A 72,089-nucleotide genomic window follows, 5' to 3' on the forward strand; every position below is an offset into this window, starting at 1 on the left:
TCGCCTATTTCATAGAGGGAATCTTGTACTTGATTTTAACTCACTTCCCATGGTCGGATCGACTTGTAACTTTTCAAAATTGCTTTCTTCTGATGACAATGCAATATGCCATATTCAGACATTTGTAATTTTGTTCCATTGTGATCTAATTAAATAGCTGAAAAATAAGTTTCCATATGGAAAAAATGCTTTAAATTTTGTTTGTCGATGTAGTCAGTTCATCCATGAACTTTTCACTCTGAAAGTTCTAGGAAACGAGTTCAAGTCCAGTTCATTCCAAATTTTGATTTTCAAGTTTTAACATTTTTATAGGGAAAAGGGTGCTTTTTCATCTTTTTTCGATTTGATTTAATCGTTTCTTTTTCTTTCGTTGTTCTGATGTTTCGTAGTACGCCCGCCCCTTAGAATCCAGAGAGCCTACTTATGTGATGCCTACTGTTCTTTAAATTTTCCTATACACGCGATAGTTTATCTACTTACTTTAGCTTTCACTTTTAGAATATCCTTATATATCCGAATTCAGTCTTTAAAACAATAGATATGACTCGATGAATATATTCTTCTCAATGAATACTCTTTTTTCAGAAGACTGATGAATTGTTTTCATTCAACAGTCCTTTGCAAGCCCTGGTTCATAGCAATAGTCATGAAAAAATGTTTCTTGAATTTCGGCTAGTAACTTGGCTTTTCCGAGTTTAAATTCCTAATCCAGTTAGTAGCATAGGCTTCTTGTACATTTTTTAACACCAATCAAACTCCAAATTTTTTAAAATAAAAAGTTTTCACTTCCAACGGCAGTCCCACGACTGCCATGTTATTTTGCATCATTCTCCTATTTCCTTTCAAATTAAAAAGAAGATTCTGGAGGCTTTCGGTGGCTGATCAGATATATGGATTCGGATATCTGTCTGTCGTTCACTCTTTTAAATTCAAGTAAATTTAAGTGATCAGTCTCAAGTTGCTGTAGACTTGAAAGCTCTTGCGTGCAAATTAGATAGATTGAAATAAAAACGATTTACTTCGGCTTGAATAGAATATCTTCGAGGAAGTGCGCCAATTAAGTGATGACTTTGGATAGAAATCACTGCCGAAATAAAAAAATTCTAGTAATATTCATTTTTTAAAATGCAAGTCAATAGGGATGTAATGAGTTTTTCGAAGAAAATAACTTGAGTGGCCCTAGAGCCGAAGCATGAGACCCTTCCCATTTCCCTATACTATCTTCCCTCTCCATTCTTACAACTTCGCTGTTCTCCAGTTGGAGTAGCTCAAGCCTTGTGCCAAATATTTTTAAGTTAGACCTACGATGAGTTTCTAGTGATGCTTGGGCGTGTACTTTTACTTTCAACGAACTATTTACAAATGATTTCAGGCTTCACCTGGTGAAACCTTTTCACTATGGAAACTGAAAGAATAAACTTAGTTAGGTTCTTTTATTGGTAAATTTGAAAAGCACGACCCGGGTATCATAACTTAATAGAACTGACGATGTATATATATTATGAATCCCTGGTAGTGCTTTTTCATTTATATTTGTGAACTTAGTGATGTTTTTTCTTTCTTTTTTCCTGGACTATTTACATTCCGTAATATTTATATCATGTACCTACCATTCTTTGTTCAATAGGTAGGTAATAGCGAAATAAAAAATTCTACCGATATTCAATTTTTCAGAATGCAATTCAATAGGAATGGAATGAGTTCGTCAAAGAAAATAACTCGAGAGACCCTTGTACCGAAGTATAAGATGTTGAAAGTTCCTTCCAATGCGTCAACCGTGAGCCAAATAGAGAGTGGAACTTTATGTGACGGCATCTTTTGCTCGAAAAAAGACTGTCGCAAGGAAAATGTCACCCATGGTTGATGCCGGCAGATGTGGAAATAACTTCAGGCATCGGGAACTCCACCTTAGTTCCCGGAGAGGAAAAGACAAAACGTCATGGAGCATTAATAATATCCTGTTTCAAGGGGAGTAGCGCCGACGATTTTCCATCGATAGAGATTTTATCTCGAGTTTTAGCTATATTTTTGATTCGTCGCATCTTTTCGTTTCCTCTTTGCTCGTTTAGTATACTCCTAGGTATCACCTCAAATGTTCCTATGAATTCCATTGGATGCTTTGAGAGTGTAGAAGGATCTTTTGTCGTGATAAAACTTTTAAATATGAGGGGATAATTTGTTGAAACTGTCCTGTGACAATAAATAATTAATTTATATCGACCAGAGCTTTTTGAAGTTCAGCTACAAGAATCTTTTCTAAAACACTGACTCTGAGGTAAACTTTATTTGTTTTACACTTAGATGATGGAATTATTAAAATCTACTAGGAAAAAAATTATTTGATTTTGTTTAACGATAAACTTAAGTAACTAATAGTAAGACCTTCTAATTCGTTAATCAATTAGCAAGAGAGGGTCGATCGCTGTCGAGTTATTTTTATTTAAATTCGTATTTTCATAGCATAAAATAGCTGATATCGAACGCTAAAATTTTTAGTTCTCAAAATCATACCAATATGATCAATCATAGTTTATTTGTGATGAAATCATTGGTACGTCGCAATATTTTGGATTTTATCGGGCATTCAGAAGAGCAGTGGTGGCTTCTTTGTTTTTTGTTTTTTGCTACGGGGTGACAAACAGAACATGAGTGTTGAAGAATAGGATACATCTTTGACAGAAGTTCCTGAGAAGAGAGATGAATAGAGAACAGGTTTTATAATTGCCCCTACATGCCGTCATTACCGGGATGCTATGTTCCATAAAGCGTTTCAGCATAAAAGTTTTGAGTTCCCTTCACGTAGGCGTTTTTGGTTGGGCGCGTAAACAGATGTCCTATTACGAAGAGTCCCATTAGTTTTTATTTAGCTCCCTTAGTCACCATCCCGCCCTACTCAACTCTTTTACGAAGCTAGGAAAGGGAACCGTAGACTCATATTTTTCACATGAGATGACTCCCATAAATCCACACTCCAGCGAAGAGGATACCCTTCTTGAGAAATGGAAGTGTGGTGGAGGTTTAGTAAGAAGTTCGGATGGGGGGTAACGCTAGGGAACTCCCGTGATAGTCCTTTCTGTCCCTAGGCCATCACTGCTATTTTTACAAGTATCTCGCCTACATAAATGAACACTGCCTTTTTACTGTATTGCTGCGGGTATTTGAAGATCAATTTTGAGTACTCGGTCACGTGGAGTTTGAGGATATATGGCTTCTTCTTTCAAGTACATTTTCTTATACCTACCTATTTTTCTGGTAATCAGTGTACTAAGGGAACTTTTAAATGTAAAATAAACAAAATTACAATTCGGTTCTATTTCAATGTGGAATACTGGATGTGCATAGTCATTAACAAAGTTTATTTGTGGTTGATCATGCATATTATGATATTCCGATGCTCGAATTTGACTTGAATGTGTTCTTACTTTTTTCACGCATTTATCTCTTCATTAGCCTTTCTTACACCCTTAAGTGTCATCGACATGAGGTGATCGACATTCATATAAAATATCTAAAATCCTCTAAAATCTACTTCAAGATTGATATAAAGTCTGATTTGTAATCGGATGAGTATCTATGCTACCGGCCTGGGGCGTATTAAGTTGTGCTACCGCAGGTTATGGTATTGTGAACTAGGTTCTACACCGCTCATCGTCTCCATCTCATGTGTCATTACTTCAAAGCCTCCCCATCTTTCTCCCTCTGTGACTGACTATACCCTCCACACATGTCTTCTCCTCCTGTCCGTCTCCCTCGTTCTCCGCGAGTGAAACTTTTAAAACTCTCCATCATACCATGTTCGCTCGTCCTCACCTCCCCTTCAACACACGTTCACTTTCTCCATATTACTTCCCCGAAGAGCTTGTCGACCTCTTCGGCACTAGTGGTCGACAACGCGGCTCTTGAAGCCCAACTCGGAAGTTTCAACTACCACCTTCCTGTTTTCCCCTACCATCTTCCCTCTCCATTCTTACGACTCCGTTGTTCTCTAGTTGGACTGTCAAAGGCCCTGAGCCAATTTTTTTTTTTTTTTTTAAGTTTGACCAAAAGAGGGTTTCTAATGATGCTTCAGCATGTACTTTTACTTTCAACGAATCATTAATGTGCCACAGTAATTATGGGAATCTGTTATCACCTTTGGCCCAATAATAACACACGTTCATACGAGCTTTACTATTCGTAGCCCATCATATTTAAAGCAAGTATCATTCGTTGGTAAAGGTAACAATGAAAACTCGGTTTTTGTTTAAGATAATTTTAGCAGTTTTTATTGCCGGCGTAAGCAATATTAATTATTGTTTACAAGCCGAATAGTTAAAAAATATATCAATTTCAGGATTTAGTGGGAATTACTTAGTGTGCGAAACCTTATTTGTATTCAAGTAAGATAATTGAGGGGGAAGGATATATAGGATGTATCTGAACCCTTTCTCTCTCATTGCTTACGATGATAGCAAGGTTCTAAATTAGGTTATAATCAGAAATCATAGTCTGACGTGACAATCTTCAGTCCTTAAATTCCCGTAAAGAAATTGATTATAAAGATAGAATGGACTGTTGAAAGTACGATGTTAATACTTCAGCTTCAATATTTCGAACAAAAGATCAGGACTTGAAAATTAAATTATCATCAGGAAATAGAAAGGTTCTTCTCTAGTGTATAGGATCATGTCTTTGCGAAATAGATTGAAAAATGTGAAGTAAAATATGAACTGATGATTTTATACTAATTTCACCGTCATATTTTGCTTATAGAAGTTTGAAACAAATCAAAGTACCTACTTGCTATTTATTTAAACTCAAATATTTCTTTTAAAGGTTGCTCTTTCCTTATGGCCTTTTGGTTTGTGTCGGGACTCTTATCCTTTCCCCACGAGTCTTGTATCACCTTCCTCAACTCAGTCACCTAACTCCTTTAACCCGTTGATGGATGAGGAGACGCTCTCCCTCAACGCCGAGTGCATTCCCGCTTTCCTCAGCAAAGGAAGCCTCAATGCCTAAGGGAACCCGACGCTTTTTTTTACTTCTCTCACCGCTGATAATGACTTCTTTTTGTTGCACTCTGTATGAACCTCGTGCCTTTGCCTCAGTCTCTAAAAAGGTAGTTCTTGTGAAGAGTTGTAAGACTCCGGCAGCACGAGGACGTGACTAATACTCTTTTGATCTCTGCAGACTGAACCAATGTTAGTAAAAGGTGCCGCGCATCTAATTAGAACTTCGTCATCACTAGGTGTACTACTCACCTAAATTAATTTTTTTCGTGGGAATTTTTTTCACATAATTGTGAAATCAACCCTCGAAACTCAACTTCTCAGTGTCAATTTAGCTATCCCGGAAGTGGAAATCATGATTACAAATTTTTTAAGCGTATATCTCGTTAATTCCATTATAAACTCTTTGATCAGGTAGGAAATTTATAGTCTATTTTGGAGGAACAGCATTTTTAATAGTTGAATGATTAATTATAGTAAATTAAAGTTTCTCTGAAGTTTTTCTTTTAATATTAGTAATGCTAATTCAGTCCGAGATCGTTTTTGTCTTCGGAAACTGTCTAATAAGCTGGTTATTGAAGGTTTTGGAAATAACGGAAGATAACCGTTGCTTGCATTCAGAACTGTTATTTTTATGGGCCTTTTTTATGTTAGTGAACTTTAGTCCATCCTAAAAGCTCGAAAGGATACTTTGAAGAATTATCTTATCGCATTTTTGCTATGCAGTCCCTTATTTAAAGGATATATGAGTTGGTATTTGGAGTAACCCGGAAGTGTGTCTCGTTCATTTCAAAAGAGGAACTGAGGCTTCATTCCATAATCTGACCTACCTTTTTGGCCCTTATTCTATTTTCATGCGTTTTACTTCAAAGTGTTCAAAGGTAAACTTTTGAATTTGATACAAGGCGTCCGGGAGATGTTTGAAAATTTAAAATTTTTTCTCAAAAATGAACGAAGCAGAATTCTTTAATTTTTCTTGTCATCAAGGGACCTCTAATTGGGCTTGTCATCTTAGAACACTACCTGGAATGACCTAAATATCAGGATCGAAATAATCGAAATTTTTCCATAATTTTGCCTGTAAGTATATGCTTTAAATGAAGATGTATTTTCCTATCCTTTGAGAGAAACCTAGATGGGACTCGACTCCAGCTTCGCATTAACACCTGGTTGATTGAAAACCCTGCCGTCATTCATTTACTCGGTTATTTTAAACACGAAAAATTTCCATGTGCTTTGCGTGAAATTTTTAATGCATGCATAAAATATTATATTACATTATTATACTTTATGCTGAAATTCTGATGCAGATATAGTCGGTCTCAAATTTAGAACCTCTTACTTTCACAGTCGCAGGTTTGCGCTAGTCCTTAGTTACCTTCTTGCCGCTATATCCGAAAGATTTCTAAACATTCACCAGCATGTGTATCGCTGAAAAGGACCTTCAGAGAAAAAGTGTTTGAAAAGTAATGTTTTCCTCGGTATTTATTAAAGCAGTGGGGGCGAAGTAGAGGGATTTTTATTCATACCCCGGTCAAGGCGATAGATTTGTATTCCGTGGAAAATTTTCATACTTAGAGCGTGCTTGTAAGCAGCTACAAGCCGTTTTTTTATAATGAAGTTTCGTATCATATTATCCTAAGCTAAAATTTCCATAGGCAGAAAAATCTGAATGCTAATTGAATGTGGAAAAATAAATTATCACGGAACCGGATTTTCGATTCATTTTGCACTCGTATACTGGAAGATTAAGTAAGAAAAATAGTATCTTGTGTAATGTGCAGCCCGGTGTGGTGAATGATCTTAATATTAATTAAATGAGACTGTAATATTTCCACTGTATTAATTCAAACATGACGCGTGTCGTTGTCACAACAACATTATCTAAATAGTGTTAACCCGTCGAAGGCTAGGCTAGATGTTGTTGACGGCATTTTGATGACCCAGGTGTTTTTGAAATATAATTTCGCCGTTCTCCGGCGACGCAATCATTTTTGGGAGTTAAACAATGGTTTCTAAAAGTTTATTCCGAATGTAAGAGTTGTAAGGACTGAAAGCTGCGGGGATTCCTCGTGAAATCTGATCGCGGTTCTTAATAGCTGTCTGTGGGCGTGCCTCGGATTTCAATGCATGTTTCTTGGGCACCCGTAGTGCCCTCCTCCCACCCCAGATGTTTGCGAACCATGCGCTGCCTTCCCGCAGGCACTCACCGAGGCAAACTTTTCGGGCGATGCGCCTATCCCAGACGCCAAGTCCCTCGACACGTACCGCCTCGCGCCAAAAGCCCACTTCACCTCCCTCACTCCAGGCCCCCCTTAATGCTTCACTCATCCACTCCTCTCTTCTTCCGCATTTTCAACCAACGTTGCTTCCATTAACAGGACGCATCACTATCGTTCGGCTGTTTTGTTCTCGGCGGATTACTTGTTGAAAACTTTGACAATCACCTTGACATTTTCGGGATAAATTAAATTGTCCTTGTATTCATTTCTGTAGATGACATTAATAAAATACGAGTATTATGAGTACGCCGGCTTCGGTGGCGTGAAGCCCTCTCCTGCCAAACAAGAGGTCGTGGGTTCGAATCCCGCCTGGGTTGTATGCCACTATCCGGGATATAGTTGTTAGTGTACGTGTAATTGTTTAATATGTTAAACACCCCGGTGGAAAATGGCCAGTATGTGCTGTTTTCGTTGGTATGGATATATATTAATAAAATAAATGAAGGTATAACTACAAAAGAGCACTGAGGCATAATTATCATGTTTTAGGGACTGGTAAATGTTAACGCGGTTCAACTCAGTGCATCACTTAATGTTTTTCGGGCTTCCATCCGGGTTGAAAACTCCATCGTCGTCCACGTTTTGGAGCTAAGTAATCATGGAACCCAATCATCAGACGCATCCTATTATCACATCCGGCTTTTCCCCTGGGAAATTGTATATAAGCCCGATTGTTCAATACCTGCACCAGACTACCCTGAAGACGATGAGCAACACGCTCTTCGAAACGTTGGTGGCTATGAAGTTTTTCAGCCGGGTGAAAGCCGGAGAAACATTCACTGCTCACATACGTCGGGAAAGAGTCTCTTCATAGCTCAACGTATCCTTAATGCTGAATATAAATTCCCTTAACGTTTCATGGTGACAGCGTTTGACTGCTCAACCAGCCTTATTTTATTTCGCAATACGGGGTTTAATCATCATTATATTTTCAGACTGTAATGTGTGCACCCATGTCAACTATTGCCTTATCTCATACGTTAAAAGTATACCTCTGGGAAAATGCTTAAGTAATTTTCATAATTTAGATATTGGAAAATGTTGGCTATCTGTTTCTCTACACCTTGATAATTAAAACATGGTGAAGTTAGTTCCAAACTAGTAGTACGCTAGCAATTATAATAATTTAGAAAATGACTGCTCAAGCTGAATTGTTGCGTCCTCTTAATGCTCACACTCACTCAGTGATTAAACTCGGAGGCTGTTTTGGATAGACTATGGTAAGGCTCACCCCAGACTAAGTTACAGGCGTGCGAATGTCACACATTCGCGGTAGGGGGGGACAGTTCTTTTCCCTGGGCCACCTGATATCACGAGGATTTTATAATGAGATGTCAGAAGGATTCACCCTGAAGTTGAACCCGGTACTCTTCGATATGCAGTCAAGTTTCTTGCAAATTGTAGTAGTTTGGTCATTTTTTTATTTACTTTTTTTATCTCCATTACCCCCGAAAACAGCGCAATGAGGCCTTAACATCGGGAGTTTAAGCAATCAACAACAGACGATCACACACATCCATGTCCTAGAAGAGGAAACCAATCCAGGAGGGACTCGAACCCGCGACGTTCGGTATGGTAGGCGAGGACTTATCCGCACCGCCACCGAGACCAACAATTTAATCGCTCTTATTGCTTCTCTCGTCCAATCTTTTCTCTTCGTCTTCATCCAATGTCGCCTTGGTTAACGTGAGTGCCTCTCCTCGTGGACAAGATGCCGCATATCCCACACTGCTCTCCCTCTTGTCATGCGGGTCTAGTTCCCTCCTCCGCCACCACCCGACAGCATCAAACCATCTCTCCTTTTCCATCACACTGCCTGTGTCTTCCACGCTTTCTCCTGTCTCTCTATTCCATGTCACAGACTTCGTTCCCATCCTCCACCAAAGACAAAACCAGCCATATCCATCCAACGACATGCTTTCCCTTCTTATCAGGTGAGTTGTGTCCCTTTTCGCGACCCCTCGTACCCGTTCGTATGGCCATTGCAGGCCTTTGATTACTACGCCGTTCTTTATATTATTTATTTTAAGTATTGTGAATTTAATTTCCTCTGATAAGTTATTAGTGGAAACGTTGATCATATTAAAGGTGAATAGACTACACGATTAGATTTTTTGGGGCTCCAATTATCTTATATTGTAATCAAATTGTTGGACGTGCATTTCGCTTCCTCTGCAAAAGAAAAAAAACAACCTTAGTCATTCCTCTACATGCTACCCTGATGGCTTTTATATGGTGGTATATTCACTTCATGTTTTGCTAACTTGAGTTTTTAGGGTTTTTAACCGAGCGAAATGTTACCATTTTCAGATTTTTAAGGGTAACATTGGTCATTTTATTGCCCCTTGGCTACAGAATTGAATTTACCGGGGTATCCATTAACTTCTCTCATAATTAACTTGTTGGACATAAAATTCATTTCCTCCATATCACATAAAAACCTCCATTAACATTCCATTACCTGCCAACCCTTTTCATTTGGTGATACTTCCTGTTTATGAAAATTACAACTACTCAGTTCCTGACTTAATCTCTTGTAAATTAAATTATCTTTTGGGTTTTCTCCAAGATTGATTTAATTGGCTAGGTTTAAATTTGCCATTTTCCCATGAAACGGCTCCGTGAACATCTCGGACAATTTCTGGGACGGAGTTAAGTCCAGGAAATATGAAGGTAAACCACACGTGAACTGAGTGTGAACGAGCTTATGGGAAGGAATTGAAGGAACTTCGTGTGGTTTAGAGGCGCTTGACTGTGGGTTGGCGTCGGTTCTTGCGATGATCGCATGGACCGAGAGAAGACATGATACCCCACTCCAGTCTTTCTCTCTCCTCTTCTAAACGCTCTAAAAATTCGCCGTTTCCGCTCGCAAACACCATGATCTCATCCCACGCGTCTCATACACGTCAGTGAGCAGAGAGGATGAGGGAAAGGAACGAAAAGAAAAAAATCAGTTTCGTCTCTTCTTCTTCTTCTTCCTTGGGTAGTCGCTTTTTTTCCACGTCGTCGTCGTCTCAGACCGCGTCACCCGTTTCCTTTTAGCGCGAACACGTCCTTCGTAATGTAATGGTCTCCCTTTTCCCGGATGCGTTTCTTGGTCCTACTCATTTTACTGCCCCACCCCCCCCCCCCCGAAAATCCGCACTCGGAAGACAACATCCCTAAGGTTTCCCATCTTATTCGCGAGACGGATAAAGTGAAAGTGAGATATTTGTAGCGGGTTGAATTGCTTTTATTTTTATCTCATCCTTAATTCTTTCTCCATGTTCTTTTTAGTTTGTCGTAGTGATAGATTATACTGTGAATATACCATGCGCTCCCTATTCTCCTTGCATATCATGCAGTTAGTATCTTATTATTTCATGGAGGCAGGTGTAATACCCAGCATATGCACATTAGCAGACAAACATTTTACATCAACCTTATCTTTATAAAAATTTCGAAAATGAAGAAAATATAAACGAAGTAAATGTTATAGTATTTTTTAGTAGTAATAAGTCCCTCATGGAGAGTCTTAAATTAGAATGTCTAAAACTTTAGCTGCCATATCTCATGATCCCAAGAGAGGCAAACATTTCAATAAAACCTATGAGTGGTATTACTTTGGAAGATCTGACATTTTGAAGTTGCTTAATTTGTTAAATCATATTCATGATCATTGGGATACAGCTTGTTCTTGAAGTATTTGTACCTGAATAATAAACAGTTTCACCCGCCAAATGAATCATTTTTATGAGGAAACTCCTATACGCGAGAATTTTTGTAACGTTCGATGTTCCTTCTGCCTGAGGTTTAAAAATTCTTTACTGTAAATATAGGAATTTTGCACCATATTAGGTCATAATTAGGTACATTACTTTTAGAGGACCAATTCAAACTGTGATGTTATCATAGTTATTCCTAGTGAATGCAAAGCGAAACTTCAAAATGTTGGGTAGAATTTGATGTACCGCCCATTATCTTGGTGCTCTGAGAAGTATTTTCTATACCAGAGCAGGCATATCCCCCATTTATTTCTCTTTACCGTTCCTAAATTCCTTGCTAACTGACGAACGTCTCTCGAATGATGAAAATGACCTCAGCCATCCGTATCCTCCCCTAATAACCAACCAGAATGAGAGTTTCCCATATCTAATTGCACGTGATTCAGAGCTCCCGAAAGTTAAGGGCGTTCATGTAGGCATCTTTTCGCTACCATTCCACCCCTTCTTGTCTTGAAGATGGCCCCGGGGTAAAACTAGAAGGGAAAAAGAAGGGGGGTGTCCAAGGGGTGAGTTTGGGGTCTAGCGCCCATGCCGATTGTGTCTGTCTGAATCGTGTCCTCCTCCCCACTTCAACGAAATTCCTTCCGCACCCCTCCAGCACATCTCAAAACACGGTTTCCGTTTCAATCTCCCACCCCAACCACTCTATCCACCCCTATCGCTTAACTTCTCCTCCTGTGACCAGTAGTGGTTCCCCATCGGAGCTTCATGTGTATTCTTTGGTATTTACGAATTGTCTACATATGGATTCCATGCTGAGATGAAGAGTGGCAGCATTTTCGTGATTTTTTAAATTGTTATTATATTATTTTTCTCTACCCATAACGGCAATTTATGAGATTTTTTTGCTATCTTTTCGTAAGGATTTGGTATTTTTCGGAGATTCTAGCAATCCACTGCCCTAATTTTCAAGTTGAAACACTTTTCTAAAAATACATTGTAACATTTGTCAGCGTCGTTGAATAAAGCGTATATGTGCATTTGTTCTTTAAAAGAATCTCTACAAGATAAGGATCATGAAGTAAATGCAATGGTATCTATGCCAAGAAATTAATTGATAATTGAAGATGCAGTATTTTTTAATGGATCGTATGGAGAACTTAAGACTGCCATCATAAAAGGAATAATCTGTAGAAAAGTGCCCCGGAAATGAAAAAAAATATGTTAAATAAGCTTTTAAATATGCACATATTCTAATGACGGATGTAAATGTTTTCCATGATGGCATTCCTCCTCAGACTCTGTATTAACCTAATCACCGTGACCTGTGTTTCTTAAATGAAATTTTACGCATAATTTTATGGCTTGAAAAATTATTCCTAATGCCACTATATCGCTATAAATTTCCGTAAAATATGTTCTGTATCAAATTGCAAATTCAAAATTTTAGGTAGAATTTTGCAATAATCACATTCCACCAATTATCGGCATAAATAATATTCATCTAATTGACGTGACCTGTATTTCTTGAATGAAAATGAACGCATATTTTTTGGCTGGAAAAATTATTCGCCTTTATTTACTTTATTTTTTATTAATTATTCATTATTTATTTTTTATTAATTAATTATTGTCTTTAATGCGATTATTCGCCTTAAAATACGTCCTGTATCACATCGCGATTATTCAAAATTTAGGGTATAATTTTGCACCAATGGCATTCCGCTAAGTATCCGCATAAACATTATACACCTAATTGACTTGGTCTGTGTTTCTTGAATGAAATTTTACACATAGTTGGAAAATTACTAGACATTCAATTTTATCACGATTATCCTCCTTGCTCTGTGTCACATTACGATTGCTAAATTCCCTTTATGTGCTGTTTTTCCTATCCTCTATGCGTTTTTGTCATCACATTTCACCTCGCCCTTCGCAGCTGTTGGAGTTATCTCCGTGGCCCATCCCCTTTAAATCTTTTCCTCTCCTGCCCTTATCCTTGCTCCACTCCTCCCACGAGAGCATCGGAGGAGGGGGTTGGCGAGTGTGGACCCCACGCGACCCCGCTGGCGGCATTAGCCCGAGCCGCGTGAGTATTTGAATGCTGAGGCCTCGGGGAGGAGGAGAGGGATGACGCACACAAGATGGTAGAAAACGCACCTATTAGTCCACGTGCTCCGCCTGCTGTTTCAGCCGGAGGTGAGGAGCGACAGAGGCTATGAGGTGCTTTTCGATGATGGATCATATTGAGAACTGAAGACTGGCATGACAAAGAGAATATGAAGAACAGTTCCCGCAGATGAAAACAAACTCATATCAATAAATCCTTTAATCATATACGTATTGTAATGTTAGACATGGGCGTCCCTTGCGAGGGGCAGGAGGGAGCAGCTAAAATTGCCAATGTCTTTAAGGAAAATAATATTTTTTCGAGCAAATAATTTTAAAAAAACTACTAAAGAGCTGTTACAGTTTCCTTAAAATGTAGATTTCATTCACCTTTTCCATGCCTAAATCTTACCTTCAACTTGAACAACCATAGCTTGCCCCCCCTCCCCCAGTTTTGATCCTGGTTACGCCCTTGATGTGAGATGTAAAATTGTGCAGTGACGGCATTCCAGCAAGTATCGGTGTGACCAGTGTATACCTAATTGACGTGGCCTGCGTGTATAGCCTAAATATGATAGCTGGAGGGATATATTCACTCAATTGATGATTATGAACTTAAAATTAGTCTAAAGCATAATATACTGCGAGTCTAAATGGGTGTAACCATTCCTGGCTTACTTGTTGAAGAGTTTAGTAAAGATTCTGATGGATCCTCAATAATAGCACCGCCTACATTTTAAAGTCCTATGAGCCATCACCTAGCACTAGGAATACCGTATGGGTCATGGAAAATGGGTTATTTGAGTCATCTTCCTTCCTTTGAAACATGGCTGATTATTACATACATTTAAATCTTTTGTTTTTTCTCCAGAAGTACAAGTAAGCATTTTACAACGAAATACATGGAGTCAAGTAAATGTTTCTCAATATAATTGATCTGATACGAAGCTGTTCTGAAAATTATGTATTTCAGGGAGTAGTTTAGTCCCACTCCTTGGATCTTATTTTCCGTCATTTTAAATATTTTAATGCTTAATTATTCATTCTTCTTGAATTTGTTCTGAATCTAATCTTTAATAATTGGATGATATTTCTAGTAGGTGTTGCCACGGGTGGATATACATGATTTTTTTCTTTTTATTTAAACGCTTCAAATTTCAAAGTAGTCGCCTCTGGTGTACCAACAAGTTGCAACAAGAAAATCACGTGTTCTTTTTCTTTTTTTACCATTAACCCATTGTATTCTTACGTAAAAGGCAGTAATTGGCTCGGTGAATAGCTCCATTACAGCCATTACGTCTTTATCCTATCGCCTTCTTTATTTCATATTATTTTACTAAATTGCATGTTTTATTTTCACAGCTTCAAGTTCCTATGATGAGTCGTTAATTACGTTTGTCAATGCTGAAAAAGGAGCGAACCCAAAGTCTACAAAAAACCGTTGTCCATAAATTACGGGTGCCGGCTGGAAAGTCCTTAAGCCCCGCGTTTCCCGCGATCATTTTTCTCAGAAGACGCGGGGGCCGAACGACAGTCGTGGAGTCTCCTGGGAAGGTTTGGGCGTGGGGATATCAGCGGAGACTCGCGGACTCGGGACTTGGAAGTATGCTGTTGTAAGTTGGGTGGGGGCACGAGTGAGCGGGGGTTCGCGGTTGATGAAATGGCGGGTGAAGGGGGCGTGGTCGGCCGGTCGGTCGGTTGGGTCCCCGGGGGCGAGTCGCTGACATTCCGCCCCGACCATCGATCAGTCTGCCTCCGCTCTGTCGCCGCCGCCGCTGCCCCTACCTGCCCCCCACGGACCCTCTCTCCGGCCCTTGAAAATCTCGCTCTCCATCCATGTCTCCCCTTTGATTTTACGGATTATATTTTTTTTCAAAACCGTCCACGGCTACCGTTACTTCTTCACTCTGACCAGTCGTGCATTCTGACTTCTACCAGTATTGCACGAAATTAAATTACTTATATGCGTCTCGATTGGCTCTTTGATCCCTTCATTCTTATAATCAGTTTCAGTTGTTATCGTTGATTTTTTATTAATTTTTAAAGTGTTCTGTGCTGATACATCTTGTAGCTCCCTTTTCCTCAGCTTAAAAATTCTTACCAGCGCCAATTAGACCTAATAAGTTTGAAGAAATGAGGAAATATTGCTGCAAATTAAGTTTTGGGGCATACTTGTTGAATAGCTGAAGATGGTGTGTAATTCATTGGAACTTTACTCGTGGTAAAATCATTTTTTAAAGTTTCATATAAGATAAATTACTCTTATTATATGCCTTATACACATAATGCTGTTTTCCCCCTCAATTTCACCTGCGTACCCTCGGAATTCAAATGTACACTTTTGTAGTCTAAACTCTAATAGATGATTTTGATTCAGTTTTCAAATATAATCTATAGTTACCCTTTGGTTTATTCGTAATTGCTGGATGTCGCCTTCTTAAATAAAATAAGTTCCTAACTTTTTGACGAAAATGGATATGGAAAGCTAATCTTCACTCTCTCCTCCTTCTCTGTTGATGCGAGCTCTAATATCGTTTTCTATCAGATCTCTCGCCACAAAAAAAGGTATTTATTGGGCGGCAATATTTAATGAATTTTTGTCTGCAATTGCTAAAATTATACTTTGAATCACGTCTCTAAAAGAGTAAAAGAAAGTTTTTTCCGTGTGATATTTCGGTTTCCAAACATTATCTTATCATAAAATACTGCTGAAATCCATGCTACTATGAAATAATTAAAAAGAGAGTTTTAATTTCGCAAAAATCCCGTATCGTGTATGCAGCCTTTCTGGTACTTTTTGATTATTTTCTTTCTTCTGCAGCATCACCTGTTCTTTTAAAAAAAAACCCTGATTCTGTGCTTTTCTGACTCCAGGAGAGATGTCATGAAGTTATCTGAATGGGGATGACTCGCTGACAGAATCACTATCTGTTTCCGGCTGAGTTATTTTACCCTTCCCACTCAGTGATCCCTTTCGAGATATTCATTCGTTCCAGAAAACACTGCGCGGTCTGAAAAGAGTAAGATAGTACCGGAAATAATTTCATAAAAGACTTCCGTCTGGTTTCTCTCATTTCATGATGCACAGCTGACCTATTTGAAGCTTACCTACTGTATGCCGCGTTTCCTGGTTTTTCGTACGTTTCGCGAAATTTGTATGGCGTCTTGTTTTTCATTCCATTTTACGTGCTAGTCCAAGTGCATGTACTCTTCATCATTCGCGATTGTTGTATTGCCCTCACTCTTTTTTTCACCTCATATATTTCACTTTCACTTTCCTTCTTGGTAAAAACTAATCCGATTTCTTAGCTATTGTCTAGGACTTCCTGAAACGCATATAGCTACATTTCAAACATAAATAAATAATGTATGCCAATGTGTTACCATTTAGCCCATTAAAGAATAATGAAATATGGTTATTATTTATTTCTATTTTCTTTCTTTCCTTGTTTGCATTTTGAGTTTTTAACCTGTTACATAATACTGAAAATGAATTTTTATTCATTGCTTGCTAACCCATTTCTCTGCTTTAAAAATTTTTAAATTATACCAAACCTGTCATTTTAATTGTGTTTATTTTTCTAATTTTTAAAACGGTTGTCGGCAAGTGTTATCTATTTCATTCATAAAATTGCAGATATAGTCATTTAAATAAGTTTAAGTAATGCTTGAATGTTTATGCACTATTTATTGCGTTTTTTTCTTCTCTCGCTGAACTTGGGAAGCCTCCAGGGAATTTCATTTCTAAATCTAATTTTATCTTTCCATTTCCAACCTTTTAGAAAAAGTATACGTGTTTCTTTCGCTTTCAGTGCGAGATATGTTGAACTGAGGTGAAATCTGTTTCATTTCATCATTTCACATTTTCTCCCCTCCAACTCTTTCTCTTCGTTTATTCTGCGTGCGTTTGCATACGTTCCCGCGAAGTCAATTATGTATATTTTTCCAGTCCCGGCTGAGTTTTGGACCCTGTTCTCCACCTCTATTGCTGCTTGTGTTTTTATTTTTGTTACTGTCCCATTTTAAATTCACCTGGAATACAGGTTGGATTTCTGAGTAGGATATTTGTGTCCATCTTTGAAATTTAATATTATAAATGCTAAAACAAATGTGCCCAGTAAAAATTTTCCACATCAACACGTTTTTAAAATGAGTGAATCTATTGCGTATTAGAATTAAACAATTTTTGCGAGCGATTGAGAGTTTAATGTTATGGCTTATCGACGGATTCAGATATTGCGTTGCCTGCCCTTATGTTTCAACTTTTTATTAAAACAATTTTTCTACTAAGGGACTCAAATCTATTGTGATTATATTTGTTGCCAATAAGCATATTCTTATTATTACCATCTTGAGGCGAAGGAAAGGATTTTTAAAGGTTTTTCCCATTCTTCAAGTATGCAATCGTTGAATCTCTTATATATACAGCGCTTCGGGTAACTGACTGACTGATGGATACAAATTCCCGACCACTTCCAGACGTGCTGGAGAGCTGAAATTTGGCACGCGTGCGGGGAACCCGAAATGATTCGGAGGAAAAATCCGAAAACCGGAAGTTTCCGCCACGTGTCGTCGCTAGGACGACAAAATGGCCGAAATCGGGCTTTTTTCGGGGACAGTCTTTCGGTTTTTATTTTACTGCGCGCGAATAGTGTGTGCCACACGGATCGCTAATGCATTTCCTGAAAGCTGATGAACGTGGGCACGTAATAACGTAATGTTATTAATTTCTTTTTAAGAACATTGCAGCCAAAATGGCGTCCAAATATTCGTTTTTCTATTAAAATTTCATAACTTCCGCTCCATTCCACTTAATTTAAGGTGTAGAGTAACGAAAATGATTAATATATATGCTTATAACATTGTCTACGAAATGTAGACAACAATTTTCTTTCGTCGTCCTTGGTTACTCAGAAAAAAATAAAATATTTCGAAAATCACCGAAAATTACGATTTCCAAAAGATTAACACAAGATTTTGTCAACTTTAACCTGACCGATTTCTTTCAAACTTTGTAGTTACATACACCTTTGCATTGTCTTTCGGAGAACATGAACTTTTATTAAAGGATTCAACGCATTTAACCGCGAAAAAATAAAAATGGCGGGCGCTACTCACTTTTTTCGGGGAATGGTTTGCTTTTTATTGTATAACTCTCAAAATATGGATGTCATAGGGCTCACTTCTGTTAGATATGAATGTAAATGAATGTTACCATATAGTATCGTCATCTTTATACCCCCCGAAACCCCCTAAAAAATCAAATAGATATGAATGTAAATGAATGTTACCATATAGTATCGTCATCTTTATACCCCCCGAAACCCCCTAAAAAATTAAAATTAGCACATAAGTAGCCTTTTCGGGTACTTTACGTCACGATTCCGCCGCTTTTCCAAGCCTTACCATTCATCGCTACGGAATTAATGCGGACGATTGATGACCCCTGGCAGTACAAAGCTATAAATCCCCGGTAAACCCACATACACCCCCAAAAAAATAAAATATTTCATAAAAGTCTCCTATTTGGGAACTTCTCGCAAACAATACGCCGCACTACCCGTACCCTCTGAGCTCTAGATCCGGAATATTTGATGAGGGCGGGCCACCGCAAACCATACGGGAAAATATACCAGAAAACCTCCGGAGGAAAAATTTAAAAACCAGAAGTTTCCGCCACGTGTCGTGGCTAGGACGACAAAATGGCCGAAATCGCGCCTTTTCCGGGGACAGTCTTTCGGTTTTTATTTTACTGCGCGCGAATAGTGTGTGCCACGCGGATAGTTTATGTACGTTTTGAAAGCTGATGAATGTAGTCACGTAATTATGTAATGGATTCAGATAATTTTAAAGTAAATTGCTGCACAAATGGCGTCCGAAAATGCTTTTTCGAAACAAATTTCATAACTCCCTCTCCCCTCGTCGTTAACCCTAAAAAATTAAACTTTGAATATAGGTAGCCTTTTTGGGTACTTTTCATCACAATTCCTCCGCTTTTCTAGCCTTACCACTCATCGCTACGGAATTGATGTGGACAATTGATGACGCCTGGTAGTAAAAACCTATAAATCCCCGGTAAACCCACATACACCCCCCAAAAAATAAAGTTTTGTATATAAGTCTACTTTTTCGGTACTTTTCGTGACTTTCCACCGCTGGTTCTTACCCCAACGACTCATCCCTACGGAATTCAAGTGAACGGATGTTTACCGCCAGGAGTACACACATATAAACCCCCGGTATCTCCCTGAAATCCCCCCAAATGTAAAATGTGCCATTAAGTCTCCTATTTGGGAACTTCTCGCAAACATTACGCCGCACTACCCGTCCCCTCTGAGCTCTAGATCCGGAATATTTGATGAGGGCGGGCCACCGTAAATAAAACGGGAAAATATACCAGAAAACCCCCAATCACCTCCTGGAAACTCGCCGAAAAAAAAATGTTTAATGCGCTTTTCCGAGTAGTTTTCGTCACAATTTACTCTACTACTGTCTGGTGCCTCTACTACTTATTAAAACCCCCGATAACCCCGTGAAACCTCCAAGAAAATTTTGCTAATAAATCGCCTATCCGGGTAAAACAATCGTCAGAATTCTGCCACTGTTCCAGACCCCTAGGACTTATCCGCACGGAATTTATGAGAACGATTTGTGACCACTGCTTTTCACACGTATAAAACCCCCGGTATTCCGTTGGAACCCCCCGCAAAAAATGAAAACTTGCCATTAAGTCTTCTTTTATGGGTAAATGTCGCCACTATTACGCCGCATTACACTACCCTTTAAAATCATCGCCACATGATCACTGTGGACGATTGATGACCGCATGTATAACACATTAAAGGATGAAAGGACCATTTATAAGGACTAGGCGGAGCAGCCGCGGGGGGGCTCCTCAACCCCAAGGCGGCGAAGCCGCCCCACAACGAGGAACTGGCGTAGGCGAGGGGGAGCTTCAGCAACCCCCGGGCGGCGTAGCCGCCCCGATGTTCAAGCGGCGCAACCGCTGTGGACTCCCCCCACCTCTGGGCGGCGAAGCCGCCCCTTAAACGAATAACGGTGAAAAAGTTCCGAAATGCCCTCGCCCTCTGGCACACTAAACCCCCAGGCGGCGAAGCCGCCCTTCAGCGAGGAAGGGCGAAGCCGTTCCGAGGAATGAGTGGGGCACCTCCCTACCCCCTGGCCGGCGAAGCCGGCCCCTAGCCGTGTTGAGATTATTCGAACTTCAAAAGTCTTCGAACGACCACAAATGTAGACGGCGAAGCCGGAACCGGGGTTTTAAGGGGCGGAGCCCCTTAACGAGCGCGCGGAGCGTGCGAGTCCCGTCTATATACAGCGGGATGTGTGACTGACTCATCTACTCATGGATACAAAATCACAGCCAAAACTGTGATTAGTGTGGACATTTGACTTATTGTACGTAAAAGTAAAAAAAAATTCATCGGGAGGAAAAATCTGAAAACTCGAAAAAGTCGATTAGTTTTCGAGATATATCGACTTGAATTAACATGGGAGCCTTATGGGACTAAAACTTTTTCGGTTTTATTTCGTATTTTGAAACGTCGTAGGAACATGATTTTCAATGGACGTAAACTAGATTTTTTGATTGATTTTTTGGTATGGTTGTCATAACGGTGTATTTATATTTACTATTTTTTATCATTTTTTTAAAAATTTCCAATGCTTTTCTTACGGGACTAACTTTGGAATTTTTTTTGACCAACTTGCAATAATCGTAGGACAAATTCCTTGAAACGCAAGATACTAGATTTTTTGCTTGATTTTTTGGCTATCTTGGAATATTCACAAGTCGAAAGAATTCCGAGGAATAAACGATTTTCGATTTTCCATTGTCGAGGAGACGAATATTAAATTTCGGATTTCGGCTTTGAGACTTCGGCATATGAAAATTTGGAATCTCCGTGAAAACCCTTAGAGGGTACTCCGTACCCTCACGCCCTACCCTGTTTTTCCGATAACCCTCTTGGTTAATTCATAATAAAATTCCGAAAAATATCCTGCACGTGAGAAAATCATTGTCGCCATTTTTTTGTGAAGCACACGATCTTGAATAACTTGGCAACCGTTCAAGTTAGAGGAATGAAATTTTCAGGGTTATACTATTATCAAAAAGGGCAACTTTTGACATGATAACCAATCCTCTCGATCGATTCATGTGTGAGTTATATCGATACCAATCTCCTTAGTTACGCTTTCTTCGCTAATAACTATTTTGTTATTCAAGGTATGAATACGAAATTCAAATGTAATACTAAAATTGACGTGCTTAATATGCCAAAAGTTAATTCAGGCGGATCGAATTATTAGAAGCGAAGTTATAATCGATCATAGGGTGCATTCGATATATGTCTTTTTCAGACTTGTTTACATAGTTACGGGGATAAAAATTATAATTTTATTCTAAGACAGCCACGTACTATACGTACATGTAAAATATTTTGTTGAGTAATGATTCCTTTGGAAGATATATCGAAATGAAATAATTTCGATAGGTCTAATTTTCTCCTTTGTTATTGACCGTAGATGTCCGACATTTTTAGGATAGTACGTGATTGGTGATATAAGATTTCTGTTATATTTTGGTCTCCATGGCAACCATAGTTTCAACTTTATGCCGAAATATATTTTCAATGTAAAGTAAATGGGGATATATCTAAATCGTTTTATACAAGTTTCCTCACAAGCACACGATCTTGAATAACTTGGCAACCGTTCAAGTTAGATGAATGAAATTTTCAGGGTAATACTATTATCAAAAAGGACAACTTTTGCAATGATAAACAATTCTCTCGATAAATTAATGTGTGAGTTATATTGATACCAATCTCCTTGGATACGCTTTCTTCGCTAATAACTATTTTGTTATTCAAGATATGAAACCGTAATTCAAATGCAATACCAAAGTTGACGTGCTCAATCTGGCAAATGTTAAATCAGGCGGATCGAATAATTAGAAGCGAAGTTATAATCGATCCAAGGGTGCATTCGATATATGTCTTTTTCAGACTTGTTTACATAGTTACGGGGATAAAATTTTTAATTATTTTCTTAGACGGCAACGTACTATACGTACATGTAACATATTTTGATGAGTAATGATTCATAATGATGATATATCGAAATGAAATAATATCGATATGCCTCATTTTCTCCTTTGTTATTGAATGTAGATTTCTGAAATTTTTAGGATAGTACGTGATTGGTGATATAAGATTTCTGTTATCTTTTGGTCTCCGTGGAAAACCATAGTTTTAACTTTATGGCGAAATATATTTTCAATGTTAAGTAAATGGGGCTATATCGATATCGTTTTATACAAGTTTCCTCTTTTGCGAGATTAATAAAAATATAAGGACATGATCCTTACCATAGAGGTCACATTTAGCAATGATGAACATTCCGCTCTACCCGTTTTCCAACAAGAAAAATCGAATCTAAAATGCTGGAATTCGATTTGTCGCTTACATATTTTTTTATTTAATTATGAAAGGGACTTAAACTCTTACCGGTAGATAAAGAAAGGTACAAAACAAGATAAAAGTTTCAATAAACTAATGCAGTCGTTATAGTTGACGTTATGTTCGATAAAATTGTGTACTGTAGAGATTCCTTTTGCAGACCTTTTACTATAGTTGCTGGGATAAGACTTTTAGCGGTATGCTAGAAGGTAACTTACGATTCATACATATAAAATATTTTGCAGAAGTACATCCCCTTTTCAAGATATGTCGATATGAAATTATATCGATAAGTGTCATTTTCTCCTAGCATATTAACCGTACCTACCCCATATTTTTGTCTTTTAGTACGGTATTTATATTAAGGCCATCTTCAGCCAACAGAAACAAAACTGGATGGTTTACTCACGCGATAAAAGATGTCACGTAAAATTGTTTCGTTGTAAAAAACACGGTTTTCCCATATTTAAGCCACGAACAGAGATACTTTGGTCTTATTTATTGTCATTGCGATTGCCAATCTAATGAGAAATTGAACCCGTATGTATTCATTTGGCACATCTGTCGGAATAATAGGGATTCGTGGCAGTAATACATCTCCTTGGAACATGCTATTTATATCTTAGTGTGATGGGAAAATATTTCAAACGGCATAAACAATATTGACGGTCGTCAAGGGAAAGGTAAGCGAAACACGCTAAACTTGAACCTTTTTTGGATGTTTATTTCTAAATTCAGTGTAAATCAGGTATAAAACGAAATGAATCTGCAGCATTAAGAAGGTGCAATTCTTTTCCTTTCCAATGATATATGGCTTAACTTAATGTGACCATTTCCACTAATTTTAATGTGCAAACACAAAAACGTCTGCAGGCATTAAAAATTTGATTTACATGTAATTCTTATGGAAATGACTCATGGCACATTCCAGGGACTCATGAGCCCAAGAAGCTCAATAAGAAACCAATCAACTCTTCTTAATCATAACTCCCGATCCCCGTTACGTAATATCAGGTGAAGGATAACGAAAATGATATTTCCTCATAACATGTTCTACGAAATGAAGTTAACAGTTTCTTACAGCGTCGTTGATTACTCAGAAAAAATTAAAATATTCCGATACTCAGAAAATTACGATTTACAAAGGATTAACACAACATTTCGTAAAACTATTCCTGACCAAGCGTTCGATTTTTACCATCGAGCGGGAGTGAAAGTGACTTTGTATCAACGATATAACTCTTCGCGGGGAGTTTAATTAACTTAATTCAAATAAAGTAGTTAAATAACACACTCATTTAAATGAAATGTGCACTCTATTGTCGTTCCGACCAGAATAACAGCCTATTTATGTCACCAAGTTATAGCCAACGTTTCGAATTATTTTAAATAATAATCAGGGCTATGAATAAGATTAATAGATACACAGCAGGTATTTCTCCCTTTTATCTGTTTTATTTATTTAGGTTAGGGACTGAAACTCTAGTTGGTAGATAAAAGTAAGGTACAAAACGAGATAAAAGTTAAAGAAAAGTAATGCAGCAGTTACAGTTGAAGTTATAATCGAAAAAATTGTGCGTTTTATGCATCGCTTTTGCAGACCTGTTACTGTATTTGCTGCGATAAGGCTTTTAATGGTATGATTGAAGGCAAGGTAGTATTCATACAAATTAAGTATTTAGCAGAACTACATCCTGTTATCAAGATGTATCGATATGAAGTTATATCAGTCGGTGACATTTTCTCCTACCATATAAACCGTACCTGACCGAAATATTTGTCTATTACCGCGATGAAATGTACGATATTTATAGTAATTCAATCTCTAGGCAACACAATTTAACTGGATGTTATACCGCACGCGATAAAACATGCCACGTAAAATTGTGTCTATGCGAAAAACAAAGTTTTCCAATATCTAAGCCACAAACAGACATACTTTGGTCTTATTTATTGTCATTGCGATTGCCAATCTAATTAGAAATTGAACCCGTATGTATTCAATTGGCACATCTGTCGGAATAATAGGGATTCGTGGTAGTAATATATTTCCTTGGGACATGCCATTTATAATTTTGTGTGATAGAAAGATATTTCAAACGGCATAAACAATATTGACGGTCGTCAAGGGGACAGTAAGCGAAACACGCCTAACTTGAACCTTTTTTGGATGTTTACTTCTAAATTCAGTGTAAATCAGGTATAAAATGAAGTGGATCTGCAGCATTAAGAAAGTGCAATTCTTTTCCTTTCGAATGATATGTGGCTTAACCTAATGTGACCATTTCCACTAATTTTAATGTGCAAACACAAAAACGTCTGCAGGCATTAAAAATTTAATTTACATGTATTTCTTATGGAAATGACTCATGGCACATTCCAGGGACTCATGAGCCCAAGAAGCTCAATAAGAAACCAATCAACTCTTCTTAATCATAACTCCCGATCCCCGTTACGTAATATCAGGTGAAGGATAACGAAAATAATATTTCCTCATAACATGTTCTACGAAATGAAGTTAACAGTTTCTTTCAACGTCGTTGATTACTCAGAAAAAAATAAAATATTCCGAAAATCACAGAAAATTACGATTTACAAAGGATTAACACAAGATTTTCTGAACTTATTCCTGGCTATATAGTTAAAACTCTTCAATAATATACAACTATGCATATGATTTTAGGAAAGGCAATCGTTTCAGAAAAATTTCAATCGATATATCCGCGAAAAAATAAAAATGGTGGACACTACTCATTTGTTTCCCGGGAATGTCTTACTTTTTACTGTATTACTCTCAAAATATGAATGCCATATGGGCATCCTCTCTTACATATGATAGTAAATAAATGTGACCGTATATCTTCGAACCCCGGAAACACCAACAAAAATTAAATCATGCATATATGTCTCCTTTTCGGGTACTTTTCGTTACAATTACCCCAATTTTCCAACCCCTACCATGTCACGGAAATTATGTGGACGATTGGTGACCCCGTTTCCCCAATACACCCCGAAAAAAGTTGAATTTTTCATTTTGAAGTCTACTTTTTGGGTACTTTTCGTCACAATTTCACCGCTGATCCCTACCCCCACGAATCATCCCTACGGAGGTCACGTGAAATACTGGTGACCGCAAGCAGTACACCCATATAAACCCCAGGTATCCCCCTGAAACTCTCAAAAATGTAAAATGTGACATTAACTCTCCTTTTTGGGACTTTCTGGCCGACATTACGCCGCACTGTCCGTCCCGTCACAGCTCTAGATATGGAATATTTGCCAATAAAGGGCCACCGTAAACCATACGGGAAAAAAACCTGAAAACCCTCGATGACCTCCTGGAACCCCCCAGGAAATTTTAATTTTTTAAGGTCGCCTTTACGGGTAGTTTTCCTCACCATTCATCAGTGTTCCCTAAACCAACGAGTTATTAAAACCCCCGACAACCCCGTTAAACTTCCCAAAAAATAATTTTAGTAAAGGTCGCCTATTTGGGTATTTATCTCCAGAATTCCGCCACTGTTCCGGATCCCTACGACTATCGGCACGGAATTTATGAGATCGATTTATTACCACTGGTTGACCACAAATATGAAACCCCCGGTATTTTGTTGAAACCTCCCCTTAAAAATTAAAATTTCCAAATAGGTTTTTCTTTGATGGGTACTTGTCGCCGCCACTACGCCACATTGCCCTACCCTTTCCAATCATCGCAACAGAATTAATGTGGATTTTTGTTATCCGCACGTATAACACACATTAAAACCCCTACATTCCTCTGGAGCCCCTGTCGGAGGAGGAGACCCGTCTAACCACCGAGGAGGCGAAGCCGCCCCTCAACCATTACTAATAGATTTGACTTGACGAGGTCGGTCGTAGGGGAGAGTCGCTACCCGCGGTTGCGCCGCGGCTTCGCCGAATCTCGTTTCGAAATATACAAAAGTAAAAACGTCTGCAGGTATTAAAAAGTAGCTTTATCTGCATTTCTTATGGAAACGACTCCGGACCCTTTCCAGGGCCTCATAGGCCCAAGAAGGTCAATGAGAAACCAGTGAACTCTTCTTTACTGGGTTCCATTTTGGCGAATCTAGGCAAAAGAAAGATAAGATCAAAAGCTATACTGTACAGGGAAAGATATGAATGCAAATATGTACTGCTATGAATGCCAGTGGCGCAGCGAGGGGGAGAGGTTATGTGGGATAGGTTCAAGGCTCTAAATAAGTTAAATATATTTTACTTACTTGGGTTAATATAACTTTCGGAATAGTGCTAGAATTAATAAAAATATCCCTCACAAAGCCGTAAAAATCACCATTTTGAGCCTTTTACCTTAATTTTTTTCCGGCGGAAGGCCTCCGCACCTCCCGCTTACCCTGGTGGTAATGCAATATACCTCCAAACCCCCCAGTATTAGTTGTGCCTGAAACCCCTCCTAGCCTTATTTCGTAGCTGCGCCCCTGCCAGCAATCATGCGGTTAATGTATATGGCGAATCTCGGCAGATGAAAGATCAGATCGACAGCTATAGTAAACAAGGAAAGATACGAATGCAAGCATGTACTGTTTTCAATACATTCTCAAAATATATACTTAAGGGATCTTAGGGGAGTTTTAATAACTCAATTAAAATAAAAGAGTTGAATAACACACTGAATTCAATGCAATTTGCACTCTATTGTTGTTCCGTCCCGAATAACTGTTTATTTATTTTTATTTATTTATTTATTTATGCAACGCCTTACTTCATAGCAACAATGCAAAATGACCAATCTGGAAAGCGTAAGCGGTGGTGAAAGGTACCCTCCGTGCACTCATGCGTAGGAGTTAGGGAAGAGTGTTTGGGGTACAGGAATCCCGGAGACTGAACCGATTATCAATGGAGCCACAGGAAACGTATGGTGTTCTTTGTTGACGGTACCTCTACGCTCAGGCAAGCGATCGATTTCAACCATGGAGTGGAAGTGAAAGCGACTTTGATGTAGCGATGTAACTTTTCGAGGTGAGTTTAAATAACTTAATTCAACTAAAGTAGGTAAATAACACACTGATTTCAATGCAATATGCACTCTTTTGTTTCAACCAGAATAACTGCCTATTTATTTCACGCATTATTACATAACAGAAAGCCTAAGCGACCAATTTCGACCACAATATTTCGCGCTGCGGCGATGAAAATGGTTTGAATTAAAATTATAATTGTTAATATTGTAGAAAAATAACCCTCCTGGTTGTCGCACCCATGTACTTTGCTTTACCTTCCTGGCACAATCTCACGCGTAGCAGTGATGAATGTTTTTTTGAATGTAAATTTATGCGGAAAATGTTTGTGAAAAATCTTTAGTTAGTGGTTATGGGTGTCATCTAACGCTGATTTTCCTTAATGTTGCCCTCTCTCGCGTAACAGTAATGAACATGTTTTGGAATTTAAATTTTTATGGATAATAATAGTGAAAATACCTTGCGCAACTGGTTGTTACTAAAGTCTAACGCTGATTTGCGTTCGTGAAGCCATGCATCCCGTAAGAAATAAAAACATATTTTAGAATACCTATTTTTATTTATAATGTTAATGAAAATAACTTACATGCCTGGTGATAGTTTTTTGTCTCGATAAGTCGCGTTCCTATTGCCATGTCTCGCATAACGTAGAAGAAAAAGTTTTAGAATTGCTAATTTTAAAGATGTTAGAAAACATTTGACTTACAGGTCTGGTGATATTTCTGTTTCACTTTATTCCGCGTTCCTATAGCCAAATAGTAGGCTGCATAATCAAATACATCTGTGGAAGTTTATCTGTCATGGAAATGGAATTGAAGTTATTACGGCCTATAAAATTATGCCTTATGCAGATGCACGCAGCAGCGTTATTTATATTTCGACAGAAAATTAATTTATATAGCATCATTCAAACGCAGAATTTGTACTTTTTACAATACTTTGTGCTCCTTTCCTCGTATTTGTGACAGTAAGACGAAGTAAAGTAATACCTTATGCATTCCTAAAATGTTCTCCACTTAACATGAATAACAATTTCTTTCCGTCAACCTTTGTTCCAGTGAAAAGAATTAAACCATCTTTGAATTTTACTATTTTCCGAAAATACGCATGCTATTAATTTCATACTCCCGACCTTGGGATACTATACGGGAGGTTACAGTTTACTAGGAAAGTTAATGAATGTTTTCAGGCTCTCTTCAATTTACTTTACTCGTTTTTTAAGTAAGTCATTTCGAAAAGCTTTCGAATCGTACACATAACGGGAGAAAATGCAGTATTTCTCTATATTGTCATGTTTAGTCGCATTTTTTAGGTAAAAGAACACCAACATTTTCGGAATCACTGTACAGCTTTCATTAAATGAATAACTCTTATCACCTTCTATTTACGTATATTTGTATTTGGAATCTTGCGTTAAACCCGCATTTTAAATACAAACACTTAAGCCATACTTTACGTTCCAAGAACGGCAATTCCGTGTATGTACACTATGATCATTGTTTGGATAACTTACAATTTAACGTAACGCAGTATAATACTATCCAGACATTATTATAATTCACGAAATATTTCATTTCACGCATTTTGTACCGCGTACTACTATACGTCATTTCGGAGTGTGCTGGCGAAGCTGGCTGCGGCGGGCGCTTTACTTTCCCCTGGCCGGTAAAATTGGTCCCTGGGACTTAGAGGATAGACGTACGAGGAACGGCGTTCCGAGGAGTTCACCGTCGATGGCGGTCGTGGCACAACCAAGGGTCCGCTTCCCTCCCCTCTGCACAAGCACTTTTCGGTCACATTACTCGTATGAAAATTCTTCAAACACCCACAAAATTAGACGGCGACGGCCGTTACGAGGACTAACTGAGGTGGGCGCGGGGTGCGTCAGTAACCCCCGGGCGGCGAAGCCACCCTTTACTAGAAACTGCGAAGGCATCCGGAAGAAGAAGTGGCGCACCGGTGGGGGCCTACCCCCCCTGGGAGGCGAAGCCGCTTCTTAACGAATAACGGCGAAACAGTTACGATGACTAATCGGGGTACACCCGGGGGGGCACGCTCAACCCCCGGGTGTGGCGAAGCCCCCACTAAGCGAGGAACTGCGAACCCGTCCAGGGGAATGAGCGCGGCAGCCCCGGTTAGACTGCTTTAATCTCCGGGCGGCGTGGTGCCCACAATGAGGAATGCCGAAGCCGTCTAGAGGTCTAGGCAGCGCAGCTTTGGGGGATTCCTTACGAAGCGCAGCCGCGGTTAACGACTCTTCCCTCCGACTGACCGTGGCAGGGAACGGTGAAGCCGTTCGGGGAGGCGGCCGACCAAGCTGGCCGCGAAGTGGGTTCTTCAGGTTCGAGCCCTATATCCCCCGAGGACTTTGTGGACAGCGGTAGGAGAATGAGCGATAACGTTCCGAAGACTTTGCCGACGATGCCTGTGGTGAAGCAGCCAAGGGTCCGCTTCCCTACCCCCTGGCCGGCGAAGATGGTGCCTCTCAATTTTTGGTCATATTATTCGAATAGAAATTCTTCGGACAACCACCAACTAAGACGGCGAAGCCGAACAAGGGGATTCTGTATTAAAAATTGACGCCTATCGTACGACCGATCTCTTACAAAGCTTGCAGTTACATGAAAGTATGCATTACAGTTCGGAATAAGTCAACTTAGCCGCGCCCCCCAAAACCTTCCGCTCTGATCAGCGGGGATTTGGGAGCGGAGGATCAGGAAACGGCGAAGCCGTTACTAGGAGTTCGCTGGCGACGACGGACGTGGCGGGTGCTAACCCTACCCAATGGCCGGCGGATCCGGTACCTAGAACTATATGGACAAGATACAAGGAACGGCGATCCGTTCCAAGGAGTGTGCTGGAGAAGGTGGGTCGGTGTGCGCTATCCTTCCTCACTGGACGGCGTATACGGCCCCGAGGACTTTGTGCACAGAGATTCGAGCAATGACAAAGCCGTTCCGAAGAAATTGCCGGTGAAGCAGACCGTAGCGTTGTAGAGGGTGCGTTTTCCTTACCCACGCCCTTCTCTAACCCGGTAATTTTGGGAACTAAGCTTCCAAGTGGTGTTTCTGCGAAGCCGGCAGATAATCCGTTTGTGAATACCTTTTACGGAAAAAAAGAATACGTTCCATTGCCCTCGACTTATTTTCGTGGGTTGAATAATGAAAATGATTACCATACATGCTGGCAATATCTTCAACCGGATGTTGGCAACAGATTGTTTTAATCTCCCTTTGCTACAGAGATGTAAGTAGAACAATTCCAAAAATCACATAAATTTCGATAAATAAAAGATTCGGAAAACATATATCGTACTTTCGGCCGACCGAGTCCTTACGAAGGCGGCTCAAGCGGGAGCTAACGTTCCCCCTGGACGGAAAAGGGGTTTTTGAACTAAATGGAAAGAACTTAGACGAATCAAGAGGCCGTTGCGAAGATTGCGACGCCGAAACCGACAGTGGCGTAGCCGAGGGTTGGCTCTCGTTCTTCATTCGCGGTGAGATTATTCGTAAAAAAAATTCACCAAACACACACAAAATTAGACGGCGAAGCCGGATCCGAGGGTTCTAAGGGGGCGGAGCCCCCTAGCGAGCTACAGCGAGTCCCGTCTATATACAGCGGGATGTGTGACTGACTCATCTACTCATGGATACAAAATCACAGCCAAAACTGTGATTAGTGTGGACATTTGACTTATTGGACGTAAAAGTAAAAAAAAATTCATCGGGAGGAAAAATCTGAAAACTCGAAAAAGTCGATTAGTTTTCGAGATATATCGACTTGAATTAACATGGGAGCCTTATGGGACTAAAACTTTTTTGCTTTTATTTCGTACTTTGAAACGTGGTAGGAACATGATATTCAATGGACATAAACAAGATTTTTTGATTGATTTTTTGGTATGGTTGTCATAACGGTGTATTTATATTTACTATTTTTTATCATTTTTTTAAAAATTTCCAATGCTTTTCTTACGGGACTAAATTTGGAATTTTTTTTGACCAACTTGCAATAATCGTAGGACAAATTCCTTGAAACGCAAGATACTAGATTTTTTGCTTGATTTTTTGGCTATCTTGGAATATTCACAAGTCGAAAGAATTCCGAGGAATAAACGATTTTCGATTTTCCATTGTCGAGGAGACGAATATTAAATTTCGGATTTCGGCTTTGAGACTTCGGCATATGAAAATTTGGAATCTCCGTGAAAACCCTTAGAGGGTACTCCGTACCCTCACGCCCTACCCTGTTTTTCCGATAACCCTCTTGGTTAATTCATAATAAAATTCCGAAAAATATCCTGCACGTGAGAAAATCATTGTCGCCATTATTTTGTGAAGCACACGATCTTGAATAACTTGGCAACCGTTCAAGTTAGAGGAATGAAATTTTCAGGGTAATACTATTATCAAAAAAGACAATTTTTGAAATGATAACCATTCCACTCGATCGATTCATGTGAGAGTTATATCGATACCAATCTCCTTGGATACGCTTTCTTCGCTAATAACTTTCTCGTTATTCGAAGTATGAATGCGAAATTCAAATGTAATACTAAAGTTGACGTGCTTAATCTGCCAAAAGTTAAATCAAGCGGATCGAATAATTATAAGCGAAGTTATAATCGATCCAATGGTGCATTCGATATATGTCTTTTTCAGACTTGTTTACATAGTTACGGGGATAAAATTTTTAATTACTTGCTTGGACAGCAACGTACTATACGTACATGTAAAATATTTTGTTGAGTAATGATTCCTTTGGAAGATATATCGAAATGAAATAATTTCGATAGGTCTAATTTTCTTCTTTGGTATTGACCGTAGATATCCGAAATTTTTAGGATAGTACGTGATTGGTGATATAAGATTTCTGTTATATTTTGGTCTCCATGGCAACCATAGTTTCAACTTTATGCCGAAATATATTTTCAATGTAAAGTAAATGGGGATATATCTAAATCGTTTTATACAAGTTTCCTCACAAGCACACGATCTTGAATAACTTGGCAACCGTTCAAGTTAGATGAATGAAATTTTCAGGGTAAAACTATAATCAAAAAGGACAACTTTTTCAATGATAACCATTCCACTCGATCGATTCATGTGAGAGTTATATCGATAACAATCTTCTTGGTTACGCTTTCTTCGCTAATAACTTTTTTGTTATTCAAGATATGAAATCGTAATTCAAATGCAATACCAAAGTTGACGTGCTCAATCTGGCAAAAGTTAAATCAGGCGGATCGAATAATTAGAAGCGAAGTTATAATCGATCCAAGGGTGCATTCGATACATGTCTTTTTCAGACTTGTTTACATAGTTACGGGGATAAATTTTTTAATTATTTGCTTAGACAGCAACGTACTATACGTACATGTAACATATTTTGATGAGTAATGATTCATAATGAAGATATATCGAAATGAAATAATATCGATATGCCTCATTTTCTCCTTTGTTATTGAATGTAGATGTCTGAAATTTTTAGGATAGTACGTGATTGGTGATATAAGATTTCTGTTATCTTTTGGTCTCCGTGGAAAACCATAGTTTTAACTTTATGGCGAAATATATTTTCAATGTTAAGTAAATGGGGATATATCGATATCGTTTTATACGAGTTTCCTCTTTTGCGAGATTAATAAAAATATAAGGACATGATCCTTACCATAGAGGTCACATTTAGCAATGATGAACATCCCGCTCTACCCGTTTTCCAACAAGAAAAATCGAATCTAAAATGCTGGAATTCGATTTGTCGCTTACATATTTTTTTATTTAATTATGAAAGGGACTTAAACTCTTACCGGTAGATAAAGAAAGGTACAAAACAAGATAAAAGTTTCAATAAACTAATGCAGTCGTTATAGTTGACGTTATGTTCGATAAAATTGTGTACTGTAGAGATTCCTTTTGCAGACCTTTTACTATAGTTGCTGGGATAAGACTTTTAACGGTATGCTAGAAGGTAACTTACGATTCATACATATAAAATATTTTGCAGAAGTACATCCCCTTTTCAAGATATGTCGATATGAAATTATATCGATAAGTGTCATTTTCTCCTAGCATATTAACCGTACCTACCCCATATTTTTGTCTTTTAGTACGGTATTTATATTAAGGCCATCTTCAGCCAACAGAAACAAAACTGCATGGTTTACTCACGCGATAAAAGATGTCACGTAAAATTGTTTCGTTGTAAAAAACACGGTTTTCCCATATTTAAGCCACGAACAGAGATACTTTGGTCTTATTTATTGTCATTGCGATTGCCAATCTAATTAGAAATTGAACCCGTATGTATTCATTTGGCACATCTGTCGGAATAATAGGGATTCGTGGCAGTAATACATCTCCTTGGAACATGCTATTTATATCTTAGTGTGATGGGAAAATATTTCAAACGGCATAAACAATATTGACGGTCGTCAAGGGAAAGGTAAGCGAAACACGCTAAACTTGAACCTTTTTTGGATGTTTATTTCTAAATTCAGTGTAAATCAGGTATAAAACGAAATGGATCTGCAGCATTAAGAAGGTGCAATTCTTTTCCTTTCGAATGATATATGGCTTAACTTAATGTGACCATTTCCACTAATTTTAATGTGCAAATACAAATACGTCTGCAGGCATTAAAAATTTGATTTACATGTATTTCTTATGGAAATGACTCATGGCACATTCCAGGGACTCATGAGCCCAAGAAGCTCAATAAGAAACCAATCAACTCTTCTTAATCATAACTCCCGATCCCCGTTACGTAATATCAGGTGAAGGATAACGAAAATGATATTTCCTCATAACATGTTCTACGAAATGAAGTTAACAGTTTCTTACAGCGTCGTTGATTACTCAGAAAAAATTAAAATATTCCGATACTCAGAAAATTACGATTTACAAAGGATTAACACAACATTTCGTGAAACTATTCCTGACCAAGCGTTCGATTTTTACCATCGAGCGGGAGTGAAAGTGACTTTGTATCAACGATATAACTCTTCGCGGGGAGTTTAATTAACTTAATTCAAATAAAGTAGTTAAATAACACACTCATTTAAATGAAATGTGCACTCTATTGTCGTTCCGACCAGAATAACAGCCTATTTATGTCACCAAGTTATAGCCAACGTTTCGAATTATTTTAAATAATAATCAGGGCTATGAATAAGATTAATAGATACACAGCAGGTATTTCTCCCTTATATCTGTTTTATTTATTTAGCTTAGGGACTGAAACTCTAGTTGGTAGATAAAAATAAGGTACAAAACGAGATAAAAGTTAAAGAAAAGTAATGCAGCAGTTACAGTTGAAGTTATAATCGAAAAAATTGTGCGTTTTATGCATCGCTTTTGCAGACCTGTTACTGTATTTGCTGCGATAAGGCTTTTAATGGTATGATTGAAGGCAAGGTAGTATTCATACAAATTAAGTATTTAGCAGAACTACATCCTGTTATCAAGATGTATCGATATGAAGTTATATCAGTCGGTGACATTTTCTCCTACCATATAAACCGTACCTGACCGAAATTTTTGTCTATTACCGCGATGAAATGTACGATATTTATAGTAATTCAATCTCTAGGCAACACAAATTAACTGGATGTTATACCGCACGCGATAAAACATGCCACGTAAAATTGTGTCTATGTGAAAAACAAAGTTTTCCAATATCTAAGCCACAAACAGACATACTTTGGTCTTATTTATTGTCATTGCGATTGCCAATCTAATTAGAAATTGAACCCGTATGTATTCAATTGGCACATCTGTCGGAATAATAGGGATTCGTGGTACTAATATATTTCCTTGGTACATGCCATTTATAATTTTGTGTGATAGAAAGATATTTCAAACGGCATAAACAATATTGACGGTCGTCAAGGGGACAGTAAGCGAAACACGCTAAACTTGAACCTTTTTTGGATGTTTACTTCTAAATTCAGTGTAAATCAGGTATAAAATGAAGTGGATCTGCAGCATTAAGAAAGTGCAATTCTTTTCCTTTCGAATGATATGTGGCTTAACCTAATGTGACCATTTCCACTAATTTTAATGTGCAAACACAAAAACGTCTGCAGGCATTAAAAATTTAATTTACATGTATTTCTTATGGAAATGACTCATGGCACATTCCAGGGACTCATGAGCCCAAGAAGCTCAATAAGAAACCAATCAACTCTTCTTAATCATAACTCCCGATCCCCGTTACGTAATATCAGGTGAAGGATAACGAAAATGATATTTCCTCATAACATGTTCTACGAAATGAAGTTAACAGTTTCTTTCAACGTCGTTGATTACTCAGAAAAAATTAAAATATTCCGATACTCAGAAAATTACGATTTACAAAGGATTAACACAACATTTCGTGAAACTATTCCTGACCAAGCGTTCGATTTTTACCATCGAGCGGGAGTGAAAGTGACTTTGTATCAACGATATAACTCTTCGCGGGGAGTTTAATTACGATTTACAAAGATTTAACACAAGATTTCCTGAACTTATTCCTGGCTATATAGTTAAAGCTCTTCAATAATATACAACTATGCATATGATTTTAGGAAAGGCAATCGTTTCAGAAATATTTCAATCGATATATCCGCGAAAAAATAAAAATGGTGGACACTACTCATTTGTTTCCCGGGAATGTCTTACTTTTTACTGTATTACTCTCAAAATATGAATGCCATATGGGCATCCTCTCTTGCATATGATAGTAAATAAATGTGACCATATATCTTCGAACCCCGGAAACACCAACGAAAATTAAATCATGCATATATGTCTCCTTTTCGGGTACTTTTCGTTACAATTACCCCATTTTCCAACCCCTACTATGTCACGGAAATTATGTGGACGATTGGTGACCCCGTTTCCCCAATACACCCCGAAAAAAGTTGAATTTTTCATTTTGAAGTCTACTTTTTGGGTACTTTTCGTCACAATTTCACCGCTGATCCCTACCCCCACGAATCATCCCTACGGAGGTCACGTGAAATACTGGTGACCGCAAGCAGTACACCCATATAAACCCCAGGTATCCCCCTGAAACTCTCAAAAATGTAAAATGTGACATTAACTCTCCTTTTTGGGACTTTCTGGCCGACATTACGCCGCACTGCCCGTCCCGTCACAGCTCTAGATATGGAATATTTGCCAATAAAGGGCCACCGTAAACCATACGGGAAAAAAACCTGAAAACCCTCGATGACCTCCTGGAACCCCCCAGGAAATTTTAATTTTTTAAGGTCGCCTTTACGGGTAGTTTTCCTCACCATTCATCAGTGTTCCCTAAACCAACGAGTTATTAAAACCCCCGACAACCCCGTTAAACTTCCCAAAAAATAATTTTAGTAAAGGTCGCCTATTTGGGTATTTATCTCCAGAATTCCGCCACTGTTCCGGATCCCTACGACTATCGGCACGGAATTTATGAGATCGATTTATTACCACTGGTTGACCACAAATATGAAACCCCCGGTATTTTGTTGAAACCTCCCCTTAAAAATTAAAATTTCCAAATAGGTTTTTCTTTGATGGGTACTTGTCGCCGCCACTACGCCACATTGCCCTACCCTTTCCAATCATCGCAACAGAATTAATGTGGATTTTTGTTATCCGCACGTATAACACACATTAAAACCCCTACATTCCTCTGGAGCCCCTGTCGGAGGAGTAGACCCGTCTAACCACCGAGGAGGCGAAGCCGCCCCTCAACCATTACTAATAGATTTGACTTGACGAGGTCGGTCGTAGGGGAGAGTCGCTACCCGCGGTTGCGCCGCGGCTTCGCCGAATCTCGTTTCGAAATATACAAAAGTAAAAACGTCTGCAGGTATTAAAAAGTAGCTTTATCTGCATTTCTTATGGAAACGACTCCGGACCCTTTCCAGGGCCTCATAGGCCCAAGAAGGTCAATGAGAAACCAGTGAACTCTTCTTTACTGGGTTCCATTTTGGCGAATCTAGGCAAAAGAAAGATAAGATCAAAAGCTATACTGTACAGGGAAAGATATGAATGCAAATATGTACTGCTATGAATGCCAGTGGCGCAGCGAGGGGGAGAGGTTATGTGGGATAGGTTCAAGGCTCTAAATAAGTTAAATATATTTTACTTACTTGGGTTAATATAACTTTCGGAATAGTGCTAGAATTAATAAAAATATCCCTCACAAAGCCGTAAAAATCACCATTTTGAGCCTTTTACCTTAATTTTTTTCCGGCGGAAGGCCTCCGCACCTCCCGCTTACCCTGGTGGTAATGCAATATACCTCCAAACCCCCCAGTATTAGTTGTGCCTGAAACCCCTCCTAGCCTTATTTCGTAGCTGCGCCCCTGCCAGCAATCATGCGGTTAATGTATATGGCGAATCTCGGCAGATGAAAGATCAGATCGACAGCTATAGTAAACAAGGAAAGATACGAATGCAAGCATGTACTGTTTTCAATACATTCTCAAAATATATACTTAAGGGATCTTAGGGGAGTTTTAATAACTCAATTAAAATAAAAGAGTTGAATAACACACTGAATTCAATGCAATTTGCACTCTATTGTTGTTCCGTCCCGAATAACTGTTTATTTATTTTTATTTATTTATTTATTTATGCAACGCCTTACTTCATAGCAACAATGCAAAATGACCAATCTGGAAAGCGTAAGCGGTGGTGAAAGGTACTCTCCGTGCACTCATGCGTAGGAGTTAGGGAAGAGTGTTTGGGGTACAGGAATCCCGGAGACTGAACCGATTATCAATGGAGCCACAGGAAACGTATGGTGTTCTTTGTTGACGGTACCTCTACGCTCAGGCAAGCGATCGATTTCAACCATGGAGTGGAAGTGAAAGCGACTTTGATGTAGCGATGTAACTTTTCGAGGTGAGTTTAAATAACTTAATTCAACTAAAGTAGGTAAATAACACACTGATTTCAATGCAATATGCACTCTTTTGTTTCAACCAGAATAACTGCCTATTTATTTCACGCATTATTACATAACAGAAAGCCTAAGCGACCAATTTCGACCACAATATTTCGCGCTGCGGCGATGAAAATGGTTTGAATTAAAATTATTATTGTTAATATTGTAGAAAAATAACCCTCCTGGTTGTCGCACCCATGTACTTTGCTTTACCTTCCTGGCACAATCTCTCGCGTAGCAGTGATGAATGTTGTTTTGAATGTAAATTTATGCGGAAAATGTTTGTGAAAAATCTTTAGTTAGTGGTTATGGGTGTCATCTAACGCTGATTTTCCTTAATGTTGCCCTCTCTCGCGTAACAGTAATGAACATGTTTTGGAATTTACATTTTTATGGATAATAATAGTGAAAATACCTTGCGCAACTGGTTGTTACTAAAGTCTAACGCTGATTTGCGTTCGTGAAGCCATGCATCCCGTAAGAAATGAAAACATATTTTAGAATACCTATTTTTATTTATAATGTTAATGAAAATAACTTACATGCCTGGTGATAGTTTTTTTGTCTCGATAAGTCGCGTTCCTATTGCCATGTCTCGCATAACGTAGAAGAAAAAGTTTTAGAATTGCTAATTTTAAAGATGTTAGAAAACATTAGACTTACAGGTCTGGTGATATTTCTGTTTCACTTTATTCCGCGTTCCTATAGCCAAATAGTAGGCTGCATAATCAAATACATCTGTGGAAGTTTATCTGTCATGGAAATGGAATTGAAGTTATTACGGCCTACAAAATTATGCCTTATGCAGATGCACGCAGCAGCGTTATTATTATTTCGACAGAAAATTAATTTACATAGCATCATTCAAACGCAGAATTTGTACTTTATACAATACTTTGTGCTCCTTTCCTCGTATTTGTGACAGTAAGACGAAGTAAAGTAATACCTTATGCATTCCTAAAATGTTCTCCACTTAACATGAATAACAATTTCTTTCCGTCAACCTTTGTTCCAGTGAAAAGAATTAAACCATCTTTGAATTTTACTATTTTCCGAAAATACGCATGCTATTAATTTCATACTCCCGACCTTGGGATACTATACGGGAGGTTACAGTTTACTAGGAAAGTTAATGAATGTTTTCAGGCTCTCTTCAATTTACTTTACTCGTTTTTTAAGTAAGTCATTTCGAAAAGCTTTCGAATCGTACACATAACGGGAGAAAATGCAGTATTTCTCAATATTGTCATGTTTAGTCGCATTTTTGAGGTAAAAGAACACCAACATTTTCGGAATCACTGTACAGCTTTCATTAAATGAATAACTCTTATCACCTTCTATTTACGTATATTTGTATTTGGAATCTTGCGTTAAACCCGCATTTTAAATACAAACACTTAAGCCATACTTTACGTTCCAAGAACGGCAATTCCGTGTATGTACACTATGATCATTGTTTGGATAACTTACAATTTAACGTAACGCAGTATAATAGTATCCAGACATTATTATAATTCACGAAATATTTCATTTCACGCATTTTGTACCGCGTACTACTATACGTCATTTCGGAGTGTGCTGGCGAAGCTGGCTGCGGCGGGCGCTTTACTTTCCCCTGTCCGGTACAATTGGTCCCTGGGACTTAGTGGATAGACGTACGAGGAACGGCGTTCCGAGGAGTTCACCGTCGATGGCGGTCGTGGCACAACCAAGGGTCCGCTTCCCTCCCCTCTGCACAAGCACTTTTCGGTCACATTACTCGTATGAAAATTCTTCAAACACCCACAAAATTAGACGGCGACGGCCGTTACGAGGACTAACTGAGGTGGGCGCGGGGGGCGTCAGTAACCCCCGGGCGGCGAAGCCACCCTTTACTAGAAACTGCGAAGGCATCCGGAAGAAGAAGTGGCGCACCGGTGGGGGCCTACCCCCCCTGGGAGGCGAAGCCGCTTCTTAACGAATAACGGCGAAACAGTTACGATGACTAATCGGGGTACACCCGGGGGGGCACGCTCAACCCCCGGGTGTGGCGAAGCCCCCACTAAGCGAGGAACTGCGAACCCGTCCAGGGGAATGAGCGCGGCAGCCCCGGTTAGACTGCTTTAATCTCCGGGCGGCGTGGTGCCCACAATGAGGAATGCCGAAGCCGTCTAGAGGTCTAGGCAGCGCAGCTTTGGGGGATTCCTTACGAAGCGCAGCCGCGGTTAACGACTCTTCCCTCCGACTGACCGTGGCAGGGAACGGTGAAGCCGTTCGGGGAGGCGGCCGACCAAGCTGGCCGCGAAGTGGGTTCTTCAGGTTCGAGCCCTATATCCCCCGAGGACTTTGTGGACAGCGGTAGGAGAATGAGCGATAACGTTCCGAAGACTTTGCCGACGATGCCTGTGGTGAAGCAGCCAAGGGTCCGCTTCCCTACCCCCTGGCCGGCGAAGACGGTGCCTCTCAATTTTTGGTCATATTATTCGAATAGAAATTCTTCGGACAACCACCAACTAAGACGGCGAAGCCGAACAAGGGGATTCTATATTAAAAATTGACGCCTATCGTACGACCGATCTCTTACAAAGCTTGCAGTTACATGAAAGTATGCATTACAGTTCGGAATAGGTCAACTTAGCCGCGCCCCTCCCCCTTCCGCTCTGATCAGCGGGGATTTGGAAGCGGAGGATCAGGAAACGGCGAAGCCGTTACTAGGAGTTCGCTGGCGACGACGGACGTGGCGGGTGCTAACCCTACCCAATGGCCGGCGGATCCGGTACCTAGAACTATATGGACAAGATACAAGGAACGGCGATCCGTTCCAAGGAGTGTGCTGGAGAAGGTGGGTGCTATGTGCGCTATCCTTCCTCACCAGACGGCGAAGACGGCCCCGAGGACTTTGTGCACAAAGCTTCGAGGAACGACAAAGCCGTTCCGAAGAATATGCCGGCGAAGCAGACCGTAGCGTAGAATAGGGTTCATTTTCCTCCCCTCCCCCCCTTCCCGAACCCGGTAATTTTGGGAACGGAGCTTCCAATGGGTGTTTCTGCGAAGCCAGCAGAAAATCCGTCTGTGAATACATTTTATGGAAAAATATAATACGTTTCATTGCCCTTGACGTAGTTTCGTGGGTTGAATAATGAAAATGATTACTATATATACTGTCAATATCATCAACTGATTTCTGGCAGCAGATTGTTTTCATCCCCTCCTGTTAAAGAGATAAATGTTAAACAATGCCAAAAATCACATAATTTCGATTTATAAAAGATTCACAAAACATATATAGTACTTTCGGCGAACGAGTCCTTTCGAAGGTGGCTACAACGGGTGCTACCATTTTCCCTGGATGTTTAGGACATAGTGCACAGAGCTTCGACGCATAACGAAGCCATTACGAAGATTGCGACGCCGAAGACGATCGTGGCGTAGACGAGGGCTCGTTTTGGCTCACCATTGGCGGTCAGATGATTGATATAAAAAATTCTCTAGAAACACAAAAATAGACGGCGAAGCCAGATCCGGGGGTTCTAAGGGGGCGGAGCCCCCTAGCGAGCTACAGCGAGTCCTATCTATATACAGCCCTTGTGGTGACTGACTCACTCATGGATACAAATTCCCGACCACTTCTAGAAGTGCTGGAGAGCTAAAATTTGGCACGCGTGCGGGGAACCCGAAATGATCCGGAGGAAAAATCCGAAAACCGGAAGTTTCCGCCACGTGTCGTCGCTAGGACGACAAAATGGCCGAAATCGGGCTTTTTTCGGGGACAGTCTTTCGGTTTTTATTTTACTGCGCGCGAATGGTGTGTGCCACACGGATCGCTAATGCATTTCCTGAAAGCTGATAAACGTGGGCACGTAATTACGTAATGTTGTTAATTTCGTTTTAAGAAAATTGCAGCCAAAATGGCGCCCAAAAATTCGTTTTTCTATTAATATTTCATAACTTCCGCTCCCTTCGACTTAATTTAAGGTATAGGATAACGAAAATGATTATTATATATGCTTATAACATCGTCTACGAAATTTAGGTAACAATTTTCTTTCGTCGTCCTTGGTTACTCAGAAAAAAATTAAAATATTCCGAAAATCACCGAAAATTACGATTTCCGAAAGATTAACACAAGATTATGTCAATTTTAACCTGACCGAGATCTTTCAAACTTTGTAGTTACATACACTTATTTATTATCTTTCAGAAAACATGAACGTTTAATAAATGATTTAATGTATTTAACCGCGAAAAAATAAAAATGGCGGGCACTACTCACTTTTTTCGGGGACTGGTTTGCTTTTTATTGTTTTACTCTCGAAATATAGATGTCATAGGGCACACTTCTGTTAGATATGACAGTAAATGAATGTGACCATATAGTATTGCCATCTTTAAACCCCCCGAAACCCCATAAAAAATTAAAATTTGCACAAAAGTAGCCTTTTCGGGTACTTTTCGTCACAATTCCGCCCTTTTTCCAAGCTTTACCAGTCATCGCTACGGAATTGATGTGGACGATAGATGACCGCTGGCAGTAAAAACCTATAAACCCCCGGTAAACCCTCAAACACCCCCACAAAAAATAAAATGTTGCATATAAGTCTACTTTTTGGGTATTTTTCGTGACTATTCCACCGCCCCCAACGACTCATCCCCACGGAATTTATGTAAATGGATGTGACCGCCAAGAGTACGCACATTTAAACCCCCGGTATCCCCCTTAAAACCCTCCCAAATGTAAAATGTGTCATTTAGTCTCCTATTTGGGTACTTCTCCCAAACATTACGCCACACTACCCGTCCCCTCTGAGGTCTAGATCCGGAATATTTGGTGAGGGCGAGCAACCGTAAACCATACGGGAAAAAATACCAGAAACCCCCGATCACCTCCTGGAACATCGCTGAAAAAAAATAAATGAATTTTAAAGTCGCCTTTCCGAGTAGTTTTCGTCACAATTTAACCGGTGCCCCTACCACTTATTAAAACCCCCGAAAACCCCGTGAAACCTCACAAAACATTTCTAATAAATCGCCTCTCCAGGTAAAAGAATCGTCAGACCACTGTTCCGGACCCCTAGGACTTAACCGGTGCCCCTACCACTTATTAAAACCCCCGATAACCCCGTGAAACCTCCCAAAAAATTTCTTATAAATAGCCTCTCCAGGGAAAAGAATCGTAAGACCACTCTTCCGGTCCCCTAGGACTTATCGGCACGGAATTTATGAGAACTATTAGTGACCACTGGTTTAACACAAGTATAAAACCCCCGGTATTCCGTAGGAACCCCCCGAAAAAAAATGAAAAACTTGCCATTAAGTCTTCTTTTATGGGTACACTTCGCCACTATTAATCCGCATTGCACTACCTTTTACAATCATCGCTACATGATCACTGTGGACTTTTGGTGACCGCATGCATAACACATTAAAATCCCCGAATCCCCCTGGGCACCCCTCTCGGTGGGGAAGACCATTTATAAGGACTAGGCGGAGCAGCCGCGGGGGGGCTCCTCAACCCCAAGGCGGCGAAGCCGCCCCACAACGAGGAACTGGCGTAGGCGAGGGGGAGCTTCAGCAACCCCCGGACGGCGTAGCCGCCCCGATGTTCAAGCGGCGCAACCGCTGTGGACTCCCCCCACCTCTGGGCGGCGAAGCCGCCCCTTAAACGAATAACGGTGAAACAGTTCCGAAATGCCCTCGCCCTCTGGCACACTAAACCCCCAGGCGGCGAAGCCGCCCTTCAGCGAGGAACGGCGAAGCCGTTCCGAGGAATGAGTGGGGCACCTCCCTACCCCCTGGCCGGCGAAGCCGGCCCCTAGCCGTGTTGAGATTATTCGAACTTCAAAAGTCTTCGAACGACCACAAATGTAGACGGCGAAGCCGGAACCGGGGTTTTAAGGGGCGGAGCCCCTTAACGAGCGCGCGGAGCGTGCGAGTATAATCTATGCAAACCACGAGACCATCCTCCTTGGTAGGTTTGATTGCTTCCAGTGAAGTTTCCGTTGAATATGCATCGAGTTAGTATACCAGTATATACACTTTTACCTTTGCCGTGCTTAGAGTTTGTTTTTATTTCAGTGTTTAATAATTTTCTTGATGCTCAGGAAACACTGGGAATTCTTTCATTTATTCTTTCAGAAATGGAATTTTAAACTCTTGCGCATACATTTCCAATTCTCTTTTTTCTAGTTTTAGATTCAATGCGAGCGTCGCCGTAACTATCTGTTCACCTACGGATCACTGTTCAGAAATTCGGTGTCCCTACGACGGAGAATTAGCTCGTGACATTATTATTCGAGAAAACACTTAATGCCCATTTATTGTGATTTGTGTTATAATTTAGGTATGGATATCGTAGTGAGAATTTTAAAGGTATTTTTCACTAACTTTTTTTAACTCAATTTTTCATTTCATTGGTGAGAAAATATTTTTTGTCTCTGGTGGGAATACGTGTCATTTACGATTATGCGCTCATATTGCATGAACACGCTGCCATAAATATCCATCATTAGATTAAGTGAATATTTGATAGCGTCTATATGTATACCTAACCTTATTGTTTCGTTTAACCTGTTTCAGTTCGTCGCGCTTTTTCATCCAATCGCGTTATACGCTCATCACCGCTTTAAAACTAATTATCGCTGCGCTGATTGAAATCCCGATTTCTTCTTTGCATTGGTGAGCACGTGGAACGATCGCATCATTTCTCATTAGCTCTCTGAATCAGCGACAGTGCCATTTCATCAAATTCGTTTGGATTCGGCATTACCCACGAAAGGAATCATTACCGTCCGAGTTAACTCCGCGTTCCAGGTGCGCATGTCCTCAAAATATAATATATATCCTCTTTTATTGCCCATACGGATCCGAATATTTCAGAATCGTTTTATTTCAAGTCCATTATTCTGGAGCTCTCTTTTCTCGCTCGTTATCGGACATGCATATCGTGCAAATTTTAACTCATTCAAACAATACTCGTGGTTAGCCTTAAAGCGATTATTCAAATGATATTCATTATTTTGATGATGAGGTTTTCAGTAGAACTATTGTTACGGATGGACACGGGAGCTTTGAATGGTGTCATTAGGTTTGATAATACTGAGAATTTACTCACTGGAAAAAGCTGGCTGAAAGGGATGCTTGGTTCCCAGCGATATTAAACGATTAAATAATATTTCTTATTAGAGCACTGTCTCTTCGTAATTTTTGTCGTCCATTTGAACATGGTTTTATTTAAATAACCTTACATTCAGAAACAGCCTCTTTTTTTAACAAAGGTACTCGAGAGAGGTACTAATTTGGTAAAAATAATTATCAGGGATTGGGTTGGTATTTCCAAGCATTGAATTCTCCGTAAAATTTAGATCAAAGAACTGAGAGATTTTGAATGTAGAAAATTAATCCAACATTATCTTCGAAATGAATTAATTTCTTTATTCGTAAAATCCTAGCATCTTGTGCCAACGTTTCCTTAATTATAAATATGCCGATAACTCAGAAAATCCTTTTTTTCTATACCAACCATTTAGTTTTTCGTAATAGGAAAGAGTGGAAATATGGTGACGTGATATGGAGGATTGAGAAGTGAGATGCGTTTATTTATTTCAAATCTAACTAAACTCCTTTAAAATTGAACTCCTTTCTTTGGCTGGCTAATCAAGGATACTTGATTTGCCGCATCGGAATGATTCAAGAGAAGTTCGAGACTAAATCAAGTGCCCTGATTGCCTGGGTATATCTTCCCCCATTGTGGGATAGAACTAATTGATCGACTTCGATACCAGCATCATGGCGGACGCTTTCGAACTTTAAACCCGGTCATTCGCGACTTCATTTTGTATATCCATTGTCTGTGTTTAATCAGTCAGTAGGCTTTAAACCGGGTTTTCACTCCACCCGCTTGTGAAAAGAAAAAAAATGGAATGCTCGCATTCGCGGTTTTCCGTCGCTGTCATCCCGTTGTCCATTGTTCATATCCGCTGACCGTGGCTCTCCGAAATTAGATTCCAGCCGAATACGGTGGAGTTGTCCGGGTCTTCCTTTATCCCTCGCGTGAACGTGATGTGGCCGTGGTAACTCTCCACGCTGTCCCCCTCTCCGTGGCGGCCGTATCCCCCGTCAGCTGCGGTTCCAGCGAGTGAGAGAGAAAGGGAGTCCTTTTATTATTTTGATGCGGAGTGAAAATGGAGGGATAATTTTCACCGATACGAGAGAAATTAAATTTGTTCCCCTCAGCGGCGTAGATGGTGCGAGCGTTCCGATAAGTTGTATAATGCGCCGATAGAGCAGGTGCACGCGAGCAATTAAGTGGATGGATGACTCGGATTAACTGCAAATGGCATCCATTCGTATATCGGTTCGTTTCAATTTCTTTGCCTCTTTGGGAAAAGGGATTTCGTTTTGCAATGATGATGGTGTATTTTTATTTTGTTCATTTCGTTGTTCATCTCCCGTCAATGAGCACGTAGAGCCTGGGTATCCATTGGTAAATAATCAGCAATCAAGTTGCATCACTCTGGGCATATGATCGAGCCAGTTCATGAGTAACCGATTCGTTGCCAGCCTCCGGTGATGCGTATTTAAATGGCTCTCATCGGATGTGATCACGTTGGAAATCCCGGGTATCCGATGGTGTTGGTCCTCCATATGTATTGGTCAGGCGTCTACTTCATGGCAGAGATACAAATTGTGAAGATCAAGGTGCATTACCTCCGTCATGCCTTCGCCAGAATGTTTGCAGTACTCATTTAATTCAAAGGACTGATTTTTTCACTCCAGCAGCATCTGAATGCTGTTCATTGAATTATGTTATAAGATCCTAAAATTGTTTTACATGTGAGCTTTTCTACCATCGGTCTTTTTTTCTTTTATGCTCTCATAATCATCGTTTAGTTCAAACACTCATTTATCAATGCTATGTTGGTTTCAAATCAGATTATTTTAGATGTTATATCTCATTTTATAATGCAAATAGTATCTTTTATTTATCCTTATGACGTGATGTAGATAGTACGCTGGTGAAAAACGTCAAGTATATTTTAACAGGTTATTTAATCTGCTTAACTTATCTTAGATTTAATCAGTAATCGTATTTTAAGGGTGATCATACGTTTAAAGTGAAGTTGAAGTCGCTTATCACACAATCATACGTGTTTATAATCCGATTCCTTAAAAGCAAAACAGTTAACTTGTGGATGACTAAATTTAAACATGCTTTTGATGGAAAAAGTTGAGGAAATAACTTTAAACCCATCTGTCATAGTATTTCTATATATTTTTATTAATGTGATAGTTTATGGCCAAATGGTTGTGTAATTTTCTCACCTCTAAGTTACATGTTATTGTGATTGTTGCCTCTTCTAATCACTTTCAAAGCTTTACCAATGCTGCTGAGAAATAGGTAGCGTTTAATCGCAAGAGGCTCATGACATCAATGCGTAGAATCTCGTTTACTAATTAGGCACCGAGCACCACTGGAACGGCTTCAGAAGCTGTGTTAGCTCTGTCCTCAAAATTGGATCCAAAATGCATCTTTAAATAGGAGTGGGATGATATGTGTTGCTGCAGTCGGTTAGTCCGATTGTTATCACTAAAGGAGCGAATATCCTCGGTCGCTAATCTGCTATGCTGGACTACCAACTAATCTTCGGGAGTATGCTGTATCCCTTTAATCCTCTATTCAGAATTATCTCTAATATTTCATCGTTTACAACTACAGTTAACACCGTGAACATTTATGGACTGCAGAAACTAGATTTAGATATCTTTATCACAGGTACTAATAGGGATTCTTTGTTCCTCAAAAAATGAAGGACATTAATAAACTTTCAGTGAACTCATGTCACACTCCTATGTAGAGGGTCAGCGAAGTAAAATATTGTAGATGTAGATAGAATCATGACACGCTATCATATCTAGCGGTTCAAAGACGGTTTTTGTGGAATTCCAACTTAAAATACCTCCAACACATCGATTTCGCCACAATTCTCTTTTTTTCCCCAGTAGTAATTGCTTCATTTTTTACTTGGTATATACATTTTCACCCCGCGGTGCACATGCCTGTCGGTGAGATCACTCATAAATATTCAAATATTGAGGATCGCTTAAACGGTCGCTTTGGAATATTAGCGCGCGGGCAGGTATCGTTAAGTCCGCTCGGACAACCGTCTCGAAAGGCGTCCCTTTGTTAATTGAGTGGTTGGTTATTTATTTAAAGCGGGCTATCCGTCCGCGTCCGTCGGCTTTATGGCCGCTGACCCGACGCGACGTCACCCAGCCTCTCCGCGGAATGGAATTAATGGTCCCACAATTAGAACGTCGCCCCATATCTCAATCTCCTCCACGATGTATTAACTTACATTTGACGCTTGGCGGGGCTCTCGGACGGGATTAAGGAAAACGGGAGAGAATGGCGCTTTAACAAAAGGGGACTTGGGTGCTGTAGAAACGGGTAGGTATTCACTCTGTAGCAGAAAGAGGTATTTTCATTCTTTAATTTTTACCGACTCTCGGCAGTTTTCATATTTTCGTCGAGGTATTTAATGGAAAATGGCATGGGGAAAACAGTTTTCATTTTTGCTTGACAATCAAGGCTTTCCGGTATCCTTCAGATGAATCGGTAATATTTCATTTGCCTCAAACAAAGAAACGATAAAATTTTTGTAGCATTTTTTAAGCATTTGTTCTATTTTTCTCAGCAATGTGAGGTACAAAAGCAAACAGAAGTTATAATGAATGTTTGTCAATAATCTTAAAAATGTCAGATTAGAGATCTAATTATTTTATATGATTTATGTCTTCAGAGTGAGAGTGAATTATTAATTTAAAATTGTAGTTTTTGGTATAGTATTCATTGAGCTGTTTTATTTAGTAGAACATCACATTTCCGAACCGAACAAAATTTCGAACTTAATTACATTCACTAATTCGCTACCTTGGTTTGACAAGGTTCTAACTGACCTTCAGCTGGTTTTGAGAAAAACCTTGTCAAAGTTTTAAACTGCTCTATTTCTATTATTAATAGGAATTTATTTTTGATTTTTGGCATATACACTAGTGATCCACTAGATACATTAGTAATTATTACTTTCAGAAAATATGTTATTTATTTTATTTTTTACATGTTTATATGAGTAATAAAATAAGTAAAATGCAGTTAGAACCTTGTCACACCAAATATTAGTTTTTTCTCCTTGCAGTTGGAACTTTGTCACTGTTCTAAATCTGTTATTATTTTAATTAGAGGAATAAAAACCGGTGCAACACATAGAGAAACATAAACTTAGTTATCTTGAGTGAAAACACTAAATTTTGCAAAAATGTCGGTTAGAACCTTGTCAAACCAAGGTAGCGAATTGTAATAACAATATTTTCAGCATGAAAAAGTAATTATGGAGAGCCTGACCGCCTTTATCCTAAAACTTGTAAATTTTTCGTTTTAGAGTTGATATCGATGGATTTAGAATAAAAATTGATCAAGCGTAGAGTAGTTATTCGAACCCATTGAACCTCAGGGTACAAATTTGTATCGATTTTCCTATGACGCAAACATTATATGGTGTATATTGACGAGTGTAATCGACGTACCACAATCTAATAAAACAGTTTTTGAATCATCTTCCTTTATTTAATTTACCATCATATTTTCGTTTATCCGCTGGAGTAGATATTATCCTGTGGAATTAATTTTAACTTGTTAATACAGTCGGGCCTGCCTTATTAGCTGCCATGAATGAGCAGCTATTGAAGATATACATGGTTCGTATTAACGAATCTAATTGACTGGCCGCTACGTAGTTAAATTGAGTTTTTCGGGAACTTCCTTTATAAAAACTATGGCTGTTTTTTACGTGTCCAATGTGGGGTTCCATTCATGAATTGAAAATTTTTCTCAGTATGGGCTTTCTGTATGTATTATTTCAGTATGGGTTAGTCTGGTGTTTTTCCCATCAATTTCATCATTCATCATTGCTCACTATTTTTGTCTACATTCATCCCGCCCTCCATTGTCAAACCTAATCAAGCCACTTTCAAGTAATTATTTTAGTTTTTTTCAACGACTATAGTTACCTAATTATTGTGAGGCTATATGTCCGTATCTCCTTTCAATTACTGATTAAAAATCGAAAATTGAATTTAAATTGTGACTATTAAGCGATAGTTACGTGAGGGAAAATTCTATTTCGAGTCTTTTTTTGGCGCGGCCAATAATTTATTTCTCGGCCCCTCCCGCCGAAATTGAGGCGCCTGGTCCTATGTACAATAGGGCAGCCTCTTCGTCCGTGACCCCCGTCTCCCTTGTTCTTCAAGCCACAAAAACGCACCTCGGTCCTCCCTCTCGAAGATAGTTCGTCCATTCATCAATTCTTCCGGCCAACCTCTCCCTCCTGACTGCCGACCGGGACTCCCTCGGGAGACGGCCCTGCTGAGGAACACGAACGCTGACCGCTGCGAGTTCAGGGGTTGCCGGACACTGCTGCGGCGCAATTAGGGTCAGCTGCGAAAAGGCTTGTATCACCCCGACTTGGCTTTCAGAGGCGGATCTTTTAGGATAGCTTAGGGGCAATAGCTCTTCCCATTTTGGAAAGATAATTGAACCGGTTTTTAAGGAAATAAACTTAAACCAGATTAATCGAAATCAAATTCCAAAACAACTTCTGTAAACCATTGATTAGCAAAAAAACGACCTAGTATGTGTGTGAAATTGTTTTCAAATTCATCAAAGGATCAGACTAAAACGCCGCGCCGTTTTTTAGTCTAAAAATTTTTCAATTTTTTTGCGAGAAGGCTCATCATTGCTCCATTGTTCTCTCAGCTTTTGTTAAAATAATTCAAAAGTTTAATTTTATTAATCTGCAACGGCCACCTTTAAATTCCAATGATGTTGACAAATGGATATTCAAAATTGAAAAAAATAAATCTCTTTGTTGAATACACATATATTTATATCACTTCAAAATTATTGTTGGCTATATAAAAGGTATTTATAATCCCTTCTCCTCACTGCCGTCTTATAAAAGCGCTGAATAAAAGGTTTGATCCTCTTCTCTTTCTCCACACTCCTCCAATCTTTCTCTTTTAATAAGCCCTGGGCTGGTTGGAAGGCTTTCTAGCCTCAGAGACCCTCCATATTTAATTATGACGGGGACCCTAAACCTATTAAAAGAGTATTTATTGTGAATGACCCCTTCGAGGAAAAAAAATTAATATTATTGACCGACGATTATGACCCGGTCGGAGATGGTGACTCCCTAATCTCAATTATGCAGAGGGGTTAAAAAAAAAAAACTTATTTTTAAGGGACCATGTCTCTGTCTACCTCATTGCCCTTCCCATAATTTCATTTCTCTCCATCGCCCTTCCGTTCATTAGCTTGCAACCCTTTTTTCCCCTCCCCCACCCTCGTCTCCCACCCACGCCTCCCCCCACCCCCACATCCAGTTCATTATCTTCCCCTTCATTATCTCGGGCGCCCTCCTAACCACCCTTGTTTTCTACCACCCCATCCCGTGCCCATCCCAGGACGGAAATTCCTCCACCCCTTTGTGTCCATACGCTCGTGAATACGTTGGCGTGGTGGCCAACAATTAAGAACCTCTTTCAGACACATTTCTACGCGTTTTCTAACGTACACCACGTTCCATGAGGGTGGGAGGTTGAGCAAAGCCGGTTTTTTTTCTATTCAGAGACTTCAAAACGCGTTGATGAGAGATTTACGACCTTTACTGTTTTATCCGTGGTATTGAGCTAGCGTCGCCCTTCTTCGGTCTACGTGGTCTCCCCTGAGGCGTTATTGCCTTTGCAAAGGCTATTAGAGTTTATCGGAGAATACCTTGCCGGTCGTTAGTTCGAAATATAATTAACGTGCCAGTTGTTTTTTAATTATCCAACACGTATGTGCATGAAATCGCTGCCGCCCTCCTGCATTGGCTTTGGTATTTATCATAAAAGGGGACGTAAACATTTCTTAAAAGTTTTGAACCATTTTACTTAATCTTACCTACTTCGTTCCATCCTTAGATAGCTCCGTGTAAAAATTCACAAAAGAACACGAATTAGAGGCGTACATTTGTTTACCCCAATCTCAAACAAAGGTTAAATTGAAAATAAAAGCATTGGATTCAAGCGCAGTAAAAGATATCCCATATTAAGTGTCATCGCTGTTCTCACAAAACTTTAATCTATACAAGGATCAGGATCTTTTTTAATGAATCTTGTACTACTTTCTGTAATATCCCAATGATATTGAAACTCGAGATATTCTGCTGCCGAATTTGTATTGCAACTTCCGATAAAACTCATTTCAAAGCTTAACATTTATTTTCACAGGGACAAGTAGTGGGTGAAAATGAAATAAGGAGTGGACAGTGAAATATTAAGCGTTTCAATTGTAGAAGTTTGGACTCGCACGCTCCGCGCGCTCGTTAAGGGGCTCCGCCCCTTAAAACCCCGGTTCCGGCTTCGCCGTCTACATTTGTGGTCGTTCGAAGACTTTTGAAGTTCGAATAATCTCAACACGGCTAGGGGCCGGCTTCGCCGGCCAGGGGGTAGGGAGGTGCCCCACTCATTCCTCGGAACGGCTTCGCCGTTCCTCGCTGAAGGGCGGCTTCGCCGCCTGGGGGTTTAGTGTGCCAGAGGGCGAGGGCATTTCGGAACTGTTTCACCGTTATTCGTTTAAGGGGCGGCTTCGCCGCCCAGAGGTGGGGGGAGTCCACAGCGGTTGCGCCGCTTGAACATCGGGGCGGCTACGCCGTCCGGGGGTTGCTGAAGCTCCCCCTCGCCTACGCCAGTTCCTCGTTGTGGGGCGGCTTCGCCGCCTTGGGGTTGAGGAGCCCCCCCGCGGCTGCTCCGCCTAGTCCTTATAAATGGTCTTCCCCACCGAGAGGGGTGCCCAGGGGGATTCGGGGATTTTAATGTGTTATGCATGCGGTCACCAAAAGTCCACAGTGATCATGTAGCGATGATTGTAAAAGGTAGTGCAATGCGGATTAATAGTGGCGAAGTGTACCCATAAAAGAAGACTTAATGGCAAGTTTTTCATTTTTTTTCGGGGGGTTCCTACGGAATACCGGGGGTTTTATACTTGTGTTAAACCAGTGGTCACTAATAGTTCTCATAAATTCCGTGCCGATAAGTCCTAGGGGACCGGAAGAGTGGTCTTACGATTCTTTTCCCTGGAGAGGCTATTTATAAGAAATTTTTTGGGAGGTTTCACGGGGTTATCGGGGGTTTTAATAAGTGGTAGGGGCACCGGTTAAGTCCTAGGGGTCCGGAACAGTGGTCTGACGATTCTTTTACCTGGAGAGGCGATTTATTAGAAATGTTTTGTGAGGTTTCACGGGGTTTTCGGGGGTTTTAATAAGTGGTAGGGGCACCGGTTAAATTGTGACGAAAACTACTCGGAAAGGCGACTTTAAAATTCATTTATTTTTTTTCAGCGATGTTCCAGGAGGTGATCGGGGGTTTCTGGTATTTTTTCCCGTATGGTTTACGGTTGCTCGCCCTCACCAAATATTCCGGATCTAGACCTCAGAGGGGACGGGTAGTGTGGCGTAATGTTTGGGAGAAGTACCCAAATAGGAGACTAAATGACACATTTTACATTTGGGAGGGTTTTAAGGGGGATACCGGGGGTTTAAATGTGCGTACTCTTGGCGGTCACATCCATTTACATAAATTCCGTGGGGATGAGTCGTTGGGGGCGGTGGAATAGTCACGAAAAATACCCAAAAAGTAGACTTATATGCAACATTTTATTTTTTGTGGGGGTGTTTGAGGGTTTACCGGGGGTTTATAGGTTTTTACTGCCAGCGGTCATCTATCGTCCACATCAATTCCGTAGCGATGACTGGTAAAGCTTGGAAAAAGGGCGGAATTGTGACGAAAAGTACCCGAAAAGGCTACTTTTGTGCAAATTTTAATTTTTTATGGGGTTTCGGGGGGTTTAAAGATGGCAATACTATATGGTCACATTCATTTACTGTCATATCTAACAGAAGTGTGCCCTATGACATCTATATTTCGAGAGTAAAACAATAAAAAGCAAACCAGTCCCCGAAAAAAGTGAGTAGTGCCCGCCATTTTTATTTTTTCGCGGTTAAATACATTAAATCATTTATTAAACGTTCATGTTTTCTGAAAGATAATAAATAAGTGTATGTAACTACAAAGTTTGAAAGATCTCGGTCAGGTTAAAATTGACATAATCTTGTGTTAATCTTTCGGAAATCGTAATTTTCGGTGATTTTCGGAATATTTTAATTTTTTTCTGAGTAACCAAGGACGACGAAAGAAAATTGTTACCTAAATTTCGTAGACGATGTTATAAGCATATATAATAATCATTTTCGTTATCCTATACCTTAAATTAAGTCGAAGGGAGCGGAAGTTATGAAATATTAATAGAAAAACGAATTTTTGGGCGCCATTTTGGCTGCAATTTTCTTAAAACGAAATTAACAACATTACGTAATTACGTGCCCACGTTTATCAGCTTTCAGGAAATGCATTAGCGATCCGTGTGGCACACACCATTCGCGCGCAGTAAAATAAAAACCGAAAGACTGTCCCCGAAAAAAGCCCGATTTCGGCCATTTTGTCGTCCTAGCGACGACACGTGGCGGAAACTTCCGGTTTTCGGATTTTTCCTCCGGATCATTTCGGGTTCCCCGCACGCGTGCCAAATTTTAGCTCTCCAGCACTTCTAGAAGTGGTCGGGAATTTGTATCCATGAGTGAGTCAGTCACCACAAGGGCTGTATATAGATAGGACTCGCACGCTCCGCGCGCTCGTTAAGGGGCTCCGCCCCTTAAAACCCCGGTTCCGGCTTCGCCGTCTACATTTGTGGTCGTTCGAAGACTTTTGAAGTTCGAATAATCTCAACACGGCTAGGGGCCGGCTTCGCCGGCCAGGGGGTAGGGAGGTGCCCCACTCATTCCTCGGAACGGCTTCGCCGTTCCTCGCTGAAGGGCGGCTTCGCCGCCTGGGGGTTTAGTGTGCCAGAGGGCGAGGGCATTTCGGAACTGTTTCACCGTTATTCGTTTAAGGGGCGGCTTCGCCGCCCAGAGGTGGGGGGAGTCCACAGCGGTTGCGCCGCTTGAACATCGGGGCGGCTACGCCGTCCGGGGGTTGCTGAAGCTCCCCCTCGCCTACGCCAGTTCCTCGTTGTGGGGCGGCTTCGCCGCCTTGGGGTTGAGGAGCCCCCCCGCGGCTGCTCCGCCTAGTCCTTATAAATGGTCTTCCCCACCGAGAGGGGTGCCCAGGGGGATTCGGGGATTTTAATGTGTTATGCATGCGGTCACCAAAAGTCCACAGTGATCATGTAGCGATGATTGTAAAAGGTAGTGCAATGCGGATTAATAGTGGCGAAGTGTACCCATAAAAGAAGACTTAATGGCAAGTTTTTCATTTTTTTTCGGGGGGTTCCTACGGAATACCGGGGGTTTTATACTTGTGTTAAACCAGTGGTCACTAATAGTTCTCATAAATTCCGTGCCGATAAGTCCTAGGGGACCGGAAGAGTGGTCTTACGATTCTTTTCCCTGGAGAGGCTATTTATAAGAAATTTTTTGGGAGGTTTCACGGGGTTATCGGGGGTTTTAATAAGTGGTAGGGGCACCGGTTAAGTCCTAGGGGTCCGGAACAGTGGTCTGACGATTCTTTTACCTGGAGAGGCGATTTATTAGAAATGTTTTGTGAGGTTTCACGGGGTTTTCGGGGGTTTTAATAAGTGGTAGGGGCACCGGTTAAATTGTGACGAAAACTACTCGGAAAGGCGACTTTAAAATTCATTTATTTTTTTTCAGCGATGTTCCAGGAGGTGATCGGGGGTTTCTGGTATTTTTTCCCGTATGGTTTACGGTTGCTCGCCCTCACCAAATATTCCGGATCTAGACCTCAGAGGGGACGGGTAGTGTGGCGTAATGTTTGGGAGAAGTACCCAAATAGGAGACTAAATGACACATTTTACATTTGGGAGGGTTTTAAGGGGGATACCGGGGGTTTAAATGTGCGTACTCTTGGCGGTCACATCCATTTACATAAATTCCGTGGGGATGAGTCGTTGGGGGCGGTGGAATAGTCACGAAAAATACCCAAAAAGTAGACTTATATGCAACATTTTATTTTTTGTGGGGGTGTTTGAGGGTTTACCGGGGGTTTATAGGTTTTTACTGCCAGCGGTCATCTATCGTCCACATCAATTCCGTAGCGATGACTGGTAAAGCTTGGAAAAAGGGCGGAATTGTGACGAAAAGTACCCGAAAAGGCTACTTTTGTGCAAATTTTAATTTTTTATGGGGTTTCGGGGGGTTTAAAGATGGCAATACTATATGGTCACATTCATTTACTGTCATATCTAACAGAAGTGTGCCCTATGACATCTATATTTCGAGAGTAAAACAATAAAAAGCAAACCAGTCCCCGAAAAAAGTGAGTAGTGCCCGCCATTTTTATTTTTTCGCGGTTAAATACATTAAATCATTTATTAAACGTTCATGTTTTCTGAAAGATAATAAATAAGTGTATGTAACTACAAAGTTTGAAAGATCTCGGTCAGGTTAAAATTGACATAATCTTGTGTTAATCTTTCGGAAATCGTAATTTTCGGTGATTTTCGGAATATTTTAATTTTTTTCTGAGTAACCAAGGACGACGAAAGAAAATTGTTACCTAAATTTCGTAGACGATGTTATAAGCATATATAATAATCATTTTCGTTATCCTATACCTTAAATTAAGTCGAAGGGAGCGGAAGTTATGAAATATTAATAGAAAAACGAATTTTTGGGCGCCATTTTGGCTGCAATTTTCTTAAAACGAAATTAACAACATTACGTAATTACGTGCCCACGTTTATCAGCTTTCAGGAAATGCATTAGCGATCCGTGTGGCACACACCATTCGCGCGCAGTAAAATAAAAACCGAAAGACTGTCCCCGAAAAAAGCCCGATTTCGGCCATTTTGTCGTCCTAGCGACGACACGTGGCGGAAACTTCCGGTTTTCGGATTTTTCCTCCGGATCATTTCGGGTTCCCCGCACGCGTGCCAAATTTTAGCTCTCCAGCACTTCTAGAAGTGGTCGGGAATTTGTATCCATGAGTGAGTCAGTCACCACAAGGGCTGTATATAGATAGGACTCGCACGCTCCGCGCGCTCGTTAAGGGGCTCCGCCCCTTAAAACCCCGGTTCCGGCTTCGCCGTCTACATTTGTGGTCGTTCGAAGACTTTTGAAGTTCGAATAATCTCAACACGGCTAGGGGCCGGCTTCGCCGGCCAGGGGGTAGGGAAGTGCCCCACTCATTCCTCGGAACGGCTTCGCCGTTCCTCGCTGAAGGGCGGCTTCGCCGCCTGGGGGTTTAGTGTGCCAGAGGGCGAGGGCATTTCGGAACTTTTTCACCGTTATTCGTTTAAGGGGCGGCTTCGCCGCCCAGAGGTGGGGGGAGTCCACAGCGGTTGCGCCGCTTGAACATCGGGGCGGCTACGCCGCCCGGGGGTTGCTGAAGCTCCCCCTCGCCTACGCCAGTTCCTCGTTGTGGGGCGGCTTCGCCGCCTTGGGGTTGAGGAGCCCCCCCGCGGCTGCTCCGCCTAGTCCTTATAAATGGTCTTCCCCACCGAGAGGGGTGCCCAGGGGGATTCGGGGGTTTTAATGTGTTATGCATGCGGTCACCAAAAGTCCACAGTGATCATGTAGCGATGATTGTAAAAGGTAGTGCAATGCGGATTAATAGTGGCGACAAGTACCCATAAAAGAAGACTTAATGGCAAGTTTTTCATTTTTTTTCGGGGGGTTCCTACGGAATACCGGGGGTTTTATACTTGTGTTAAACCAGTGGTCACTAAAAGTTCTCATAAATTCCGTGCCGATAAGTCCTAGGGGACCGGAAGAGTGGTCTTATGATTCTTTTCCCTGGAGAGGCTATTTATTAGAAATTTTTTGGGAGGTTTCACGGGGGTAACGGGGGTTTTAATAAGTGGTAGGGGCACCGGTTAAATTGTGTCGAAATCTATTCGGAAAGGCGAGTTTAAATTTGTTTTATTTTTTTTTCGGGAATTTATGTTCCAGGAGGTAATCGGGGGTGTTCTGGTATTTTTTCCCGTATGGTTTACGGTGGCTCGTCCTCACCAAATATTCCGGATCTAGAGCTCAGAGGGGACGGGTAGTGCGGCGTAATGTTTGCGAGAAGTTCCCAAATAGGAGACTAAATGACACATTGTACATTTGGGGGGGATTTCACGGGGATACCGGGGGTTTAAATGTGTGTACTCCTGGCGGTCACCATCCATTCACATAAATTTCGGGGGGATGAGTCGTTGGGGGCGGTGGAATAGTCACGAAAAGTACCGAAAAAGTAGACTTATTTGAAAATTTTATTTTTGGGGGGGGGGTTTACCGGGGGTTTATAGGTTTTTACTGCCAGCGGTCATCAATCGTCCACATCAATTCCGTAGCGATGAGTGGTAAGGATTGGAAAAGCGGCGGAATTGTGACGAAAGGTACCCGACAAGGCTACTTATATGCTAATTTTAATTTTTTAGGGGGATTCGGGGTGTTAAAAGATGACGGTACTATATGGTCACATTCATTTACTGTCATGTCTAAAAGAATTGTGCCCTATGACATCCATATTTCGAAATTAATACGATAAAAAGCAAACCAGTCCCTGACAAATGTTAGCAGTGCCCGCCATTTTTATTTTTTCGCGGTTAAATCCATTAAAAAATTATTAAACTGTTTATGTTTTCTGAAAGACAATGCATAGCTGTATGTAACTACAAAGTTTGAAAGAAATCGGTTGAGTTAAAATTGACAAAACCTTGTGTTAATCTTTTGAAAATCGTAATTTTCGGTGATTTTCGGAATATTTTAATTTTATTCTCAGTAACCAAGGACGAAGAAAGAAAAACGTTACCTACATTTCGTAGACTATGTTATGAGCATATATAATAATCATTTTCAATATCCTATACCTGTAATTACGACTAGGGGAGCGGGAGTTATGAAATATTTTTCGAAAAACCAATTTTTGGACGCCATTTTGGCAGCAAATTTCTTAAAAAGAAACTTATAACATAGCATAATTACGTTACTAATTTTACCAGCTTTCAAAAAATGCATTAACGATCCGTGTGGCACGCACGGTTCGCGCGCAGTAAAATGAAAACCGGAAGACGGTCTCCGGGAAAAGCGCGATTTCGGCCATTTTGTCGTCCTAGCGACGACACGTGGCGGAAACTTCCGGTTTTCGGATTTTTCCTCCGGATCATTTCGAGTTCCCCGCACGCCTGCCAAATTTCAGCTCTCCAGCACTTCTAGAAGTGGTCGGGAATTTGTATCCATGAGTGAGTCAGTCACCACAAGGGCTGTATATAGATAGGACTCGCACGCTCCGCGCGCTCGTTAAGGGGCTCCGCCCCTTAAAACCCCGGTTCCGGCTTCGCCGTCTACATTTGTGGTCGTTCGAAGACTTTTGAAGTTCGAATAATCTCAACACGGCTAGGGGCCGGCTTCGCCGGCCAGGGGGTAGGGAGGTGCCCCACTCATTCCTCGGAACGGCTTCGCCCTTCCTCGCTGAAGGGCGGCTTCGCCGCCTGGGGGTTTAGTGTGCCAGAGGGCGAGGGCATTTCGGAACTTTTTCACCGTTATTCGTTTAAGGGGCGGCTTCGCCGCCCAGAGGTGGGGGGAGTCCACAGCGGTTGCGCCGCTTGAACATCGGGGCGGCTACGCCGCCCGGGGGTTGCTGAAGCTCCCCCTCGCCTACGCCAGTTCCTCGTTGTGGGGTGGCTTCGCCGCCTTGGGGTTGAGGAGCCCCCCCGCGGCTGCTCCGCCTAGTCCTTATAAATGGTCCTTTCATCCTTTAATGTGTTATACATGCGGTCATCAATCGTCCACAGTGATCATGTGGCGATGATTTTAAAGGGTAGTGTAATGCGGCGTAATAGTGGCGACATTTACCCATAAAAGAAGACTTAATGGCAAGTTTTCATTTTTTGCGGGGGGTTCCAACGGAATACCGGGGGTTTTATACGTGTGAAAAGCAGTGGTCACAAATCGTTCTCATAAATTCCGTGCGGATAAGTCCTAGGGGTCTGGAACAGTGGCAGAATTCTGACGATTGTTTTACCCGGATAGGCGATTTATTAGCAAAATTTTCTTGGAGGTTTCACGGGGTTATCGGGGGTTTTAATAAGTAGTAGAGGCACCAGACAGTAGTAGAGTAAATTGTGACGAAAACTACTCGGAAAAGCGCATTAAACATTTTTTTTTCGGCGAGTTTCCAGGAGGTGATTGGGGGTTTTCTGGTATATTTTCCCGTTTTATTTACGGTGGCCCGCCCTCATCAAATATTCCGGATCTAGAGCTCAGAGGGGACGGGTAGTGCGGCGTAATGTTTGCGAGAAGTTCCCAAATAGGAGACTTAATGGCACATTTTACATTTGGGGGGATTTCAGGGAGATACCGGGGGTTTATATGTGTGTACTCCTGGCGGTAAACATCCGTTCACTTGAATTCCGTAGGGATGAGTCGTTGGGGTAAGAACCAGCGGTGGAAAGTCACGAAAAGTACCGAAAAAGTAGACTTATATACAAAACTTTATTTTTTGGGGGGTGTATGTGGGTTTACCGGGGATTTATAGGTTTTTACTACCAGGCGTCATCAATTGTCCACATCAATTCCGTAGCGATGAGTGGTAAGGCTAGAAAAGCGGAGGAATTGTGATGAAAAGTACCCAAAAAGGCTACCTATATTCAAAGTTTAATTTTTTAGGGTTAACGACGAGGGGAGAGGGAGTTATGAAATTTGTTTCGAAAAAGCATTTTCGGACGCCATTTGTGCAGCAATTTACTTTAAAATTATCTGAATCCATTACATAATTACGTGACTACATTCATCAGCTTTCAAAACGTACATAAACTATCCGCGTGGCACACACTATTCGCGCGCAGTAAAATAAAAACCGAAAGACTGTCCCCGGAAAAGGCGCGATTTCGGCCATTTTGTCGTCCTAGCCACGACACGTGGCGGAAACTTCTGGTTTTTAAATTTTTCCTCCGGAGGTTTTCTGGTATATTTTCCCGTATGGTTTGCGGTGGCCCGCCCTCATCAAATATTCCGGATCTAGAGCTCAGAGGGTACGGGTAGTGCGGCGTATTGTTTGCGAGAAGTTCCCAAATAGGAGACTTTTATGAAATATTTTATTTTTTTGGGGGTGTATGTGGGTTTACCGGGGATTTATAGCTTTGTACTGCCAGGGGTCATCAATCGTCCGCATTAATTCCGTAGCGATGAATGGTAAGGCTTGGAAAAGCGGCGGAATCGTGACGTAAAGTACCCGAAAAGGCTACTTATGTGCTAATTTTAATTTTTTAGGGGGTTTCGGGGGGTATAAAGATGACGATACTATATGGTAACATTCATTTACATTCATATCTATTTGATTTTTTAGGGGGTTTCGGGGGGTATAAAGATGACGATACTATATGGTAACATTCATTTACATTCATATCTAACAGAAGTGAGCCCTATGACATCCATATTTTGAGAGTTATACAATAAAAAGCAAACCATTCCCCGAAAAAAGTGAGTAGCGCCCGCCATTTTTATTTTTTCGCGGTTAAATGCGTTGAATCCTTTAATAAAAGTTCATGTTCTCCGAAAGACAATGCAAAGGTGTATGTAACTACAAAGTTTGAAAGAAATCGGTCAGGTTAAAGTTGACAAAATCTTGTGTTAATCTTTTGGAAATCGTAATTTTCGGTGATTTTCGAAATATTTTATTTTTTTCTGAGTAACCAAGGACGACGAAAGAAAATTGTTGTCTACATTTCGTAGACAATGTTATAAGCATATATATTAATCATTTTCGTTACTCTACACCTTAAATTAAGTGGAATGGAGCGGAAGTTATGAAATTTTAATAGAAAAACGAATATTTGGACGCCATTTTGGCTGCAATGTTCTTAAAAAGAAATTAATAACATTACGTTATTACGTGCCCACGTTCATCAGCTTTCAGGAAATGCATTAGCGATCCGTGTGGCACACACTATTCGCGCGCAGTAAAATAAAAACCGAAAGACTGTCCCCGAAAAAAGCCCGATTTCGGCCATTTTGTCGTCCTAGCGACGACACGTGGCGGAAACTTCCGGTTTTCGGATTTTTCCTCCGAATCATTTCGGGTTCCCCGCACGCGTGCCAAATTTCAGCTCTCCAGCACGTCTGGAAGTGGTCGGGAATTTGTATCCATCAGTCAGTCAGTTACCCGAAGCGCTGTATATATAAGAGACTCGCACGCTCCGCGCGCTCGTTAAGGGGCTCCGCCCCTTAAAACCCCGGTTCCGGCTTCGCCGTCTACATTTGTGGTCGTTCGAAGACTTTTGAAGTTCGAATAATCTCAACACGGCTAGGGGCCGGCTTCGCCGGCCAGGGGGTAGGGAAGTGCCCCACTCATTCCTCGGAACGGCTTCGCCGTTCCTCGCTGAAGGGCGGCTTCGCCGACTGGGGGTTTAGTGTGCCAGAGGGCGAGGGCATTTCGGAACTTTTTCACCGTTATTCGTTTAAGGGGCGGCTTCGCCGCCCAGAGGTGGGGGGAGTCCACAGCGGTTGCGCCGCTTGAACATCGGGGCGGCTACGCCGCCCGGGGGTTGCTGAAGCTCCCCCTCGCCTACGCCAGTTCCTCGTTGTGGGGCGGCTTCGCCGCCTTGGGGTTGAGGAGCCCCCCCGCGGCTGCTCCGCCTAGTCCTTATAAATGGTCTTCCCCACCGAGAGGGGTGCCCAGGGGGATTCGGGGGTTTTAATGTGTTATGCATGCGGTCACCAAAAGTCCACAGTGATCATGTAGCGATGATTGTAAAAGGTAGTGCAATGCGGATTAATAGTGGCGACAAGTACCCATAAAAGAAGACTTAATGGCAAGTTTTTCATTTTTTTTCGGGGGGTTCCTACGGAATACCGGTGGTTTTATACTTGTGTTAAACCAGTGGTCACTAAAAGTTCTCATAAATTCCGTGCCGATAAGTCCTAGGGGACCGGAAGAGTGGTCTTATGATTCTTTTCCCTGGAGAGGCTATTTATTAGAAATTTTTTGGGAGGTTTCACGGGGGTAACGGGGGTTTTAATAAGTGGTAGGGGCACCGGTTAAATTGTGTCGAAATCTATTCGGAAAGGCGAGTTTAAATTTGTTTTATTTTTTTTTCGGGAATTTATGTTCCAGGAGGTAATCGGGGGTGTTCTGGTATTTTTTCCCGTATGGTTTACGGTGGCTCGTCCTCACCAAATATTCCGGATCTAGAGCTCAGAGGGGACGGGTAGTGCGGCGTAATGTTTGCGAGAAGTTCCCAAATAGGAGACTAAATGACACTATGTACATTTGGGGGGGATTTCACGGGGATACCGGGGGTTTAAATGTGTGTACTCCTGGCGGTCACCATCCATTCACATAAATTTCGGGGGGATGAGTCGTTGGGGGCGGTGGAATAGTCACGAAAAGTACCGAAAAAGTAGACTTATTTGAAAATTTTATTTTTGGGGGGGGGGTTTACCGGGGGTTTATAGGTTTTTACTGCCAGCGGTCATCAATCGTCCACATCAATTCCGTAGCGATGAGTGGTAAGGATTGGAAAAGCGGCGGAATTGTGACGAAAGGTACCCGACAAGGCTACTTATATGCTAATTTTAATTTTTTAGGGGGATTCGGGGTGTTAAAAGATGACGGTACTATATGGTCACATTCATTTACTGTCATGTCTAAAAGAATATTGCCCTATGACATCCATATTTTGAAAGTAATACAATAAAAAGCAAACCAGTCCCTGACAAATGTTAGCAGTGCCCGCCATTTTTATTTTTTCGCGGTTAAATCCATTAAAAAATTATTAAACTGTTTATGTTTTCTGAAAGACAATGCATAGCTGTATGTAACTACAAAGTTTGAAAGAAATCGGTTGAGTTAAAATTGACAAAACCTTGTGTTAATCTTTTGAAAATCGTAATTTTCGGTGATTTTCGGAATATTTTAATTTTATTCTCAGTAACCAAGGACGAAGAAAGAAAAACGTTACCTACATTTCGTAGACTATGTTATGAGCATATATAATAATCATTTTCAATATCCTATACCTGTAATTACGACTAGGGGAGCGGGAGTTATGAAATATTTTTCGAAAAACCAATTTTTGGACGCCATTTTGGCAGCAAATTTCTTAAAAAGAAACTTATAACATAGCATAATTACGTTACTAATTTTACCAGCTTTCAAAAAATGCATTAACGATCCGTGTGGCACGCACGGTTCGCGCGCAGTAAAATGAAAACCGGAAGACGGTCTCCGGGAAAAGCGCGATTTCGGCCATTTTGTCGTCCTAGCGACGACACGTGGCGGAAACTTCCGGTTTTCGGATTTTTCCTCCGGATCATTTCGAGTTCCCCGCACGCCTGCCAAATTTCAGCTCTCCAGCACTTCTAGAAGTGGTCGGGAATTTGTATCCATGAGTGAGTCAGTCACCACAAGGGCTGTATATAGATAGGACTCGCACGCTCCGCGCGCTCGTTAAGGGGCTCCGCCCCTTAAAACCCCGGTTCCGGCTTCGCCGTCTACATTTGTGGTCGTTCGAAGACTTTTGAAGTTCGAATAATCTCAACACGGCTAGGGGCCGGCTTCGCCGGCCAGGGGGTAGGGAGGTGCCCCACTCATTCCTCGGAACGGCTTCGCCCTTCCTCGCTGAAGGGCGGCTTCGCCGCCTGGGGGTTTAGTGTGCCAGAGGGCGAGGGCATTTCGGAACTTTTTCACCGTTATTCGTTTAAGGGGCGGCTTCGCCGCCCAGAGGTGGGGGGAGTCCACAGCGGTTGCGCCGCTTGAACATCGGGGCGGCTACGCCGCCCGGGGGTTGCTGAAGCTCCCCCTCGCCTACGCCAGTTCCTCGTTGTGGGGCGGCTTCGCCGCCTTGGGGTTGAGGAGCCCCCCCGCGGCTGCTCCGCCTAGTCCTTATAAATGGTCCTTTCATCCTTTAATGTGTTATACATGCGGTCATCAATCGTCCACAGTGATCATGTGGCGATGATTTTAAAGGGTAGTGTAATGCGGCGTAATAGTGGCGACATTTACCCATAAAAGAAGACTTAATGGCAAGTTTTCATTTTTTGCGGGGGGTTCCAACGGAATACCGGGGGTTTTATACGTGTGAAAAGCAGTGGTCACAAATCGTTCTCATAAATTCCGTGCGGATAAGTCCTAGGGGTCTGGAACAGTGGCAGAATTCTGACGATTGTTTTACCCGGATAGGCGATTTATTAGCAAAATTTTCTTGGAGGTTTCACGGGGTTATCGGGGGTTTTAATAAGTAGTAGAGGCACCAGACAGTAGTAGAGTAAATTGTGACGAAAACTACTCGGAAAAGCGCATTAAACATTTTTTTTTCGGCGAGTTTCCAGGAGGTGATTGGGGGTTTTCTGGTATATTTTCCCGTTTTATTTACGGTGGCCCGCCCTCATCAAATATTCCGGATCTAGAGCTCAGAGGGGACGGGTAGTGCGGCGTAATGTTTGCGAGAAGTTCCCAAATAGGAGACTTAATGGCACATTTTACATTTGGGGGGATTTCAGGGAGATACCGGGGGTTTATATGTGTGTACTCCTGGCGGTAAACATCCGTTCACTTGAATTCCGTAGGGATGAGTCGTTGGGGTAAGAACCAGCGGTGGAAAGTCACGAAAAGTACCGAAAAAGTAGACTTATATACAAAACTTTATTTTTTGGGGGGTGTATGTGGGTTTACCGGGGATTTATAGGTTTTTACTACCAGGCGTCATCAATTGTCCACATCAATTCCGTAGCGATGAGTGGTAAGGCTAGAAAAGCGGAGGAATTGTGATGAAAAGTACCCAAAAAGGCTACCTATATTCAAAGTTTAATTTTTTAGGGTTAACGACGAGGGGAGAGGGAGTTATGAAATTTGTTTCGAAAAAGCATTTTCGGACGCCATTTGTGCAGCAATTTACTTTAAAATTATCTGAATCCATTACATAATTACGTGACTACATTCATCAGCTTTCAAAACGTACATAAACTATCCGCGTGGCACACACTATTCGCGCGCAGTAAAATAAAAACCGAAAGACTGTCCCCGGAAAAGGCGCGATTTCGGCCATTTTGTCGTCCTAGCCACGACACGTGGCGGAAACTTCTGGTTTTTAAATTTTTCCTCCGGAGGTTTTCTGGTATATTTTCCCGTATGGTTTGCGGTGGCCCGCCCTCATCAAATATTCCGGATCTAGAGCTCAGAGGGTACGGGTAGTGCGGCGTATTGTTTGCGAGAAGTTCCCAAATAGGAGACTTTTATGAAATATTTTATTTTTTTGGGGGTGTATGTGGGTTTACCGGGGATTTATAGCTTTGTACTGCCAGGGGTCATCAATCGTCCGCATTAATTCCGTAGCGATGAATGGTAAGGCTTGGAAAAGCGGCGGAATCGTGACGTAAAGTACCCGAAAAGGCTACTTATGTGCTAATTTTAATTTTTTAGGGGGTTTCGGGGGGTATAAAGATGACGATACTATATGGTAACATTCATTTACATTCATATCTATTTGATTTTTTAGGGGGTTTCGGGGGGTATAAAGATGACGATACTATATGGTAACATTCATTTACATTCATATCTAACAGAAGTGAGCCCTATGACATCCATATTTTGAGAGTTATACAATAAAAAGCAAACCATTCCCCGAAAAAAGTGAGTAGCGCCCGCCATTTTTATTTTTTCGCGGTTAAATGCGTTGAATCCTTTAATAAAAGTTCATGTTCTCCGAAAGACAATGCAAAGGTGTATGTAACTACAAAGTTTGAAAGAAATCGGTCAGGTTAAAGTTGACAAAATCTTGTGTTAATCTTTTGGAAATCGTAATTTTCGGTGATTTTCGAAATATTTTATTTTTTTCTGAGTAACCAAGGACGACGAAAGAAAATTGTTGTCTACATTTCGTAGACAATGTTATAAGCATATATATTAATCATTTTCGTTACTCTACACCTTAAATTAAGTGGAATGGAGCGGAAGTTATGAAATTTTAATAGAAAAACGAATATTTGGACGCCATTTTGGCTGCAATGTTCTTAAAAAGAAATTAATAACATTACGTTATTACGTGCCCACGTTCATCAGCTTTCAGGAAATGCATTAGCGATCCGTGTGGCACACACTATTCGCGCGCAGTAAAATAAAAACCGAAAGACTGTCCCCGAAAAAAGCCCGATTTCGGCCATTTTGTCGTCCTAGCGACGACACGTGGCGGAAACTTCCGGTTTTCGGATTTTTCCTCCGAATCATTTCGGGTTCCCCGCACGCGTGCCAAATTTCAGCTCTCCAGCACGTCTGGAAGTGGTCGGGAATTTGTATCCATCAGTCAGTCAGTTACCCGAAGCGCTGTATATATAAGAGACTCGCACGCTCCGCGCGCTCGTTAAGGGGCTCCGCCCCTTAAAACCCCGGTTCCGGCTTCGCCGTCTACATTTGTGGTCGTTCGAAGACTTTTGAAGTTCGAATAATCTCAACACGGCTAGGGGCCGGCTTCGCCGGCCAGGGGGTAGGGAGGTGCCCCACTCATTCCTCGGAACGGCTTCGCCGTTCCTCGCTGAAGGGCGGCTTCGCCGCCTGGGGGTTTAGTGTGCCAGAGGGCGAGGGCATTTCGGAACTGTTTCACCGTTATTCGTTTAAGGGGCGGCTTCGCCGCCCAGAGGTGGGGGGAGTCCACAGCGGTTGCGCCGCTTGAACATCGGGGCGGCTACGCCGTCCGGGGGTTGCTGAAGCTCCCCCTCGCCTACGCCAGTTCCTCGTTGTGGGGCGGCTTCGCCGCCTTGGGGTTGAGGAGCCCCCCCGCGGCTGCTCCGCCTAGTCCTTATAAATGGTCTTCCCCACCGAGAGGGGTGCCCAGGGGGATTCGGGGATTTTAATGTGTTATGCATGCGGTCACCAAAAGTCCACAGTGATCATGTAGCGATGATTGTAAAAGGTAGTGCAATGCGGATTAATAGTGGCGAAGTGTACCCATAAAAGAAGACTTAATGGCAAGTTTTTCATTTTTTTTCGGGGGGTTCCTACGGAATACCGGGGGTTTTATACTTGTGTTAAACCAGTGGTCACTAATAGTTCTCATAAATTCCGTGCCGATAAGTCCTAGGGGACCGGAAGAGTGGTCTTACGATTCTTTTCCCTGGAGAGGCTATTTATAAGAAATTTTTTGGGAGGTTTCACGGGGTTATCGGGGGTTTTAATAAGTGGTAGGGGCACCGGTTAAGTCCTAGGGGTCCGGAACAGTGGTCTGACGATTCTTTTACCTGGAGAGGCGATTTATTAGAAATGTTTTGTGAGGTTTCACGGGGTTTTCGGGGGTTTTAATAAGTGGTAGGGGCACCGGTTAAATTGTGACGAAAACTACTCGGAAAGGCGACTTTAAAATTCATTTATTTTTTTTCAGCGATGTTCCAGGAGGTGATCGGGGGTTTCTGGTATTTTTTCCCGTATGGTTTACGGTTGCTCGCCCTCACCAAATATTCCGGATCTAGACCTCAGAGGGGACGGGTAGTGTGGCGTAATGTTTGGGAGAAGTACCCAAATAGGAGACTAAATGACACATTTTACATTTGGGAGGGTTTTAAGGGGGATACCGGGGGTTTAAATGTGCGTACTCTTGGCGGTCACATCCATTTACATAAATTCCGTGGGGATGAGTCGTTGGGGGCGGTGGAATAGTCACGAAAAATACCCAAAAAGTAGACTTATATGCAACATTTTATTTTTTGTGGGGGTGTTTGAGGGTTTACCGGGGGTTTATAGGTTTTTACTGCCAGCGGTCATCTATCGTCCACATCAATTCCGTAGCGATGACTGGTAAAGCTTGGAAAAAGGGCGGAATTGTGACGAAAAGTACCCGAAAAGGCTACTTTTGTGCAAATTTTAATTTTTTATGGGGTTTCGGGGGGTTTAAAGATGGCAATACTATATGGTCACATTCATTTACTGTCATATCTAACAGAAGTGTGCCCTATGACATCTATATTTCGAGAGTAAAACAATAAAAAGCAAACCAGTCCCCGAAAAAAGTGAGTAGTGCCCGCCATTTTTATTTTTTCGCGGTTAAATACATTAAATCATTTATTAAACGTTCATGTTTTCTGAAAGATAATAAATAAGTGTATGTAACTACAAAGTTTGAAAGATCTCGGTCAGGTTAAAATTGACATAATCTTGTGTTAATCTTTCGGAAATCGTAATTTTCGGTGATTTTCGGAATATTTTAATTTTTTTCTGAGTAACCAAGGACGACGAAAGAAAATTGTTACCTAAATTTCGTAGACGATGTTATAAGCATATATAATAATCATTTTCGTTATCCTATACCTTAAATTAAGTCGAAGGGAGCGGAAGTTATGAAATATTAATAGAAAAACGAATTTTTGGGCGCCATTTTGGCTGCAATTTTCTTAAAACGAAATTAACAACATTACGTAATTACGTGCCCACGTTTATCAGCTTTCAGGAAATGCATTAGCGATCCGTGTGGCACACACCATTCGCGCGCAGTAAAATAAAAACCGAAAGACTGTCCCCGAAAAAAGCCCGATTTCGGCCATTTTGTCGTCCTAGCGACGACACGTGGCGGAAACTTCCGGTTTTCGGATTTTTCCTCCGGATCATTTCGGGTTCCCCGCACGCGTGCCAAATTTTAGCTCTCCAGCACTTCTAGAAGTGGTCGGGAATTTGTATCCATGAGTGAGTCAGTCACCACAAGGGCTGTATATAGATAGGACTCGCACGCTCCGCGCGCTCGTTAAGGGGCTCCGCCCCTTAAAACCCCGGTTCCGGCTTCGCCGTCTACATTTGTGGTCGTTCGAAGACTTTTGAAGTTCGAATAATCTCAACACGGCTAGGGGCCGGCTTCGCCGGCCAGGGGGTAGGGAGGTGCCCCACTCATTCCTCGGAACGGCTTCGCCCTTCCTCGCTGAAGGGCGGCTTCGCCGCCTGGGGGTTTAGTGTGCCAGAGGGCGAGGGCATTTCGGAACTTTTTCACCGTTATTCGTTTAAGGGGCGGCTTCGCCGCCCAGAGGTGGGGGGAGTCCACAGCGGTTGCGCCGCTTGAACATCGGGGCGGCTACGCCGCCCGGGGGTTGCTGAAGCTCCCCCTCGCCTACGCCAGTTCCTCGTTGTGGGGCGGCTTCGCCGCCTTGGGGTTGAGGAGCCCCCCCGCGGCTGCTCCGCCTAGTCCTTATAAATGGTCCTTTCATCCTTTAATGTGTTATACATGCGGTCATCAATCGTCCACAGTGATCATGTGGCGATGATTTTAAAGGGTAGTGTAATGCGGCGTAATAGTGGCGACATTTACCCATAAAAGAAGACTTAATGGCAAGTTTTCATTTTTTGCGGGGGGTTCCAACGGAATACCGGGGGTTTTATACGTGTGAAAAGCAGTGGTCACAAATCGTTCTCATAAATTCCGTGCGGATAAGTCCTAGGGGTCTGGAACAGTGGCAGAATTCTGACGATTGTTTTACCCGGATAGGCGATTTATTAGCAAAATTTTCTTGGAGGTTTCACGGGGTTATCGGGGGTTTTAATAAGTAGTAGAGGCACCAGACAGTAGTAGAGTAAATTGTGACGAAAACTACTCGGAAAAGCGCATTAAACATTTTTTTTTCGGCGAGTTTCCAGGAGGTGATTGGGGGTTTTCTGGTATATTTTCCCGTTTTATTTACGGTGGCCCGCCCTCATCAAATATTCCGGATCTAGAGCTCAGAGGGGACGGGTAGTGCGGCGTAATGTTTGCGAGAAGTTCCCAAATAGGAGACTTAATGGCACATTTTACATTTGGGGGGATTTCAGGGAGATACCGGGGGTTTATATGTGTGTACTCCTGGCGGTAAACATCCGTTCACTTGAATTCCGTAGGGATGAGTCGTTGGGGTAAGAACCAGCGGTGGAAAGTCACGAAAAGTACCGAAAAAGTAGACTTATATACAAAACTTTATTTTTTGGGGGGTGTATGTGGGTTTACCGGGGATTTATAGGTTTTTACTACCAGGCGTCATCAATTGTCCACATCAATTCCGTAGCGATGAGTGGTAAGGCTAGAAAAGCGGAGGAATTGTGATGAAAAGTACCCAAAAAGGCTACCTATATTCAAAGTTTAATTTTTTAGGGTTAACGACGAGGGGAGAGGGAGTTATGAAATTTGTTTCGAAAAAGCATTTTCGGACGCCATTTGTGCAGCAATTTACTTTAAAATTATCTGAATCCATTACATAATTACGTGACTACATTCATCAGCTTTCAAAACGTACATAAACTATCCGCGTGGCACACACTATTCGCGCGCAGTAAAATAAAAACCGAAAGACTGTCCCCGGAAAAGGCGCGATTTCGGCCATTTTGTCGTCCTAGCCACGACACGTGGCGGAAACTTCTGGTTTTTAAATTTTTCCTCCGGAGGTTTTCTGGTATATTTTCCCGTATGGTTTGCGGTGGCCCGCCCTCATCAAATATTCCGGATCTAGAGCTCAGAGGGTACGGGTAGTGCGGCGTATTGTTTGCGAGAAGTTCCCAAATAGGAGACTTTTATGAAATATTTTATTTTTTT

Source organism: Ischnura elegans, chromosome 4, assembly GCF_921293095.1.
Source record: "Ischnura elegans chromosome 4, ioIscEleg1.1, whole genome shotgun sequence".
In the NCBI taxonomy this organism is placed as follows: domain Eukaryota; kingdom Metazoa; phylum Arthropoda; class Insecta; order Odonata; family Coenagrionidae; genus Ischnura; species Ischnura elegans.